Below are 70645 nucleotides of genomic sequence, written 5' to 3' on the forward strand. Positions count from 1 at the left end.
AGTTCTCCTGTCCACAAGGTGAACATTAGCTGCCCTGGGGCTAGTTGACGTAGTTACTTCTCAAGAAGTCATTGCCATGGGGGCTTCCCTATCTACCTGCCCCCCCAACCCTCTACAGAAGCTTCCAGTAGCCAATGGACAATGGGTACATTGGTTGGGGGGGAGGGGGGCCGCCCTGTCAAGACAGCAACTTCCCAACATTGACCTGTTCCGGCCACTCAGACAACCAACATTTACCTGCTACTCCTTTGGAGGTGCAGATTCTCAGGGAAGGTCTAAGAAGTTGGGGAAAATCCTAAATTTTAAATTGTAGAAAGAACACATTGGCATGGGCAAGCAAAGACATCAAATAATCAAGTGAGCAGAGATCACTGGGCGTAAAAACCAAGGGCAAAATCTCCTTCTTTGTCCCCTTCTGTCCCCACACAGAGACCCCAGGGGCAGCATTAGCTCTAAGTCCAGCCTTCCAGACTTAGTTGTGGGAGCTGGAGCAAGGGCCTCATTCCCTTGGAGCCTCAGTTTTCTCACCTGTAAAATAGGGGCTGCGGTGGTTAGTTCCAGGTCACTGTGTTTCCCAGAACTGCAAGAGTCACCTGCACACAGATGGATCACTCCTCCCTGGGCCTGAGGCCGCTCTCTGCTCCTAGAATAATGCCCTATGAGCAATTTCGCGTCATGTCTCAGGACTGAGGCTAAGAACTACTTTAGGGCTAGGGAGAGTACAGAGGTAGACACTTACCTTTCATGTGGCTGATTTGGGTTTGATCCCCAGCATCCCTGTTGGTCCCCGGAGTCCAACTCAGAGAGACCCCTGAGCACTGCTGGGGGCGGCAGCCCTTCCTACTGATGTCGGTTGACCCCACTGGTGACTTATGTGAAGTGAGGAAGAGGAAGATGGCCACTTTCTCCCCATCTGCCTCTGCCACCCGGGACACCCAGGGTTACTGGGTTCTTGTCTCGCTTCGCAGAAAAGAATTTCAGGAGTAGACAAGCAGTGAAGTAAAACCGATTTTATTTGGAGGGTTTGAAGGGAAGGAGGAAGAGAAAGTGGGAGAGAGTGGAGAGGAATGTGCTCAAGAGAGAACCGGGGCCTCTCCAAGGGCAGAGAGAACCCCCCCCCCACACACACACACACACACCAGCATTAGCCAGGAAAGCATGAAAACCCACATCTCAAGAGGGGAAATGTGGGGCTGGAGCGATAGCACGGTGGGTAGGGCATTTGCCTTGTACGCGGCCGACCCGGGTTCGATTCTCAGCATCCCATATGGTCCCCTGAGCACCGCCAGGAGTAATTCCTGAGTGCAGAGCCAGGAGTGACCCATGTGCATTGCCGGGTGTGACCCAAAAAGCAAAAAAAAAAAAAAAAAAAGAGGGGAGATGTGGGTGACACATGTGTTCTGGCGACATATGTGCTTGGCCACATGGGCACAAGCAGCTCATGGGCTCAGGTAGCGTATGTGCACCCTTCCTTTGTTGAAGGTGGCTTTTATAGGGTTTTTCCAACCTGCCCCCCATGTGGGGCTTCTACCTAGATAAAAGCCCATTGCTAAGGAGGTTACCAAGGAGTTTGGGAATGGTGATGGTCTTCTTTGAAATTCCTTTCCTGGCCTTTGGTTTCTGCTGGAGCTTCTCTGGGTCTGTTGCTGGTGATAGGTGAGGGTCTTATCTGGCCTTGGTTCCTGTTTTCTTCAAGGTTGACCTCCGCAACGTCCTAGGAAATTTACTGCCATTGCTTTGGGAGGGATTTGCCTTCCTTGTCTGCCTGATGCCGGTGAACCAGAAGGGGCAGCAGCTTTCTATTAGAATGAAAAGATTGAATAATACAGATGCTCAGACACAAATTCCCAGCAGCACATGGTCCCCCTGAGCACTACCCAGTGTGATTCCAGAACAATGTACCAGAAAGTAGCACTGTAGTATTGTCCTCCCATTGTTCACTGATTTGCTTGAGCGGGCCCAGTAACGTCTTCATCGTGAGACTCGTTACTGTGTTTGGTATATTGAATACGTCACAGGTAGTTTGCCAGGCTCTGCCGTGCGGGTGTGATACTCTTGGTAGCTTGCCGGGCTCTCCGAGAGGGGCAGAGGAATCAAACCTGGCTCTGCCGGGCGGGCTGCGTGCAAGGCAAACGCCCTACCGCTCTGCTATCGCTCCAGCCCACTGGAAAGTAGAAGAGAGAAGAAAAGCTGTTCCTGAAGTGGGGAGGAACTTAGTATAGGACGAAGTTAGCTACGGCTCTTTTTGTGAGGTTTTCAGAGGAAAGCCGCTACACGGGGGACGGGCTGGTTTGTCTCTCTGTTCACCTGCCCCAGGCATTGACCATTATCTTGGTCTTGTGACTTCTAGTTCTGGGACAGAACAATGTGGTCCTGGGCAACACCAGGAATGTTAGAGATAGGGCCTTGGGGGTGAGGGGAGGTAGGTTGGTGGAGAAAAACAGAACTACTGGCGAGGGGAAACTGGGGGCTCCCTTCTTGTTGGCAAGGGGAAACTGAGGCTTCCTCTTTCACCACCCCCAACTGTCCCCAAAGGAAGCTGCTTTGCTGCCTTTGTCATTGGGTGCACTGTCTCCTGTGTCCTGGATCCCCAGCAGCACCCCCCCTCAATGTTCGCCCTGAAACCCCCGGCCCCCTTGTTCTGCTTTTATCCCGCTGTCCCTGCCCACTATGCCATCTGCCACCTGCTTTTATTCTTCTTAACCTAGCAGGATCTTTTCTTTGTCTATCAGTAGGAAACTGGTCCCAGAATAGTTGTAATCGTCTTCAGCATGTAAATATTTTTCTCTCATTCTAACTTGCTTTTTAACTTGATGCCATAGAGACACGTTCAACTCTTCGTCAATCCTGATGGCTTTTTCCTGGGTTTGGCTTAGAATGGGCGACCCTGTCTGAGGCAAGCACACCTTTGACTAGTGTCTTCTCCTAGGAAATCTGGGGAAAATGTTTAGATGATGAATCTCCCTGGACCTCATCTTCAGCTTTATTAACGTCTACAACTTACTATAATGGTAACAGCAATACACTTATCACTTTATTTTCCAACTGGGCAACCCATCAACCACGGTTATTTTTCAGTGCTTTGGCAAACCCAGCCTTTCCCCTAGAGTTGAATGTTACTTTTTTGACTTTGCTAATATCCCATAACCCCCACGGCTGGATTTCTGGATTCCTTGATCTGCCTGCTCCCTGTTTTAATGACTCTGCCTTAGCTTGTGTTTTGGTATCTGTTAGGTCAAGTCTCATCTCATTTCTTCCTCTTCCAAAGTGCTCTTGGCCCCCCTCAGGGTTCAATTCCCAGCACCACATGGTCCCCTGAGCACTACCCAGTGTGATCCCCAAACCAGTAAATAAATAGTTCATGTCCATTCTTGTTTATTTACTTTTTTCCCCCCAGATGATCCTTAACATCAGCTTCTCAATTTCTATTTAAAAAATCATCCTGCTAGGTTTCTGTTTGGGAGCATATTGGCTTTACAGATTTAGTTTGGGCAAATTGACATCTCTGGACCACTGAATTCTCCCATTCTGAGCGTGAGTTATCGCTCTATTGATTCGGGCCTTCTTTATGTCCCCAGTAAAGCTTTATTGTGTTCTTACATAGGACTCCGCCCCTCTTGGAGAGCCCGGCAAGCTACCGAGTGTATCTTGCCCGCACGGCAAAGCCTGGCAAGCTACCCGTGACAAATTCGATATGCCAAACACAGTAATTACAAGTCTCACAATGTTACTGGGCCCGCTTCAGAAAATTGATGAACAACGGGAGGATCGTACTATAGTGCTACATAGGACTGGACAGTGCTCATTAAGTTTCTTCTTAGATAGTTTAGGGTCTGGTTTGGTCATTGTGGAATGGGGTATTTTCCCCATTCACGTTCTAATTGGCAGTTGCTGACTGCATAGGAAAGATGGGAGCTTTGATGCTGAAGTCAGTGGGCCCCATGGGTGGCTCATGTGAAGTGGGGAGGAGAAAGACTTTCTCCCCATCTGCCTCTGCCATCCAGGACCCAGGGTTACTAGTTTTTTTGTCTCGCTTCGCAGAAAGGAATTTCAGAGTAGACAAGCAATGAAGTAAATAGATTTTATTTGGGGGGTCACACCCACCACCTGGCCCCCTGGCGCCGTGTAATCCCATCAACGGCCAAGACTCAGAGACTATAAAATCCAGCTCCCGGAAGAGAACAGCACAGAGTCTCCTGCCCTCGCACCTGGCTGTCCTCGCCGGAGCCCCTTGGAGGGGAGTGGGTTGAGTTTCCTCCCTGCCCCGACCAGGGCTCCGGCAGCCGAAGACCTCCAGGACCAGCCACCACCATGCTGAGACCACTCTCCGCACACGTGAAGGTACTGGCAGAGGAACAAAGGCATGCGGGTCCCGGGACTGAGATCTCCAAGCCTACCGGATCGGGGCTGAGCATCCTCCACCCAGATCCTCCAAATTCCAGTAGGCGGGGGTCACACCCACCAACTGGCCCCCTGACGCCGTGTAATCCCATCAGCGGCCAAGACTCAGAGACTATAAAAACCAGCTCCCGGAACCCCGCGGCCGCGACATTTTATTATGACATCTCATTCCTACTTTGACAAACTGGCAGGCTACCGAATGTAGCCTGCCCACACGGCAGAGTCTGGCAAACTCCCCGTGGCGTACCCAATATGTCAAATACCAGTAACAATGATGGGTCTCATTCTCCTAACCCTGAAAGAGCCTTGAATATGGCACTTTTTTAAAAATCTCAGGGCTAGGACGAAGGAGACATTACTGGGGCCTGCTCAAGGCAATCGACAAATAACAGGATGGTTGTGATCATGATTTGGGGGGTTCTTTAAGGAGAGAGAGAGAGAGAGAGAGAGAGAGAGAGAGAGAGAGAGAGAGAGTGTAATAAGACACGGGTTTCTCCAGGGGTGGAGAGAGAGCCCCTACACACATCCCAGGATTAAACATGAAAGCATGAAAGCACACATCCCAAGAGGGGAGATGCAGGCAACACCTGTGCTTGAGTGACCCATGTGCTCGGCCACGTGGACAGGCATAAGCAGCACAAGGGCTTGGGCAGCATATGCCTGCCCTTCCTTTGTTCAAGGTGGTTTTTATAGGCTCTTCTTGGGTTGTCTTGATCTGCAACGTTCTGGAATCTTCTCTGGGCTGAATCACTTAGGTTAATCAGATTAAGGGAGAGGTCCAGGGTTTTTGGAACTTCGTGGGGAGGGGTCCAATCTCCTCAGGGTCTGCTGCTGAAGGTCTTATCAGTTCTCCCTTTTCTTTATCCACAAGGTGGATCAGCCTTAGAATTTTCCTCCCAGAAGTTTTGTTGACCTGAGTTTCATTGCCGACAGCCTCTCGCTGTCTGTCTGCCTACATCAATGCTATCTTTGTCCCTAGTCCCACTGAGGAACCTATTTCGTTCTAACACTTTTCTGTAGCTTAGAAGGACTTGGCACCTCCTTCACGTGCCAAGGGCCCCCTGTCCCAGGATAGCGGTAGTGAAATGCACCCACCTCCCCCACGAGCCCCTGGATGCCCCCTCCCCATCTCTTCTAGTCTTCAGCTTGCTGAATTTGCAGCCTAGTCCTGTGGCTGCCTTCACGCACCATCTCTGGGGACCTAGTAATCGAGTATCATTCCCGTCCTTGCCCCTCCTGTCCTGCCTCAGCTGTCCTTGCTGGGGTTCTCCATGCCGAGCCTCAGGCCAAGTCCTGCGAGGTGGGGAGGGAGCTACAGGCGTCACGCCTCGCACCCATGAGAATATGCACCAGCAAAGTCAGCCTGGGGAAGAGACTTTGCCAGGGGCCTGGAGTTGTGGCTTAGCCCCCGGGGGTCTGCTCTTCCTGCCCTGTCTTTCCCCGAGTTCGTGAGCCCAGTCCTGAAGGGATGCTTGTTCCCTGCTTGCTTTCTGGGGCTCCGTTCCCCACCACTCCCGCTCCTTAGGCCCCAGTGAGTTTCCAACGTGTTTGCACTAGCCATCGGGCTTTCTCCCTGAAGGTGTGGGGAGAAGAGGGAGCTCAAGTAACCAAAGCTGCTCCCCTGGGGGCTCCCTCAGAAGTTCCCCAAGGTGCTTATCCTCAGAGCTAGCGGTGAAACCGGGAAACCAGCTCCCTTCTGAGGCCCCTTCCAAGCCCGCCGCTGTCTCCTGTGTAAGCGAGTGGGCCTTCCCCACCGATTCATATACCACCGGGGTCTCTCTTAGCCGGCGACTCTGAGCAGCTGGGCTGACGGTGGGGTGGCCTGGTCTCTCCGGGGGCTCATGGTCTTTCTTCACCTCATTCTAGGCTCTCAGTTTAGCCAACATTACTAAGAGTTGTTGAAAGATACGGATCCTCAAACACCTCCTGGGTGTTCTAGACGGTGGCCGCTGGTTCTCAGGTCGAGTGCTCCCCTGAGGTGCTCCCCAGCAGTGGGCCAGCCACCTTCCCACCCCGGCAGCTCAGCACATGGCTCAGCCCCTCAACACCCTCCCTTTGGAGATGGCTCCAGAGTCTGAGTAGAAGTCCTCGGTGATGGGTAAGGAGGAGAGGGTGGACGACACATCCATACGTGACTCGTAGCTGCCAGGACAGCGGCACATATTGAGAAAGTCTGTGCCCTCCCACAGAGGCAAAGCCTGTCCTCCCCCCTCGCTCACTGAGGAGCCCAGGGACAGAGGGAGATCACGACAACGGGGCAGGAACCCAACACACAAGCTCAGTGCTCCGAGGATCTGTGTGGGCCGAGGGTCAGTGTGTCCTGCTGGAGGGAAGGCGAGAGCCAAGGGCTGCAGGCGTCATGTGGTGATTCACTTAATCACGTAATCACTTAACTTCCCGTTAGTCGGCGATTTGCTCGAGCGGGCGCCAGTAACGTCTCCATTTGTCCCTGTCGCGTGCTAGTGTAGCCCAATGGCATCTGTTCGCTCCGGGAACATGAAGGGCCTCAAACCGATCGTTCATGATCTTGACGAAGAAGTCTGACCATCTGGTAGGTGGGCGGCCACGCGGTCTTTTGACATCCCGTGGAATCCAGTCGGTAACAGCTCTAGTCCAGCGGTCGTCTTTAAATCTCATTACGTGACCAGCCCATCTGATTTTCGACACCTTGGCAAATGAGACAGCGTCCCTGATTCAGCGGCACAAACTCTTCATGCCGGGACAGGTGACGTCCACAAGGAAGCAATACCTTGAGGGCACCCAGAAGACTCAGCAGAAGCTGGCAGGGCAGACACAAAGTGCGCCCGCCCGTGGGGTGGGGGCCGTGCCCTCCAGCAGAGAAGCCTGTCAGCACCCAGGAACGAGGGTGGGGCTGTGCTAAGGGCGCCCTGCTGTGCCACTTTCCACCAACAGAGGGCAGGGCAGCCCTAGGAAATGGTACTTAATCCCCGGGAGTTCCTCCAAGTGAGCCCTGCCCTGGTGGGGATGGGGTGGGCTGGGAGAACATTCCCTGAGCTTCTTTCTGCCTCCCTTGTTGGGCTCTGGCGCCACTCAGCGAACTCGCTCCTCACAGCCTGTGTCCGGGGTTCTGCGGGGTGTGAGGGAGCAGTGGGAGCCTTTGTCAGCGTTCAAGTCAGAGGAGGGGCAGCTGGTCTTGAGCAGAGAAGTGCTCTCGATGGCAGGGTTGCCAGGCAGCCGGGGAGAGGGACAGAAAACGCACAGGGCTCCTGCTTGCAAAGAAGTACACACACACACACACACACACACACACACGCACACACACAGAGAAATGCAGAAATGCAGAAATGTTTCATTTGAGAATTTGTATATAACACAGTGAACCCCCTCATGCCCACCAAAAATGGCCCCATTCTGCCAGTCTTCCATCTACTTTCTCTCCATGCGGACAAAAAATGTGGGCAGGAAATTTCAATCACGTACAGGTACACACAAACCAGGGAACCCGTATAGTGACCGGCACAGAGAAGGCTCCAGAAGGAACACCAGGGCAGGCTGTGACCACTCCAGTCCACCTGCCCATCCCACCTTCAGATTATTTCGAAATGACATTATTTATAGTTCATTTGGGGGTTATGCCACACCCAGAGTTTCTCAGGAGCTACTCCTGGCTCTGTGCCCAGGGATCCCTCCTGGAGGTGCGTGGGGGACCCCTGTGTGTGCGCTAACCTCTGGCCAATCTCTCCAGCCTCCTAAAGTCTGTGGAGGAGCTTTGGAAAATCCTCACTGCTCACCGCGTGGCCACGCTCATACCTGCTGTTCTTCAATGTCGTTCCTGCCCCGGGGTTGACAGCAGTGGGCAGAGTTAGACCCACGGTTTGGGTAGGTCTCCCTGTAGAGTGGAGAGAAGGCCTTAGAGGGACAGGGGACTGGAGCTGGGCATCTGCAAGGAGAAGTGCCCAGGCCTGGGACGAGATCGAAGAGGACTTGAGCCTGGCCGAGGTGGCTGTGAAGGCTGGGGCCTGGCCTTCTCTCCCTATGACAGGCATGACACATTCTGCCCCTCAACCTCTGAGAACCAGGTGGTGTTTTCTCCCCCAGTCTGGGGCAGGAAGCTGTGACCCAGGGACCCAGAACCGAGAACTGGGGGCTGGGTAAATATCCAGTTGGTCCCAGGGTGCGAAGTCCAGGAGCTAAGCCCAAACGAGGTGCCTGAAGCCAGAGAGACATCTGGTCGACATTGGGGTTGAGAGGCTAGTCACGCTCGCTCTGGGAGGCATCCTATCAGGTGCTGGGCTGGCGGGATGCATGTTTGGGCCTGCGAGCCCCCCTACCCCTGACACAACCTGTTAGCACTGTCCACTGCACCCCGAACCTCAGGACCCTGGGAGTGATGTGGTGAAGAGTGGCTTTTCTCCCGCTTCTGCTCTGTGGCTGGAGGGTCTCCAGGGTGCCCCTTGGGGCCTGGAGGGAGCAAGGGGAGGAGGAGTCCCCTCACTCACCTGTTTTTAGCCACACACCCAGAGTGCCAACCACAGTGCCTTAGCCTTCCTTGCCTGGGCCCGACACTCCCTTGGCGAGGCCAGTGAACTGGGTAGCCCCCCTGTTTGCTATTAATCGGGGAGCTGGCAAGAGGGGTGCCCAACACGCCAGGTCCTGCCTCTGTGGCAGAGAGCAGCTCAGCACCCAGCTTGGGCTGTGCTGACGGAGCCCAGCTGGTGAGGCTGTGTTGTCACTTCCGGTCCATCTTGTAGGAGACGCGTCCTTCCTCCCCACCCTGCCCCAGCTCCCCTCCTCCGTGGAAACCCTCCATGTGTTCTGGTTTGGTGACAGGCCCTGTCTTGGGGACACCTGCCCCTGGAGACCATGGGGCCTCCTGTTCCAACTTGCTGGGCTGCAGACAGGGGCGGTTGTGGGGGCCAGGGGGTGACCCCTTGAGGTGACATGGCACGGCCCTCTGGCCTCAGTTTCTCTGACCGTACAGTGAGGGGCTAGTCCTTGCCTCCTTGGGGCAAGTATGAGGCTAGCAGGAGACCACCTCTTCACCCACTGGGTGCTCTGAAGGGGCAGGACAAGCCTCCTCGTTCTTTGCTCTGACCTCTGGCTGGTGCCCAATCTGCTTCCTTCCCTCCCCAAACTCAGGTGTCGGTGGGGGGCTGGGCCCACCCACTGTGAGGCTATAAAGCTGCACTTGAGGCTTCTCCCTGGAGGGGGGACCCCAAGCAGGGTTCTCAGCAAGCCTGAGATTAGTTTCTCAGGCCTCACTTCCCTCGTGTCCTTCTCCCTAATTAATCACGGCGCCCCCTCTGGCTCCTGCCCATTTAACAGCGCCCATTAGTCGCGCCCTGCCCGCCTCCCTCCCGGACGCCCGGTGGGCCCATCCATCTTCATCACGGGGTCAGAGCTGGGTCCCGGGAGCCATCCCCACCCCCAGAGCCTCCTCGGCCTGATCTGGAGCTCTGAGACAGGAGGGGAGGTTGGGGGTGAGAAACCCCACACCCACACACAGCGCCAAGGGCCCCGTGAGCCTCAGGCACGGGGGCCCCAGGCCGGAGGGATCTTCAGAGTCCTCGTTCCACAGAGACAGACTCTCCTGGGGGGGACCTGCCCATGGGCGATGCTCGCTGCCCCCTGGCCAGGGCTGGCCCTCTGGGCGCTTTCCTCTGCAGCTGACTTCCCTGGAGAGGGGCTGGACAGGGGCGGGGCTTGTCCCCTCCCCCACACCCCGCATCTGGAGGGGCCCTCGGGGCCTGGAGTATCTGGTCCCCACAGCGAGCCTCGGGACTCACCCACCCTGTCCTCCGCAGTGGTGGAAGGGTGGTGACCCAGGCCGCCCAGTCTCCCACCCTCCTCCTCCATCAGATGGGGGTAAGGGAAGAGCCATCACCGCATATGTGTACAAAAACACACACGCATACATATATGCTCACATACAAACCACACACATATACACATATGCACACACAGACCACACACACATACACATGCACATATAGGAACCATACACATGCATACTCGCAAGCGCACACAGACCATACACACATGCACACTTGCACACCCATAAATCACACACATACACATGCATGCAAATAAACCACACACAAACACACATGCACACGCATGCACACACATGCACACACCACACAGACCTACATGCTCACGCATGCACACACACCACACACGCTCACACACGCACACGTACCCCACACATGCACACATGCGCTGACATGCATACCACACGCACGCACACACGTGCATGCATACACACATGCACACACACACATGCACACTCACGCACACGAGCACCACCCCTGGCCTGGCCCCTGCAGGAAGGATCAACAGGACAACCTGCCCAGGTCCCGCTCATCGGTGCTCAGGGAGCCCAACTCAGGAGATGGGCCAGCTACTGCCCTGGTCAGAGCCCTGGACGGGTCCCTTTCTCCGCCTGTTCTGTGTGATCTGGGCACTCAGGCCCCTTCTAAGGCCCTCTGGGTCCTTGCCTGCCCTCACACGGCAGTGGCCTCACCTCCACCAAATGGGCCAGACCAGAAAGAAAAACTCTAGCCAGTGTCAGGGCGGGGCTTATGCTCAGGTGCCAGGAGCAGCTGAGAGATTGGGGGGGGGGGGGGGCGGGGGGGGCCTTGCAGAGCCGGGCCTTCCCACCTGCACCCGCTCAGCCTCTGGCCATGAGATCCAGCTCGGAGGCTGAAAGGCTGTGTGAGCCCAGGCAGGCGTCTGGACCTCTCTGTTTCATAAAAGGGACGAAACAAATGCTTCTGCACACTTCTGCCGGCGACCAGCGAGAGTGTGGAAGCATTCTCAGATCCCCAGAAAAAAGGCCATCTATAAACGGGAGAGATTATTAACAACTTCCAATAATTGCGCTGTCTGTGAACAAAAGTAATGAGGCCCTGAAGTTGGGCTGGGAAAGCAGCCGTCAGCACGTCAGCACGGCCGGCCGCCCTGCGGTGGTGGTGGGGGGGGGGCAAACCAGCCACTAATTATCACCCCCATGGGGGCGTGTGGGAGACAGAGGGGAGCAGGGCCACCGGCTGCTTTGGGAGGGGGCGGGGTCTAGCCGGGCCACCTGGCCGGGAGGGCGGGGCTGGGAACCCCAACTTCTCCTGGTTCTCAGCGCCTGCTGGTGCTGCTGGGCTGGCATGGGGCAGAGCTGGCCTCTCCGCACCTCACCTCAGTTTCCCCATCAGAGCCATCAGGGGACTGTGTCCACACCACTGTGTGCTGTGCCCACTGCCCACTCCTGTCTCTGCTCCTGGCGGGGGGGGGGGGACACTGTATTCACCCCCAGCCTGGGGAGGCTCAGGGCTTAGTGGAATGTGGTCCTAGACTCCATGGGGCCGGGTCTCTGCAGAGCGGGGGGGTGTCACTCCCACCCTCCACCAGGCATGGGCTGCAGGGATGCACGGGGATGAGGGTGCCGCGGTGTGGGGAACGGGGTGCAGGGGTGCATGGTAGGAGGGTGCAGGGGCGTTTGCTGCAGAGATGCGAGGTAGGGGGGTATGGGGGTACAGGGGTGTTTGCTGCAGGGGTGTGGGGTAGGGGGTGTGAGGGTGCAGGGGTGCGCGGTATCAGGGTGCAGGGGTGATGGGGTATGGAGGAGCAGGGCTGCCACTGTGGGGGGGCGTGGGGTGCCGGGTGCACAGGTTATTTGTGGTCCTGGCAGGGGCCAGGGACGGGCCTCCTCGGGTGGGAGTGGGCCTGTGGGGGGTGGGGGTGGGTGCAGCAGCCCCGGGCTCAGCCTGGGTTCCGGAACCTCCCTCAGGTCCCTCTCTGCGGCCCACTGCCCTCATTCTGTCTCCCGCTCAGCACACGCCTATTTTTAACCGTGGCTGGGGGAGGGAGGGCGCGGGGTGGTGTGTCTCCCCTCTCCTTTTGTCTCACGGCCCTTTGCAGGACCCCCTGGGCTCAGCCTCCTTCCAGGGACTTCCAGCCGGCTGGCTGGGGGCTCAGTGCTCCCTTCCTTTCACCCGTGGTCCTCCCCATCCCCATCCGTCCTGCAGCCCCGCCATCTGTCTCAGAGCCACACTGCAGCCTCCCTCACGGCTCCCTGCCTCTGCCCACCCCCACCCAGCCGCCCGCCTCTTCTGCCATGCCTGCTCAGGGCAGGCGGGTGCCAGGGACTGCCCAGACAACAGACACACGCTCCTTCACTCCATCCTCAGACGAGCGATTGTTTCGGGCTCTCAGAGGAAGCGAAGGCAGAGGGGTTTGCAGTTAGCAAGCAGAGGACGGACATGGCTTGTCCCCCTGAACAGAGTCCCCCGGAATGGCCTGCAGGGTCCAGCTCTTCCTGGCCAGCCAGTCTCCACACTCCGCCTGCAGAAACACCTCTAACCGGCCCGTTCGGCTCACTCCCAAGCCCGGGACTCGCCTGCTTCCTCTGGGACTGAGCGTCAGTGTCCTGGCCAGGGAGGTGACCCCCGCCAGACTCTCTTCTGTGGCAGGCTTGGCATCAAGAAACGTGTGTGTATGTGGGGGGGGGGGCATTGCCACAGCCCCAGCACCCAGCTCAGCACGGGGCTCTGTTGGGCCCTTGTGAAATGTCTTGAGTGAAACAGGGCCAGAGAGACACGTGTTTGGCAGTGGCAGCTGGCATCTCCCAACATGGGCTGACGCTCCAGTCCTGGGTGCTTTCATTAAAGTTCCCTCCTTGGGGGTCGGCTCCAGCCCTCTGAGCATAAGCCCTCTGTTTGCTTTGCTCCCGCCCTGCAGTGCTCAGGACTTACTCCTGGCTCTGTGCTTAGGGTTTGAGGGACTCTCTGAGGTGCTGGAGATTGAACTGGATCTTCTGCCTTCCAGGCAGGTGCCTTAAGCCCCGCACGCTCTCCGGCCCTGGTGAGGTTCCCGACAGGAGCCAGGAGGGGCCGCACACCTCTCTCGGAGGGAACGTGTCCTTCAGAGCACGGTCTGAGCACCCCCCTGCCTTGACAGTGCATGGGCACTGTATGGCATGTGGGCACCCCTGTGTGGTGCGCAGACGGGGTAGAGCATGAGCACCCTTCTACAGAGCATGGGCAGAGTAGGGGCATGGGCATACCTTCATGGACATGGGCAGAGTGTCCTGGGGAACCGGCAGCCGCCCGTCCCCCAGGTTGCTGCCCCGGTTCTGAGACCGCTACGGTGCCTTTCCCACAGGATGCCGCGGAGGCTGGTACAGGAGTGACAGAGGCTTGCCGCGTCCCCACAGCCTGCGGGGAGGCGAGTCTGGGCACTCTGCACCCACCGCCAGCACCTGCCTTCGCCCACAGCACTGTCCCGTCTGTTGGGAGGAGGAGGGGTCTCATGCAGCCCTTGTCTCCCCAGGCTGCCTGCCCTTCCCCAGCCCCGCACCCCCACATTCCCGCCTCGGTCCTGCTGCCCCCCGGGCACTCGCGCCCCCCAGATGCTCCCCCCTGTCTGCTCCTGCTCCCTCAGGAGCTGGTCTCAGACCCCACATGACCCTTAGCCCAACAAGGGATCCCACCCTGGCAGGGGCAGAGGACCCGCCTGTAGCACCGTCCAGCCTCACGTGGCTGGGCTCGAGGGCTGGCGTGTGGGTGGTCCGAGCCCCAACTGCCAGCAGAGGTGCGCCAGGCACGTGTGAGGGCTCTGCAGACCCCAGAGAGGGGCAGTGGTGACAAGGGCCCTGGGATGGGCTTCGGGGCAGCGGTGGGGGAGGGGTCTGGGGGACCCCAGGCAGGCCGCGTTTTCTCAAGACCCCACAGTGGGTGAGAGGCGGGTGTCTTGTGCTGTCTCAGGACGAGGGGGTGCTGCGCTGCTGAAGGGGGCTCCTGGGAGGAGAGGGGGCCCCTTGTGTGTGTGCGTGTGTATGTGTGTTCATGTGCGTGTGTGTGCATGCGTTGTGTGTGTGTACGTGTGTGTGCATGTGTGCCTGTGCTTGTGTGCGTATGTGTGTTTGTGTGTGCATGTGTGCGTGTGTGTGCACGTGTGTGTGTGTATGTGCCTGTAGGAGGCTGGGGAACGCTGCCTCACATGCCCTCTGCCCCTGGTCGGCCTCGAGGGGCCCCCATCTTTCTCATCTGAGCTTCTGCAAGTGCTCATTAGGGAGCTCCCTTCCCACATGCTGGGCCCACACTGTCATTATGCCCATTTTGCAAATGGGAAAGTGGAGGCGCAGAGGTTCATGGCTGGGGTTTGGGGCCCACCCGGCAGGCTGGCAGGGACTGGGCACGAGCCCTGTCCAGGCCTGGGGACTCTGCAGGGAGCAGGCTTCTCCCCTCGCAGCCCCTCCTGGCCGGAGCGGCCCTGGGGCAGGCGCTGGCTGCCCGAATCAGACTCGGCTGCCATCCCACCCTGTGGGAGAGTGAGGAAGGGGGCCTGAGCGCGGGTGTCCCCATCCCACAGATCCAGGGACCCCCGGGCACTCGGTTCTGAGTCGCGACTGCCCCCCCGTCCCCCAAATGAAGGTAGGCTCCAGGCCCTGTGTGTGCCGCTGCGCCCAGCTCTCACAGGCGTGAGGAGGCATCTCCGGGGAGGGGTGGGGAGGCCAGGGCGGCTGCAGGGGGCGCCATGGTGGGCGCGGGCCCCTGACGCTCGTCCCCTCTCTCCTCTCTGCCTCCTCCCTCGTCGCGGCCAGCACGTCCTCCGTGGGCAGCGGTGAAGACTGGCCTCCAGCCAGCACCATGCCACAGTGCGTGGGTGCTGTGATTGGCGGCAGTAAACAGCGTGGCAGGGCAGGAAGTGGTGCCCGTGGTGCAGCCGGTGGCACTGAAGACCCAAGAGTGTGGCTGACACCCCCCGCAGCCTCCTCCGGGCATGCCTGGCTCCTGGAACTCTGACCCTCTGACCCTCATGGAGTCGGTCAGAAGTGATTCTCCGACAAGTGGCAGCCACAATCCCGGAGCTCTGCCAGGCGGAGGTGGCCTCTGCGGAGAGCGGGCACTGGAGCCCCCACCTTGGCCTGCAGCCGCCCCGCCCGTGGCCCTGGGGAGCCGTGTCCCCGAGCCCGTGTGACCTCTGTGCCCACTCTAGCCTGGCATCTCCAGATGCCATCGTGGGACGGGCGGGTGCTGTGTCGGCAGAAGTGGCAGGTGGCTCCGGGTGACCGCCACGCTCCTCGCCTCCACCTGAGCAGAGCCCGCACGCCCGGCCTGCCGCGCGCCTCCTCGGGCCCCTCCTGGGTGGAGGTCGGCCCGGCCCGGCCTGTCTGAGTCCCTGTTCAGCTCTAAGGCTCCTCCAAGCCCGGAAGCTTTGCTCCCGCCCGGGGTGTGCCAGGCTCTGCTGGGGATGGGGGCCTTCTGGCACCCCGAGGGACAGCCAGTGCTCACCCCGGCTCTGCTAATCCATCTCCCTCCCCCTCCCCCCTGCCACCACCTGGGGAGGAGCGGCCCAGAGAGCTTGAGGGACCCAGCTGAGGGCACACAGCTACTGAGCGGCAGAGCTGAGTTGGCATCCACGAGCTTCTCAGGGAACCCTGGGTCAGTGGCCTTCCAATGTCATTCTCCCCATCACACTGACCCCTCTCGGGGGTCCCGGGGCACCTCCCTGCACCCCAGAATTGGAAAAAAGGGGAACCGGAAGGACTCGGGGTCAAGATGCTGCTGGTCATTCCACAGTTGGGAGCAGATGACCGAGCCCCAGGTCGGGGGTGCGCTCGTCAGCCAGTGCTCGTCAGCCACACTTCCGAGGGTGAGGGCAGAGCATGGCACCTCTGTGGGAGAGGGGCCGGGCCAGGGCCAGAACTGGGGGGGGGGGCCAGCTGGGCACAGGCTCTGGTGACCCCTCCGCCATCCTCCCCGCTGGAGCCTGGGCTGGACAGGTGCCGAGGCCAGGGTGCGGGGGCTGCTGTGAGTGGCGGGACCTTCCGCCGTGTCAGCACTGTGTCAGCTCATGCGTTCACAGCTGCCGCGGCATCTGCTCCGTCTCCCACCTCAGTCCCACCTGCTCCTCACCCATGCCCCTGCCTGCCTCCACCCTGCGCCCCTCCCTGCCTCCCCCCTGAGCCCCTCCCTGCCTCCCCCTGCACCCCTCCCTGCCTCCCCTGCGCCCCTCCCTGCCTCCCCCTGAGCCCCTCCCTGTCTCCCCCTGTGCCCCTCCCTGCCTCCCCCTGCACCCCTCCCTGCCTCTCCCTGCGCCCCTCCCTGCCTCCCCCTGCACCCCTCCCTGCCTCCTCCTGCGCCCCTCCCTTCCTCTCTCTGCTCCCCTGCCTGCCTCCCCCCTGCGCCCCTCCCTGCCTCCCCCCACCCCTCCCTGACTCCCCCTGCGACCCTCCCTGCCTCCCTCTGCCCCTGCCTGCCTCTTCCCTGTGCCCCTCCCTGCCCCCACCCCTCCCTACCTCCCCCTGCGCCCCTCCCTGCCTCCCCCCTGCGCCCCTCCCTGCCTCCCCCTGCGCCCCTCCCTATCTCCCTCTGCACCCCTCCCTGCCCTCCTGCGCCTCTCCCCTGCCTCCCCCTGCACCTCTCCTTGCCTCCCCCTGAGCCCATCCTTGACTCCCTCTGTGCCCCCCGCCTGCCTCCTCCCTGCGCCCCTCCCTACCTCCCCCTGCACCTCTCCTTGCCTCCCCCTGCAGCCCTCCCTGCCTTCCCCTGTGCAACCCCAGGTTTCTGCCTCTTCACTTCCTGCCGGCTGTTCCTGCTCTCCCTCCCTGGATACCAGCGAGGCAGACGGGCCCTGGGCTCTGCTCAGCTGGGGCCTCGGTCCCTCCTGGCTGACCACTCCAAGTGTGCGTGTCCCCTCAGCATCCTCCCGGGGGTCCAGCTCCCCCCAGGCTCCAGGCACGTCCACGGCCGGCTGCTCAGCAGCCCCAGAAAGGCCCTGGGCCCCTGTAGTCCAGCATCCGTACCCCGATCAGGGGTCCCAGGGCTCGCCCACCTCTGCTGTGCATGGCTGTCCCGGGGCTGGGCCCACTCGGCCCTGCAGGCCTCAGTTTTCCCATCTGTAAGATGGAAACATGACCTCCTCCTTGGCCTGCTGAGAGGTTGGCCGTGAAACCCTGGTTGCAAGGCTCTGTGTGGACGCCATGATAAAGGGGCCATAAATGAGAACTTATCCTCAGCGGGCAGTAGGACCACATCTGGTGGCACTGGGGATCGAGTCCGGGGCCTCACGTATGCCAGGGATGTGCTCTGCCTCTTGAGTGCACCCCAGCCCCACTTGCCCTCTTTAATATCAGTGATTTGGGGGACACGGTGGTATCTGGTGATTCTGACTTGCTTTACCTTCGGGGTGGGTGATGCCGAGAGTCCCCCTAGAGGGACGGGCATTTCTCTCTTGTAGCCTACTCGCAGCTTTGGCCCATGGCTCGTTTTTAATTTTATTTATTTATTTATTTAATTAATTAATTAATTTATTTATTCTGGCCTTGCTCGTCTGTTTCTTCGGCTTGTTTCTCGGTTTGGGGTTCCCATGTTCTGGATTTGAATTGACCGCGGCCTTTTCTGATTCCTCCCTTCCTGCCCCCTCTTGGGGCTGCCCCAGCTGTGGGGGCAGTTCTCTGTCCATCACGGACCCTCTGAAGGAGGGGCCGGCACTGTGCGGACTTCCCTTTCCTTTCTCTTTAGGAGAGGTGGGACTGTGCCTGGCTGTGCTCAGGGTTTACTCCTGGGTCACCCCTGATGGAGGCTGCCTGTGCCTGGGTCCCCTCGGGTTCCTGAAAGCCTCTGGCATGGGCCGATCTCAGCTTCCTGGTTTAAAAAAAAATTATCTTTTTTTTTTCTTTTTGGGTCACACCTGGCGATGCACAGGGGTTCCTCCTGGCTCACGCACTCAGGAATTACCCCTAGCAGTGCTCAGGGGACCAAATGGGATGCTGGGAATTGAACCCCGGTTGACCGCGTGCAAGGCAAATGCCCTACCCACTGTGCTATCTCTCCAGTCCCTATTTTTCAATTTTTTTAAAAAAATTATTTTTTTATTGAATCATCGTGAGATACACAGTCACAAAGTTGTTCATGACTGGGTTTCAGTCATACAATATTCCAACACCCAAACTTGCACCAGTGTATACATTTTTCACCACTATGTCCCCAGTTTCCCTCCAGCGACCCTTCACCCTCAGTGTGGGTGTACTTCTGTGTACCTCTAAGTGTCTGAGTACCTCTGTGGCTGATGGTACTTTCTCTCTCTCTCTCTCTCTCTCTCTCTCTCTCTCTCTCTCTCTCTCTCTCTCTCCTTTTGGGCATTGTGGTTTGCAGTACAGATGCTGAAAGGTCTTCGTGTTCATCCCTTTACCTTCTTTTGGCACTCAGTTCTTGTCCAGGGTGACCCTCTCCAGCTCTCATGGCCACCCTGATCCCTTCTCCGCTTCTCTGTCCTACTGCCCTCTGGGCCCCGCACACTGTGGCCAGCTTCCCGCCGCGGCCCCCGGCCTGGAGAGGCTGAGTCCAGGGCCCCGAGAGGGTGGCTCTGGGTTCTGGTGCTGGATCCCTGGCCGCGCCCGTCCCTTCCCAGCTCTGAGCTCAGTGACTAGCGGTGGGCACCCCCGAAATGGGCCACCGTAGGTGCCCGGAGTCCCCAGAAGCAGCAGAGCCGGGAAGCAGGGGCGTGGGCAGACGTGGGTGCTGCTGCGTGTTGATGGCCTCTAATGTGGCACCCACCCCTCAGGGTGTTACTTTGGCAGGTCAGAGTGCTCTTGGATGACTCTGTTTCCTTTTCTGCCCTGGGCAGAGCCAAATGAAGCTGTGTTCAGGCCCCTGCGGGCTGTTGGTGCTGGGAGCGGGGGCTCCCCCAGCCGGGGCCAGCCTGGCTGAGCCGCGGGCGTTCAGTCACTGTGCACCTCTGGGCTGACGGAGTTAGTGGGGCTGGGACTGCATGGTGGGGGATGCTGTAACTTCTGCCCTGACCCCCGTCTGCTCTGGAGAGCCCAGGGCAGCTGTTTGCTCATCTCCAGAGAGAGAACAGGCAGTCGGGGCCGACTCACTGGGAGAGGCAGGTCTCCTTTGGTAAACGACCACACCGCGGGCTTCGGAGAGGGGCTCTCGGGAGCCGAGGCAGCGTACGACCAGGCATTGCCTGGGCCTACCAGCGTGAGGGACAGGCTGGGGAGCCACCGTGGGCGCTGAGATTGGCCCCAGGGGCAGGCATGGGGCCTCATGCCCAGCTTGGCTTCACCCCTGCCTAACCCCCTCCGGAGGCACCACTACGGCACTGAGCTTAGCGTAGCTGTGTGCACCCTAGTGGCCGTGATCCTGGGGGCAGGGTCAGCTCAGCAGATGAGGCCACTGCAGCTCCTACAGATGGAGTGAGGAGGGTCCCCCCGGGTCCTCCAGACACCTCTGCAGCTCCTCCTGTGCCCTCCCTACGCCCTCGGCCCATCATCATCTACGGCCTCCACATGCACGAGGGAAGGGCCCCCTGACCCGCACCCACCCTGCCCTGGGCCCGGGGCGCCTCCCCTCTGCCCCAGACAGACCCCTGAATGCTGAGAGCCCCATTCAGGGCTTGCCAGGGCGGGCCTCCCCGCAGTGCTGTCGGGACTCTGTGCCCCTGACCTCGGCCTCTCTCCACTCGGGGACAGCCAGGGCTGACTTCAAGGCTCCCCACAGCCCAGCTCAGACATTTTCAGTCTTTGACTTCTGGTCTCATCTGCCCCTCCCACCACCCTTCACCGTCAAAAGCCACCTCACTCTGCCTGTCCTTCATTCCTCCATCCTGAGCCCTTCCTGCAAGTGGGCACGGCCGCCCAGGCCGGGCAGGACCTGTGACTTCTATTCCAGAGCTCCATCGAACATTGCTCGGGCCAATCTCTCCCGTTCTCTGCAAGATGCTGCACTCCTCCTCCAGGAAGGCTTCCCTGATGCTTCACAGACCTGTGGCCACTCTTGGACCCTGAGAACACCTGGTCACTCCCTCGATGCTCTCACAGAGGGGGTGGCCTGGGAACTCACTGGCCACATGAGAGGCAGCCCACTCACTGCCTGCAGGTTGGCATTGCCCTTTGATACCCTTTGCTCACCACCCTGGAGCGGACAGGCAGGAAATGCGCAAAACCTGATTTTCTCCATCTACCTGGCAAGCTACCCGTGACGTGTCCGATATGCCAAACAAGTCTCACAATGTTACTGGGCCCACTTGAGCAAAATCGATGACCAGCGTGGGGACGGTGACAGTGACAGTGACTGGGACGAGCATGTAGATGGAGAAAACGTTGTTCCTTGGGGCCAGCCAGAAAGGGGAGGAGGTCGTGGGTGCGGCCTTGAGCTTGAGAACCTGGTGGGAAGGGTCAAGAGGAGGAAAGTGGAAGGTTCTAGAAGGAAGACACAGGTCGGTCGAGGAGGCTCTAGGGAAGATCCGGGAACTCCCCTTTGGGCTCCGAGCCTGTGTGCGGGAGCCGGGCATCGCTGGGGTCGGGGGGCTTTGGGGCTTCCGGTTCCTTTTCTGCTCTCCCCTGGCCGGGGGACGACGCTCCTTCCTGGGCACCTCACTGGCGTTCTGACACTGGCCGCTAGGTGGCAGCCAGCCTCCAGCAGCCCCAGGAGCCCGGAGTGGGCCTGGCTCAGCCGTCCCATCCGTTGTGGCTCCTGGTGCCATCTGCCCTTCTGGTCTGCCACCAGCTCAGGGGCCTCAGGGTCCCCAGGGCCGGCGACTAAGACAGGGGCAGCGTGAGTGAAAGGCCCTGCATCAGGCCTGGGGCAGTGCCTTTGGCCAAGTGAGGGGACTTGATTTGGTTCCCAGACGTGGCAATACAGATGATGCCTGGGATCCCCCGCCACTCACTGACATTCAGATCCGTCGGGCGGCTCTGACCCAGTGTGCTGGTCCCTGGGGGCCAAGCCAGCCATTCACGCCTCTGCCTTGGGCACAGGCACCAGCTCGGGCTTCCAGGCGGTGGCTAGCAGAGGAGGAGATGGCCGAGCAGAGGTCGCCTCCCAGTCCTCTCCCAGCCTGTCTGTCCACTACTCTCGCCACCGACTCACCACCCCAACCAACCATCCTCCCGTCAATTCACTCGTCCAGTGATAGATTAATGCTTCCATCCATCCATCCATCCATCCATCCATCCATCCACTCATCCAATGACAGATTGATCCTTCCATCCATCCATCCACACACCCGCCCATTCATCCACTCATCCATCCATCCATTCTCTAATCCAATGATTGATCCATTCATCCACTCATCCACCCACCAAGTCACTCTTCTAATGACAGATCGATTGATCATCCATCTATCCATCCATTCACCCATCAATTAATTTAACTAGAAATCCTTCCTTCCTTCCTTCCTCCTTCCTTCCTTTCTCCCTCCCTTCCCTCCCTCCCTCCTTCCTTCTCTCCTTCCCTGCCTCCCTCCCTCCCTCCCTCCCTCCTTCCTTCTCTCCTTCCCTGCCTCCCTCCCTCCCTCCCTCCCTCCTTCTCTCCTTCCCTCCCTCCCTCCTTCTCTCCTTCCCTCCCTCCCTCCTTCTCTCCTTCCCTCCCTCCCTCCCTCCCTCCCTCCCTCCCTTCCTTCCTTCCTTCCTTCCTTCCTTCCTTCCTTCTCTTACGTTCCCTTTATCTCTCGTGGGCTCAGTCCCTGTCACCCAGCTCTGGCCCACCAGGCTTCACTCTGGAACCTTCATGAAGGCTGGTGTGGAGTCCGAAAGGACCAGTGTCCCCTGACTACTTGGAGGACTGTCCCTTCCTGTGTATTCCAACTAGATAGACATCCCACTCACCCACTCCATGAATCGGGGTGCTCAGTGGAACCAGGGAACACAGAATTCGTGGGCTACTGGGCCTTTGCCAGGTAGTCGTGTGCTTGAGTTGGGCCAGGAGGGGGTTGGAGGAAGGGGCCCAGGCTGGGTCGGCTTGCTCTGGGTCTTAGGAGCAGTCTTTCCGGTGGGGAGGGTGACACCTCTCTCCTCACTGCCCAGGGATCTTGGGGCCCCAGACCCAGAAGGCCAGCTCAGAATGGCTATCCAGACCGGCTGGGGCCCTTTCCTCCCCTGGAGGCGGAGCCTGGATGTGGGAACTGAGTCCCAGAGAAGGGCAGTGAGTGACCCCAGGACTCTGGTATCTCGCTCCCCCCACCCCCAGCCGACTCCTCACGTGCCCTTGGTCTGTTCTAGGTCTTGGGCCACCTGGGCTCCTTCTCCTGCTCCTGTCTCCAGTGGCCTGCGGCGGGGCATCTGCAGAGACTCTGGCCAGCCGGGTCCTGAAGGCGCCCCTCCAGCCCTGTTCCCCATCAGGAAGATTCAGGAGGCAGGTGAGTTAGTTTAAAGGAACCTGCAGTCCTTTTATCACCTTGATGGCTACAATGGATTTTGTTTCGGAGGGTATCTTAAGACTTTAATTAAATCAGAACTCAGGCCCCACCAGTTTCCCGCTGCTTATCAGCTTCTTAAGGCCATGATTCATTACCCAGGATTATTTTTTTCATCCTGAAATAATCTTTAAAGGCCTTCTATCAGGAAGATTAAAGCCATGAGTCATGCCTGCCTGCGTGGACGCTTTGTTTTCCCTGCACACAGGCAGTGGGCACCCAGAGAACCGGCCAGGGCAACCTGGCTCTCCCCGACTTGTGGGCAACTTCTGTCACTGGGTTCCAGAGGAGGAGGAGGAGGGAGCAGGGGGGTGTGGCATCCTGGACTGGGGGCTGGGGTGGGCCTGGGAGCAGAGGTGGGGAAGGAAGGGGTGGAAAGGAGCTTGAATCATCTCCCCTTCATCAGGGGACACCAGATGTTGTGGGTTAGAAAGTAACAAAATAGGAGACTAACACCCAAGAATAGTAAAGTAAAGTAAAGGCCCTCCCGTTGATCATCGATTTGCTCCAGCGGGGCCCAGTAACGTCTCCATTGGAGACTTTGTTGTTACTGTGTTTGGCATATCGAATACGTCAAGGGGAGCTTGCCAGGCTCTGCCGTGCGGGCGAGATACTCTCGGTAGCTTGCAGGGCTCTTGAGATGGGCGGAGGAATCGAACTCGGGTTGGCAATGTTGGCTGCGTGCAAGGCAAACGCCCTACCGCTGTGCTAACACCCAAGAATAGCCGAGATAAATACCAGGAGGTTTACCCCATGGCTTGGAGGCCAACCACACAAGCTAGGGGAAAAGGGAGCTCAGACAGAGAAGGTAGCACCAAATAAAGGTGTTGGGAGGATCCTCCCAGGATGGGAGAAGCATGCTGAAAGTAGACTATAGACTAAACATGATTGTCACTGATTGCCTCTTTCGCAAACCACAACACCCAATAAGAGAGAGAGAGAGAACAAAAGGGAATGCCCTGCCACAGAGTCAGGGTGGGATGGGGGGATGAAGGGGGTGGGAGGGATACTGGGATCCGTGGTGGTGGGAAATGGGCACTGGTGGAGGGATGGGTACTCGATCATTGTACGATGGAAATCCAAGCACAAAAATTTGTAAGTCTACAACTGTACCTCATGGTGTTTCACTAATTAAAAAAAAAAGTCAAGCCTGTCACATTTCCTTTCTTTGCCGTCATCCAATGCACACAACACACACACACACGTGCATGCACGTAGACGCATATACATGCAAAAACACATGTACTCATGCACATATACACGCACACATGCATGTATACACATGCAAACACACACGCATGCACACGCATGTACACACCTGCACACACTCTCTCATTCCCATATAATCAAACACACATGCATTCATAATCAAAAACACACGCACACACGTTCATCTACACACACACTCACAGTACGGCCATACACTCACACCAGTATACTCACACACAGACATACACTCACACAGATTTCCCACTCACACACATGGAGACACGCACACTCATCTCCACACACTCACACAACACAACCACACACACTCACATGCACACTTGGCATGCACACATACACACACGGTAAGTGTGAGTGTGCTAGTGCCTGGCGTGATCTTCAAGACCTACCACTTGTCCTTCTCTCTTCCCCTTCCACACTCATCATAAGTTCTGGATCTTTCTCTGTCCTGGGTGCTGGCAGGGCAAGACAGCCCAGATGCCTCCTGGGCTTCACGAGCGATGGCACGGTCATGTCCCTTTGTCCCATGCCCGCCCGACCTTCTCTCCCCGCCTCTCACCACGGCTTTCTTTCTCAGCGAGAGGCAGGATTGCTTCCTTTGGGTGAGGCTCTGAGCTCACCTCCAGTTTGCTGCGTATTCCCCGGGTCCAGCCTCCCAGGCCTGGGGTGGGCGGGGGTTGGGCTTACTGACTCAGGCCTGCAAGGATGAAGGAAGTCTGGAGTCTGGGATTTGGCCTCCAACAGGGGAAGGACGACCCCACAGTGGAGAGAGCTGGGCGGCTGCCTGGAGGAGGCAGCGACGGGGACTCAGGCTGGGCTGCAGCAGGATGAGCCAGCCGATAACTTCCCTGCTCTGGGGTCCTGACACCCGGGGCCCAAGGCCTGCCTCGTCTCTTTGGGGTGACAGATGAGGTACTGAGGCTCAACCCTTGACTGGTTCTTGTCGCCCGAGACCCGTGTCCCGGCCCTTCCAGTGATCCTGCTCGTCACCACCAGTGCCTGTGCTCAGAGGTGTCTCTGGGCTTGTGCACTGCTGCTCTGAGTCACGGGGACAGTGGGGACAGCACCACGCCCTGTGGTGGCAGAAGGGGCAGAGCCAGGGGCGAGTCTCAAGCTCAGGTTCCAGGTGAGGATGTCTCCCCTGCCGCTCCGGAATGTTCCATAACTGCCGGGTGGTGAGACCAGCGTGGGCCCAGACCCCTGTGAACACAAGTTGGTCTGCAAAGGGTGTGCTTGGGGATGAAGGCCCCACAGAGAGGCCGTGAGCATCCCTGAGGACAGGCCTCAGCCTCTTGGCGTGTCTGCGGGAAGTTTCTGGGTTTCTTGGCATGTCTGTCGGAAGTTTCCTGCGGACTCTGCTTCTGTGAGCTTGACACAGCCTGAGCCTCCCCTTTCGCAGATGCAGGGACTGTCACGTGCGTGTCACGCCCGGCAGCGGCCCGTGAGTGCAGTCACGCTGGGAGTGGGGGCTGGATTCGGGTCTCAGTTCTCGCCTCCCTGCAGCACTACAGCTCAGCTGTGGCCACTCAGGGCTGCGTCCAGGCCCCGCTGTGGGCTATGAGCACAGAGGGGGCAGCAGCATGGACAGATGGGGCTCCGGGTGCAGCGCTGGACCTCGGACTGGCGGTGGGAGCTGCGAGCCTGGTCCAGTCACGGACGGCCCCTGCCCCATTCCCGCAAAGGGGCTGAGAGGGAAACTGGGCACATCTGTTCCCCGCCTGCGCTCCGATGCCCCCAGCCTTGTCTGCCTTGGAATCAGCACTTGGGGCTGTGACCCCCTGGTCATCTTCTAGGACCGTAGCTGAGAGGCAGAGAGCAGGACCACGTCACGGGGGGACCCCAGGAGCCCCGTGCTGCTTCCTGCCCCCGCTCAGCTGCCTGAGCGACAGCTCCCTCTGCCCCTGGGTGTTTCCCTGCAGGAATTGGACCCCACAGAAGCTTCCTTGACTCAGGTGGGGGTGCGGGGGGCCGTGCGTGGCTGACCAGAAGAGTGAGATTTGCAGCGAGTCTCGGGGTCAAAGCCTCAGCCGCCTCCCCCGTGTGATGGAGCTGAGACCCCCTACCACCTTAAGTGGGTTCGTGAGGGTTGAGTGAGATGTCCTTGGTGAAGCCCTCGGTGATGATGTAACTGGCACAGGGTGAAAGGTGACAGCGAGGAGAGTGCGATGGGGGTGATGCAGTGACTCCCTTCCCCAGGAGGAGTTCAGGGCCCTGCGGCCCACAGCTCACGCTGCCTCCTCCTGCTCCAGCCTGTGCCAGGGTGCACACAGGTATGGGTGTTTGTGTGTGAATGCACAGGTATGTACGTGTGCACACATGCAGTGTGTGTCAGTGCACTGGTGTGTAATGTGTGCATGCATGTATGTGTGTAAGCACACAGGTGCACATGTGTGCGTGTGTGTATGTGTTTAAGTGCACAGGTAATATGCTTGTATGTGTGTAAGTACACATATACATATATGCGCACACACGTATGTAAGTACACACTTACGTCTATGTGCACACACGCATCTGTGTAAGTACACATGTGTGTCTATGTGCACACACGCATGTGTGTGATTACACAGATGCGTCTATGTGCACACTTGTATGTGTATAAGTTCACAGGTGCATCCGTGTGCACACTTGCAGTGTGTGTAAGTGCACTGGTGCATAATGTGTGCATGTATGTATGTGTGTAAGGACACAGGTGCACATGTGCGTGTATGTGTATAAGTGCACAGGTAACGTATATGTATGTATGTAAGTACACATATGCATATATGCGCACACATGTAAGTACACAGGTGCGTCTATGTGCACACTTGTATGTGTATAAGTACACAGGTGCATACATGTGCACACATGTATGTGTGTAAGTGCACAGGTGCGTATGTGTGGTACATGTGTTATGTGGGTTCATACGGTGTGTGTGTGTGCATGAGCGTGTGTGTGTGTGTGTGTGTGTGTGTGTGTGTGTGTTGTGGGGGAAATCTCTCTCCCAGAGCTTTCCTTTCTTCCTTCAGGCCCTGGACAGGTGGGACTGCTGTCGTCCACCTTGCCAGCAGCTTGGGCAATGCCAGCAATGGGAGGCCTGAGAGAAGTTCCTGGCAGCGCTGTCATCAGACGCCGTTTCCAGCACGGCTAATAATTTATTATTTTTTCTCCTGAGAGAATTGAAGGAGGAATTCTGGCCAGAGGAAGCTTCCGGCCTGAAACGACCCACCTTCTCCAGAGGTTCCTGCGCCCCCAGCGCTCCTCTCTCTGCCCGAGGGTCCCAGCCCGCTGTCCCCAGCTCTCTGGGCCAGCAGGCCTGAGAGCAGTGACTTGTCACTGTCTGCGTGGGCCTGGCCTGTTGGAGAAATAGCAGGCATCCTTTCCTACTCCCCCGGCCCAAAGCTGTACCCTTCTTCTTAAAGTAAGCTCCTTCCTCTACGGCATAAGGCTGCAGGAGCTCAGATGCGAATCACTCAGCCACACACGGGGCTGCTCCCCACCCTCCCCAGCCAGCGACAGACATCACGAATCAACCAGAAGCAGCCGTGGAATCCTCGCTAACCCGTGATCCGGACATCTCCAGCCCAGCCATGGATGGAGGCTCGGATACCTGCAGAGAGAGTTCTGGGGCTGCCACAGTCGGCTTTGATTTATTTTGTTTTAGGACCATAACGGCTGTGCTCAGGGATCACTTCTGGTGGGGACTGGGAGACCCTGTAGGATGCCAGAGATCAAATCTGAATCAGTCAGTAGGGAGGCTGGAGCGATAGCACAGCGGGTAGGGCGTTTGCCTTGCATGCGGCCGACCTGGGTTCGATTCCCAGCATCCCATATGGTCCCCCGAGCACCGCTAGGAGTGATTCCTGAGTGCAGAGCCAGGAGTAACCCCTGTGCATCGCCGGGTGTGACCCAAAAAGAAAAAAAAAGAACAAACCTGAATCAGCCATGTGCAAGGGAGCACCTTTATCGGTTGTACTGTCTCTCCATCCTGAGGACTGGAAGTCTTGGTGTGGAAAGGTTCCGAGAGTCAGTGTGCAGGAAGGGGCCTAAAGCTTGCTGTGTGGGAAGAAAAGGAAGAAGTAAGAGTGTGTGTGTGTGTGTGTGTGTGTGTGTGTGTGTGGCAGTGAGTGGAGGGGGTGACATACATGAGTTTTGCAGGAGCCAGAGCAGCCCCGCCCAGGAAGTTGCGTGATCTGCTGAACCAGGGGGACCTGGGAACCCCGGGTTCAGTCCCTATGGCCCTCCCTCTTCTTCTGAGGATCTACTGAATGCCGGCCTCAGACACACGTCCTCCTCCCCTGGCCCCTGGCCCCCTGCCCTACAGGTGGAGGGGCAAGGCTGACTTGGTGTGGCGGGGTCACGAGCTGAGCTGGGAGGGCTCTGTCTGTTCCTGCTGGATTTACTCTGGATTTACTCTGGCCATTAGCCCATCCCCGACACCCAGTGAATTCTATCGTTTGTAAACGCAGCAAAGTGGCTTTTACAGAGGCATGTCGGGAAGTGATAAAAAAAAAAACCTTCTCTAGATTTACGGGGCGCTGAATGCCAGCGTCTTGGCCCCATCTGCGCTTGCCAGCAGCCGCACAGGACCAAGCCGAGGGCCCAGAAGGCTTTTGTGGCTGGCAGCCAGGCCTTTCACCGGCTTTTACAAGACAGGTTTATGGCGGGTGGGGGTGGGGGGAGGCTGGGCGTGGGGAGGGCGGGGAACCTGGCCCCGGCGAGGACCCAGGGAGAGGAGCTGGTGGGCAGGGGAGGCTGGGACACCCCAGGGCAGGGGGGTTTGTCCTGGGTTTGCCATAGACGGGCAGCATGGCCTGGGTACCTGGCCTCTCTCTGTCTCCCCTCCCCAGTACCAGGGATCTGTAGAAATGCTGAGGTGGTCAACCCCCTCATGGGCGCTGTCACCAGACCTCAGAAGTCTGACTCATTAGCTGGTGGGGGTTATGGTGACCCTAGTGCCCGAGGCTGAGAACCATCCGTCCGTGGCCCCAAGGGCAGGAGAGTTCAGGAGGAGGAGCAGGGGTAGGGGTGGGGCTGTACCCCCCAGCTCCTTACCGTGAGGGGCAGAGGCAGAGGGCACCAACCTCCTGGGCTGAAGTGCTGGGTAGGTCAGGGGCTGCTCCGGGGCCCAAAGCCCACAAGAGTCGGGGCTCAGCAGAGAGGCCGGGGGAGCAGGGCCCGAGGAGGGGTCAGGAGCAGCCCTGGAGCCCAGAGGCCGGGTTTCATGTCTGCCCCATCCCCTCCTGCTGTGCCTCTATGTCCCCCCGGGACCCGCCATGGTGATGGCTCTGATGGCACCTGGGAAGGGTGGGACCCACCTTCCTCCGGACCCCGCGGGGGGCCTCCTGCTCGGTCCCCAGATAGGGTCTCACCATGTTCTTGGTGCCACTTGCCCAGAGCAGGGGCTGCCACCCCATGCTCCACACTTTCACCAGGTAGGGGGCAGTTGGCCACACCCAGTGGTCCTCTGGGCTTACTCCTGGCTTTGTGCTCAGGGGTTGTTCTTGGTGGGGTTTGGGGGAGCATATGGGGTGCTGGGGATTGAACCTGTGTTGGACACATACAAGACAAGTGCCCGCTGTACTCTCTGGCCTCTGTCCACTACGCTTTTAGACACTTCATGACCTTCATGTCCCCCATATTACCACACACACATGTGCACACACGAAGCACACACATACATGCATACACATGCGCACACACATAGGCGCACACATGCACACACAGGGAGCACACACACGCACATCCCATGCACACACATGGTTGTACCCACACACGAAGCACATACATGAATGCACACACATGCACACATGTACACACATGTGCACACACGCACACAAACGCACACACACATGGGTGCACACACACTCCCCTCCTTCGGCACTGCCTAGTGGGGAAGCAACGGGAAGCAGAGAGAAGCTTTGTCTGGGCGAAACGCTGCTGGACTCCTGATCCAGCCGTGCCCATGCCCACGCAGACAAAGGCTTGGGAGAGTCGTGGGCAGCGTGTCCTGCAGTGAGGGGGTGGCCCAGAGCCCCGGCCCTGCTCTGTCTGAAGAAAGCCCGCAGTCCGCCCGCACAGTCGGGCCGGCTCTCTCCCTCCTAAAGTTAGGTCCCTTTAAGGCAGGAGAGAAGGACGTGGGTGAGCAGAGGGGACTGGCCCAAGGTCACGCAGAATCCGGATGAAACTAGATCCCCCAAGGGACCCTGGGAAGTTCAAGCGGCCAGGACCCGCCTCTACACCAGCCCGGCCAGCCCCTCTGGGCCTCAGTTTCCCCAAGTCAATAGCAGGGTCTGGCCCGGCCATAGGAAACAACCTTTTCCCTCAATTCCCAGAGACATCTTCACTCTCTTTCCTGACCAGGACCCCTGGTTGCACCTGAAAGGCACTGGAAGGGCCACCTGGAGTGGGGGGCCCTGCATGGGGGCCACGTCAGGAAGTCCCAATGGGCCTCCAAAAGTGGGGGTGTCCCTGTGAGAGATGACCCCCCGAGTGTGCCTGTCCCCCCAGGTCTCTCTCCCCAAGGAGGAACCTATGGGTGGGGTTCCAGGGAAATGCTGGCCCAAGGAGGGTGCTAACCACAGAAGCCTGGGGTTTGGAGGGCACTGGCAGAGGGCTGTGTGTCCCAACATGGACAGGGGCCACCCAGGCCAGCTGCTGTGAAGGACTCAGGAAACAATTGGGAGCTGGTAAGGCCCTGCTCAGAGCAATGGACAGTGTGGGCAGGCTCTGGGCATAGGAATGAGCCCCCAGAGGGAGGAGGTGTGAGGACCACAGGCACAGACGTTCAGGGGGCGTGGGAGCAAGGGTCCCGGCCCCCTAAATGGACCCGAGAGAAGCAGGGGTGACTCAGCCCTGACACTCCAGGGAGGCCAAGACTGAGGGGTGAGTACCCAGGCCACTACAGACAGGCCACCATGGACAGACCACCACAGATCGGCCACCATAGACTGGCCACTGCAGCCAGGCCATTGCAGCCAGACCACCACAGCCAGCATAGCCGCAAAGAACAAGCCCTGGCCGCAGGGATGTGTGATGCACATCCGGCTCTGGGAGAGGTTGCTGCGGAAGCAAGGGGGGCTTCATTCTGTGATGGACATTTGTCAAATGCCACGGCCCCCCCTGGGAGAGGGCTGGGAGGTCCCTGGGCCTCAGAAACCAGAGCTTAGTTGGGGGCTTCAGCAGAAGCCTGGCCTCCCCAGAAGGCCTTGTATATGGTTGACACAGGTTCCGACCCAGCATCACACAGGGTTCCCTGAGCACTTCCAGAAGTGATCCCTGAGCACAGCTGGGCGTGGTCCAAACACTCCAAGGACCACACACACACACACACACACACACACACACACACACACACACACATGCACGCACGCCAAGGACCACACGCACGCACGCATGCACGCACGCATGCACAGAGAACCAGGCCAGGGGTGGGCTGAGCACGTGGGCAAGGGGCAACTTTCAAGGTCAGCACCATTCCCCCGTGTCTACTGGGGACATAGGGTGGGTGTGGAGCCGGCCACTGGCAGGAGATCCAGCAAAAGTTACTCTGTCCAGCGCACACCCCGAACTCCCAAGGACACCCCAGAAGTGCAAGACTCGAGAGATCCCCACTTTTGGCGCTGGCGTTCTTGTCCGTGACTCTAGTCGGACACCCCAAGGCAGGAATGCGGGTGGAGCACCTCAGCCAGTGTCTGCAGGCCAGGAGGGTGGGTCCAGCAGACACACGGGCGGTCTGGGTACAGCGAGCTGCTGTCTTTGGGGGCTCCCGGCCGGCCGGGTCCACATCCCCTTGGGTGGAGCGGGGGTGGCGGGTGAAAGGGACACCAGCTTGGGCCCGGGGAGGGGTTTGGACGCACAGGCAGGAGCCCGGAGGTGCTGGGGAGGCCAGGATCCTTGGCAGAGAAAAAGCGCCTGCAGTACTGTGAGCCGCGCACAAGGTTATGGAGGACGAAGCCGCGATCCCGATATAGCTGGGGAGGAAGGGCTGCGGGCGAGGGAAAGTAGGTCCCTGAACAAATGAGGTGGGGCACGGAGCTAACGAGGCCCAGAGACGGCTGAGCGCAGGGACTCATTTTTTTAAAAACTGTCTTTTAGCAAGAAAAATGAGGGGAGAACAATGTGGACAATGGGGCTCTGGTGGAGACGGGGACGCGTTTGCCCGTCCACAGCCACGCGCCGCCAATGGGCCAGAGAGAAGGGCCTCCTGGGAAGAGTCTGCAGGGCTGGGGCCACAGTACAGCGGGCAGGGCGCTTGCCTTGCACACAGCCCCGCCCCCGGGTTTAGTCCCAGACACCCCTGAGGTTCCCTGATCCCTCCCAGGAGCCATTCCTGAGAGCAGAACCAGGGATGAGCCCTAGCACCGCCGGGTGTGGCCCCCAGGTATGCAAGCCCAAATCCAGAGCTAGCAGGGCACAGCGGAGGTGAGCTAGAGGTGGAAGATGGGTGGGAGCAGCCGGACCACCCCTCCAGGCGCTCCGACCTCTAACGGGTCATTCAGTTCCCACCTGTCCCCCAGCACCCAGTGCAGGTCAAATGGCTCAAAGGTCACTTAGCATGTCACCAGGTTCCTGGGCGGCAGGGAGGTTTGTCCTAGCAGGTCTCTGGGTGCTCACCTGCGTGGCCACCCCGAGGCCCTTGAGGGGTGGGTTTCGAGGTGCCTGGGTATCTCCCCTCTCAAAGCTTTGGCCCTTTCGGTCTGCCTGAGGGAGAAACCTGGGGCTGGGGACAGACACACTGCCAGGTCCACTGTCCCCGGGGACAGACACACCGCCTGATCCACTGGTCCCGGGACTGGAAACTGGGCAGAGAGTGAGGATGGAGGGGGAGGGTGGTGGAGGGCCAGAGGCAGGCATCAGACCTGGAAGGACCCCCAAGGACCTGCATCTGTGTTAGGTGGGGTCTGGCCCTCCCCAGGGGAGGCAGGAGGTGAGGAAGGGAAGAATCAGGTGCTTCTAGAACACATGCAGCTGTGGGGTCTCTGAGAGGAGGACAGACCCTCCCCCCACCCAGTCACCTTTGCCTCTGCCAGGGAGGTTGGGTGTTAGAGGCAGGGCCAGGGCCGGGGCTGGGGCTGGGCTGGCTCTGGGGGTTGGCAGACAAGACTCAGGAAGTCCATCTGGGGTCAGAGGAGACGGCAGGACTGTTCCTGTCCCCCGAGAAGGGTGATGCTCAAGCCCTGGCTGGAGGAGATAGGGCCCCCCCCCCCAGTCCAACGCCCCCCTTCCCTGGCAGCCACACAGCCCCCCGCTGAGTGGAGCAGAGCAGCTCAGCGCTGGGCTGTCCATCTGGGCCGGGGTGGGACAGACGAGGCCTGGAGCCTGTGAGGCCCGAACATTCCCCATGCCCCAGGGACCAGCAGCCAGCCTGCTTCTCCGGGTGCCGGGGGTGCTGGACTTGGCCAAGCCCTCTGTCCACTTTGGTGGCACAGTCGAGGAATGGAGTCCACACTGGGCTAGTCAGGTCCTGGGGCCCCTGCTTCAGTCAATAGGTGAGGCCTGGAGGCCCAGAGAGGTCTGGCGTCATATCTGGCATCACACATCACAGGAGAGAGAGAACAGCAGAAACAGCCAGAAACCCCCTATCCTGTGCTCTGTCCAACTGTGCAGACCCTCCTGCTTCTCTGGGAAGCCCCTCGCCTGCTCAGGAGGGGTGTGGAGGGCGGCAAGGTTAGGGCATGCAGAGCTCACTTGTCCTCCGGGCCCGTGGCCCCAGGCTTGGTCAGTGGGCACAGGCTCATAGACCCCATCTCCCTCCTGCTGAGGACAAGAGCTGGAGGTGAGGGTGCTGGGAAGCCCCAAACCCTGCTGCAGCCTGGGGCAGGGACCCTGGGACAGATCCTGGGTGAGGCCACCAGAGGCCTCTGGGGGGGTGCTGTCCCCAGCCCCTGGAGGAAAGGGGTGGGGATCAGCCTGGAGGTCTTAGCACCCTGTCCTCCAGGAAAGGAGACTGAACTTGTGTGTGTGTGTGTAGTGGGGGGGAGCCGCTGCCACTTCACACCCTGGCTGTTAATTGCCAGATTGATTTCAGATGCTGGTCTGCAGGAGAACCCGAAAATCAATCCCCTCCACCCGCCCCTCTGGCTTGGGAGCTGGCCTGAAAGCCGCCACCGCTGTCCCTGCCCACGCCTTCTCTTAGAGGAGTGGGTCGGAGGTTCTGAGACATGCACAGGGCTGGGGACAGGGCTGGGGACCCCCTTCCAGACCTGGTAGTCTCAAAGCGAGCCAGAAGACAGGCAGCTGTGGGGCTCCGGTGTCCCGAATCTCCCTCCGTCCTAGACCTGACTCCAGCACAAACTGCTCCCTCTGGACTCATCTGAAGCCTAGAGGGGCCCATGGGGCTGGGCAGGTTCTGCTCAGGGCCTCGGGGGTCTGAGTAAGGCCGGGCACAGGGCAGAGCCATGCCACCCTGGTGTCACTCATCCTTTCTCCCTCCTCCCCAGGCCCACTGACATGGAGGGGCCCCAGGGGCCGGGTGACACCGTTTAGGGGAGGGGAGGTGCCTGTCATCTGCGGAACCTCCCAGCAGCCTCCCAGCTGCCTTGGAGAGGGGGGACCCCTATTCCTGAGGCTCCCACACAGCACCCAAGGGCTCCGGGAGAAGGGGTTCAGGCACAAGAAACCTCGGGCCCCCTGTGGGTCTTCTCACTGTGGGAGCGGTCTCTGGGGGCTGGGCCTGGGGGGCTGGGAAGACGAGGAAGCCCCCATAGCTGGGCACCCACAGTGTCTCCCCAGTCCTGAGCCGAGACTCTAATGTCACCGCAGCCTTGTGAGAAGAGCAGAATCCCCCGCTTGTGAGACAGGTGCAGAGCGGGAGGCCCCCAGGTGAGGTGGCTCATCCAAGGTCACGGCCGCTCACACGCACCGTGGAGATGTGTGCCAAGATCCACGGTGTGGCCCCAGGTCGTAGGCGACAGTTTGGAGGGAGTCAGCAGTGGGAAGACACGTGGAGGGGACCTGAGCGGGGCCTCCCCAGGCTCGCAGAGGGTCCAGATGGCTGGGGAGGCGGGCTGCCGTGGGCCTGGGCACCTTGGGGTGGGGGCCGGGTGCCTCGTACAACTCTGGCTCTGCTTCTACTCACAGCTCCTGAGAGCTCTCACAGGCTGACCCTGACTCCGGGACATGCTGGCACCAACATTCCTTCCCTGCCCACGTGGCCCCGGCTGCTAAGGTGACACTAGGTGGTCCCATAGCTGCCCACAATGGCCACTTTACTGGGGGGTGGCGGGGGCCTTGGTGACCAGGACTGAGGTCAGCCTGCCCCACTGGGCCCCAGCCGGCTCTTACAAGGCACATCCTTACTTGGCCAGCCTGGCTCTGTGCGGGTGTGTGTATGTATGCAGGTGTGTATGTGTGTATGTGCAGGTATGCATGTGTGTGTGTATGCGTGCATGTGTGTGCATGTTTGTGTGCAAGATTGTGTGTGTGCTTGTGTGTGTGGTGGGAGGAAGTAGCTTAGAAGTATTTGGATTCATTTTTCTGTGGTCACACCCACCTTACCCAGGGGCCACTTCCTGCTCGGTTCCTGGTGGCACTGCCTGGTGTCCAGCCTGGAACTCTGACCTCCAACATGTAAAGCATGTGCCCTGCCTGCTGAGTTCTCCCTGAGCTCAGCCCCACGGGGGCCCCAGAGAGTGGGGACTGTGTCCACTCTGAGCCTGTGGCCCGGTGTGCCACAGGCTCAGGAGACATTGCAGAGGGAGCGAGTGGATGAGACCCCCGGCTCAGGGAGGCGAGGACGAGGGTCCCCTCCTGTCAGCAACCCCCAGCTGACCAGGGGCCTGGCTTGCTTGACCACGGTCAAGCCCTGTGGTCCTGGGGGGTGAGGCTGTGGTTCTCTGCTGAGCTCCCAGGACCGGCGGTCACAGTGGGGGTTGGCTGGTGGCCTGCGAGTCCTGGGGGGCCAGAAGAGCTGCCCTGCATCCAGGGTCCCAGCGGGGGTCTCTGCCTGGCACTCCTGGGGCTGTGGTGGGGGAGGAGGCTGGCAGGTCCACCGTTCTTTTTGAGGGGGTGTCGGGGGGCTGCTCGGGATGAAGCCGGGCTGGAGTCAGGGCTGACTTCAGTGGGGGTTCATGCTGCCCCTTGATTGAAGAATCTGGTCAGGCTGGGGCAGACTGGGGCTGAGATGAGCAGTAGGTCGGAGCCGGAGCTCGATCCTGGGCCTAGGAGAGACGTTGGCTCTGTCCAGGGAAGTGGTTTCCTGGCTGCTGGGAGCTGTGGGAGCAGGGGACTTTCTGGGGAAGCACTCATGGGGCTGTCCTTTGCGTTCCCATGAAGTCCTCCATGTTCCACCATTGCCCAGGGCCGGGCCATTTCTTCTCCCTGTGTATGGGGCGGGCCAGGGAGGGGAAGCCCCTCACAGCCCTGCATCCCTCCAGCTTCTGGCACGAAAACCCTCCTCTCCAGGCCAGCGCTTTGCCTTTCTGCCCTCGTCAGCACCCCGAGGGAGGCACCAGGGTGATGCCCATTTCACAGGTGAGCGCTCCGAGGTTGTGGTTAACCCACGACTACGCAGCAGGCAGAGGCCAAGAGAAAAGCCCGGAGAAGGGAAGACGGAAGCTTGCGTTTGCTGAAATCTGATGGGCCCGGGGGAGGTGTGTCCAGAGAAAGAAGCCAGAGGAAGAAGCTTGATGCCACTCCCTCAGATGTGGGGTGCAGAGAGACACAGCCAGGGGACAGTGTGCAGTGAGAGCCAAGACTGCCCACAGGGCTAAGGTCACCAAGGGGGAATGGAGGGGCAGGACTCTGGGGACAGTGGCAGAGGAACACCGGGCAGTTGTGGTGGTTTGTGACCTCGTACCCCAAATTAAACAAGCGTTTATTCTCTTGTAAACCATCTTTCCTTCAATAGGTGGAAAAACCAGCAAAGCTGGACCGTCTCTGATGGTCCATCTAGTGTGGTACCGTGTGGCTGCCCAGTCCTGGGTGCCCTGCCGGGAGGCTGCCACCCCCGGGCACTCACCTGCAGGACACTTCTGCCAGGGACGCCCCACTGAGGTGAATAGCTACGTCCACCCTGCGGCTCTTGCCAAGTCTGCCCAAGTCGCCTCAGTCATCGGCAAGTCACATCACCGACATCACGGCCGCATAAAATTAATTTATTTAGTTAAGGGAGGTGTTAATTAAGAGTTCTCATTTATTGTGTCTCTGCAGACAGCTCTCGGGGGCTTCTGAGTTGTCAGTGCTGGTGACAGCAAAAGCTAATGGTATCACAAGTTATTAATAGGATGGTTGGAGTAGGGGAGGGGAGGAGCTGGGGCAGGGGATGGGAGGGGGAAGGAGATGCAACTTCCTTCTGCAAGTCTGTCCGGTGACAGGCACCCTCTGAGGGAGCTGGGGTGTGTGACTGGGTTCCAGGGTGTAGGTGGGTGTAAGATTCACCCCATCGAATGCGTCTGCCATAAAGGCACGGGGGGTGGGATGGGGGTGGTGGGAGGGATACTGGGAACGTTGGTGGTGGAGAATGGGCACTGGTGGAGGGATGGGTACTCGATCATTGCATGACTGAAACATAAGCATGAAAGTATGTAAGTCTGTAAGTATATCTCACGGTGATTCGTTTAAAAGAAAAATACGGAGAACAAAGTAAATAAATTTTCAAGTTAAAAAAAAGATTCACCCCATGGAGCCCCCAGTGAAGAGATGTCACCCGCAGAGCTGCCTGCACCCCACATTCCTGAGACTCCCCCTGGGAGCCCTCCTGCACTTCTTGCTCCACTTACAGATCTTGAACATCTTGGGTGCAGCTGGTGATTAATTGGCGCTGAGCACCCGATGCCTTGCACAGAGCCTGGGGCCTCCGCAGCAGGAATCTGCAGGAGGAGTAAGTGTGACCCTGTTCACCTCTCCAGGTCTGATCATTTTTGTTTGTTTGGGGGCCACAGCTGGCTGTGCTCAGGGCTTACTCCCGGCTCTGTGCTCTGGGATTACTCTTAGTGAGCTCAGGGACCATGTGGGGTACTGGGAGTTCAACTGGGGCCAGCACCTACCCACCACCATGCTACTCCTTCAGCCCTGGTCTGGTCTTCTTGAGATGAAATCTTGGGGTCTAGGCAGGGAACTGTGGGTCCCCCCCAGCCCCATCCCTATCTCAGCCCCTTCAGGCTTGCAGCCAGGGAGAGCCACAGCAGGGGAAAGGGTGATGATGAAGGGGGTGCACGCGTAGGGATGGAAAATCAGGCCTGGGGAGACTTGCCAGGGTGGGGTTTGTATGTGGAATCGTCAGTAAAATCCATAAGGGCCCTCCCTGGGGACTGCTGGGAAAGAAGAGATCTGACACAATTTCAGGTAAACAACGGTTTCGGCCAGGAAGCTGCTCCATGCAAGGAGTTGAGACCCGGGTCTGCCCCAACAGGCTTTGCGACCTGCAGAAGATGTGAGTTTGCCCAGCTGTGAAATGGAGCGAGTGAGTCCAAACGGGCAGAAGTGCAGAACCCAGGCTCAATCTGGCCACGTGTTCCACATCCTGTGCTGTCGTTGAGGGCACCCGTGGTCAGGGCACAGGCGGGCTGTTCCCTGGTTATCGTCTCCTTCCCAGAGGAGGTTTGCGACTGCAACTCGAGGGCCCAGGGGAGTCTTGGGAATGGGAGGGTCCGAGTAGAAAAATCGATTCTGTGTCTTGATCAGATCACCACCTGTCCTGGATAGCAAGGGCCTGGCCCAGAGTAGGGGAGCAGGGGTGTTGTTTGGCGCAGAAATCCTCGTGGGGGAGAGAGGCAGTGGGGCGTCACGGGTGAATGAGCTTGGCCTGAGGCAGGGCCAGCAGGGTGCGGGGAGCAGGGAGGGCTCTCCAACAAGCCGCTTCCATCACTGGCTGAAGGTGCTCCCAGGAAACATTGGTCTGTTCCGTGCGGGCAGCAGATCCTCCAGCAGAGCAACCAAGATGTTGGCGGTTGGCATTTGGACTGGCCTGCCCAGAGACATGAAGGGCCAGGAGCTATGAACAGAGCCTCAGCAGCTGCGGTGAGCAAGCCAGGAGAAGGAGATGGGGGTCCTGGGGGTCCTGGACACGTGATGAGGAAACCTCAGTCATCACCCGACGGGAGGCACAGACCTGTAGGGGGAGTCACTTCCACCCACTCCTTCACCTGAGCATGGCACGGGAGGGGGGCTCGAGCTCAAGGTGCGAGGGAGGGAAGGGTTTGGCCCAAGCTCCTTCTTGGGAGACATGCAGATCCGAGTTCTAGTGTTTGTTACCAATGTCAGGCTGTGGTCTTGGGTCAGGTACTTCCTGCCTTCGGACTTCAACCTCCTCCTCTGAACGAAGGGTCAAGAACTCCTTATGCAGAGGGTCGGTTGTGATCAGTAAGTAAAATAATGCATGAGAAAGTTTTTAGGGCTGGAGCAATAGCACAGCAGTAGGGCATTTGCCTTACAAGTGGCCAACGTGGCCGACCCGAGTTCAATTCCTCTGCCCCTCTCGGAGAGCCCGGCAAGCTACCGAGAGTATCTCGCCCGCACGGCAGAGCCTGGCAAGCTCCCCGTGACGTATTCGATATGCCAGACACAGTAACAACAAAGTCTCCAATGGAGACGTTACTGGGCCCGCTCGAGCAAATCGATGAACAACGGGAGGACCGTGACCGTGACTGTGAGAAAGTTTTTAGCTCAGTGGGGCTGGAGTGATAGCACAGTGAGTAGGGCGCTTGCCTTGCACATGGCCGACCCGGGTTCGCTTCCCAGCATCCCATATGGTCCCCCAAGCACCGCCAGGAGTAATTCCTGAGTGCAGAGCCAGGAGTAACCCCTGACCATCGCCGGGTGTGACCCAAAAAGGCAAAAAAAAAAAAGTTTTTAGCTCAGAGCCTTGGAAACATTATGGATTTAGTAAATGTTCTTGTTACAATTGATTTCTTATTATTCCAGTGATACGTAAAGGAGGAACACACTCCAGGCTGCAGGAAACATTGCCAGCTTCCAAGCCTGGGTCCCTTCCTAGGGCCTCCCATGTCCCTACAATACCTTTTCTGGACTCTGGGAGCTCAAATTGAGCCCTCCGAAAGGGACTTTTTTATACTGTTCACATAGATTCTGGCTCTGACATTCACTTCTTTTTCCCCGGTCCCCGTCTCCCCAAGAACTCAAAGATTAGCTTCAGACATTATCGAGGCACCATTTGATCAGCCTCAGGCATCTCTGAAACAGACTTTGAAGGTGTGGAACAGAGACGGTAACTGGGCAAGAAGTCCCATGCTCATGCAGGCTCCAAAGTGAGTCCAATTCCTTGTGTGGGAAGTAATGATACAACCACGTCGCCGGTTTCTTCCTGGGGCTATCTGAGGATCAAACAAGATCATGAGGGCAAGATATGAGGAATTGCTTTGAAAGCTACAAATTGCGATCCAACCTTCTTCGATGCCAGAAAGATGGACTGGGAGCAGGCGGCTCCCCTTATGAGCCTTGATCTGTGGGATCGTGATTGCTGGCGGAGAGAGATGCCGCCTCCACACCCCGGGCTCAGCTGGGCAACTGGAGCAGGGATGAGGGCCTGGGAAACTCTGGTCCTTAGAAGGGGGGCCTAAGATTCTTGCTCAGAGACATGCAGAACTTGGGACCACCTAAGCGACACGAGGAACCTGGGTGTTTCCCAGCTCAGTGGGGTCCAGCAGCATTGCCTTGCCAGGTCCTAGCATTGAGCTGTCTGGGTTGATTGGTCAAGTCTAATCAGGAAAAGGTCCCTGGGATCTCCGAACACTACTTGGGACCCAACTTCCTCCCTCAAGAAAGAGCTTGGATCCATCAGTAAGTGACCGTACATGCTCAGAGCTGGCTCCTGGGGGAAGGCGGGGAGCAGAGGGTTTTGTGTGGTATTTATCATGCTGGGAGGTACTTGGTTCCCTCAAGAGCACCAGTGCTCATGGGAGGCAGGTTTCTTCTTGTGGGGAAAGGGGCGTCCCCTGTGTGGCTAGATGACCTCTTGTGCACCATTTGACATGGCCTGGTTAGCAACACCAGTGGTCTGCCAAAGGCTATGGAGTCTCACATTTCTATGAATAACCCCCACCCACTGGGGACCAGCTTAGATCTAGTCTTTGACCCCAGCTGTCATGAACCAAGGACAGTCCAGACTCTACTTCATGGCAAGTATGAAGAGATTGTAGGACTGGGGCTGGGCGCCTAGCAGGGGGTGTATCTGCTGACACAAGCAGTGCTGGGCCCAGAATCCCAACACCTTAGCAAGTATTTTTATTATTGCTCAGAGCAGGAAAGTCTAGACCCCATGGGGTGAGCACACACTCCAGCTGAGATTTCTGAATGGGGTACGTTCTCCAGAGGACCCAGCAATGTCCAGAGCATCTGTGGAGGATGCTGCAGGCTGAGGCAGTGCTGCCCACTCTGAGAAACTTTGCTCCTGTCCTACAAAAGGTTCCAAAGTAGACATGTCCCCATTTCCTTCCTGGGACCCACTTAGAATTGTGCAGAGCTGGAGTTTACTCGAGGGGCATTTCTTGATGGGGGGATTCAAAATATCGATGGAGGTTTGTTTTCCCCTTGTTAATTTTCATGAGTTTACAATATTATAGAATTCCAGGGGCACATAAGAACTCCCTCTATGTGCTAGAATTTACCACACTCACCGGTGAAGTTCCAGTGTGGTCCCCCAAAGACCAACATCCCCCCATTCCTCCCACTTACTCCCCTGTCCCTCCAGGAATCACCTTAGTTCTCACTGAGTCTAGGAGTTAGTTTCAATGTTTGTTAGTTTTGCTTTTGCCAGTTCATCTGCTTTTTTTATACTTCACATAGGAGGGTAAAGCATCTGGTGATTGTCTTTCACTTCCTCCCTGATTTCATTTAGCATAATCACCTCCAGTCACATCCATTTTGCCCCACATGGCATCCTATCATCCTTTTTAATGGCAGGTAATATCGTATACACGGCGCCGGGGGGCCAGGTGGTGGGTGTGACCCCCGCCTACTGGAATTTGGAGGATCTGGGTGGAAGATGCTCGACTCCAATTCGAGTAGGCTTGGAGGTCTCGGCCCCGGAACCCGCGTGGCTTTGTCCCTCTGCCAGTACCTTCATGTGTGCGGAGAGTGGTCTCAGCATGGTGGTGGCTGGTCCTGGAGGTCTTCGGCTGCCGTAGTCCTGGTCGGGGCGGGGAGGAAAGCTCAACCCGCTCCCCTCCAAGGGACTCCGGGAAGGAACACCCAGGCGCGGGGGCAGAGACTGTAATCCCATCAGCGGCCAAGACTCAGAGACTATAAAATCCAGATCCCGGACGAGAACAGTGCAATCTCTGCCCCCGCGCCTGGGTGTTCCTTCCCGGAGTCCCTTGGAGGGGAGCGGGTTGAGCTTTCCTCCCCGCCCCGACCAGGACTACGGCAGCCGAAGACCTCCAGGACCAGCCACCACCATGCTGAGACCACTCTCCGCACACATGAAGGTACTGGCAGAGGGACAAAGCCACGCGGGTTCCGGGGCCGAGACCTCCAAGCCTACTCGAATTGGAGTCGAGCATCTTCCACCCAGATCCTCCAAATTCCAGTAGGCGGGGGTCACACCCACCACCTGGCCCCCCGGCGCCGTGTAATCCCATCATCTTATTATCTCATTCCTACTTTGGACAAACTTGCAGGCTATCGAATGTAGCCTGCCCACAGGGCAGAGTCTGGCAAACTCCCCGTGGCCTACCAAATATGCCAAATACCAGTAACAATGATGGGTCTCATTCTCCTAAAGAGCCGTGAATATAATCTCAGGGCTAGGATGAAAGAGACGTTACTGGGGCCTGCTTGAGGCAATCGACGATTAACAGGATGATGAAATGAAATGAAAAAAAAATATCGTATAGAGAAGAGAGTTACTACTTCTTTATCTAGGCATCTTGACGGGCAGCTCGGTTGTTTTCTTATTTTGGTTCCCTATTCCTTATAGATTCTGCTATAGGCGTGAGCAGTATTTTTGAATTAGTATTTTTAAAAAAATATCTTTCAGACAATATCTAGAAGAGGTAGTGCTGGATCATAGGGTATTTCCATTTCTATTTTTAAAAGAAATATTCATACAACTTAGGAAGAAGGAATCTTAGTACTGTACTGAATTCCTTAGGTGCCTGAAAAATTTCTGCCGTGGGGATTCCAGGCCTCAGGGATCAGTTGACGATGGTTAGTTGAGAGCCAGAAAACGCAGTCTTCAATTTTCGCCTAGATTCAGGTGCTAGTTAAAAATTTTAGTCTGTCATCCAGAGACCCAGTAAGATAGGTCCCCTGGGATCCTATTTCATTTTTCAATGTAAAAACCCTCTACAAGTCTGACTCCGTTTATTGTGTCAGTGAAAACACTCAGATTTGTTGTATTTCTAGTTTTCCTTCAATGACTCACAACTTTTAATACACTGAATCCAGAATGTGCTCTGTGAACTGAAATCATGGAAGAGACCAGGCTGGGGGAAAAGAAACAGTTAAAGCAGTCAGAAGTTTAGGGGACGAGAAATGAATTAAATCGGAGAAGGAAAGAGAAGGTATCGATCAGCCTAGGAGGGACAGAGAGAAAGGTGGGTTCTGAGGGCTAAGGGATGGGCAGGAAGTGGAATGTAGACGATAAAGAAAAGAGAGGGATGGATAGAAAGAGAGAAGGGAGGGAAGTGCTAGAGGATGTGGCGTGAACAATGAGGGAAGTGGGGCAGAGGGGAGGATGGTGGAGGTGAGGCAGGGAGGTGAGGCCGAGGAAGGTGGGAGGCGGGAGGGGCCGAGGCCTCTGGAGTCTTTCTCTCCACCGAGCAGCTGCCGAGCAGATAAATACAGCACAGCTGGGCTTTTCTCTCTCGTAATTGACATCTTTGAGTCTGTCCCTGCTTGACAAATCAGGCCATTTATTATTAGTGATGACAGGGACAAATATCTCAGGCATTCATTTTACATCTGGACCCCCTGATAATAGAAGTCAACGCACCAGCCCCTCTCCCCACTGCTCTCTCTCCCCTCACCACTAGGAGGAGAATTGCCGGGAGCTCTTGGTTTGGGTCCCGCCTTTCTAAGGGGGAGCCGGAGAGGGAGCTGTCCACAGCCTGCCTGGTGCTGAACCCCAACACTGCACCTTCTCTGGCCCTGGGTGTGTGTGGCGGGGGGGATGCTGGCTGATCGCAGGCTGATCCGAAGTCTCACCTCCAGAGTAAAGTGGCCACAGTGTATTTTTTCATAAAGAAAATATTGGCTTTGAGCACAGAGTGAAGGCTTAACTCTGACACGTTCAACCTCGATTCTAAGAACTTTGGATGACTTTAAGCATGAACCTTTCCCACTCTGGGTCTTGGGCTTCCAGCCTGTAATGCGAAGGGCCCCCCTCACCAGCCTCTTATATTACAAAAATTCTTGAATAGATCCCTCTGGGTATAGAGTGGAATTCTAAAATCCTTAGGCAGACACTGAAGGCCCTTCAAAAAAACATTCCTCTCTACGTCCTTACACTGTCCACTGTTCACTCATGAGAACCCTCTCTCTAGTCCTAAACACATGTGTATCTTTCAGTCCTGATGTTTTCACACTTACTAAACTACCCCTTCCTTTGCCCTACTCCTGAGTCCCTGGGAGAACTGTCTGGTCGCTTCGTTGACTAACAGTGACCTTCCATCGGACCTAATTCTAGCTTCTTCTGAAGAGCGATATATTTCAGACAGCGATATGTCTTAGACCAGGCATATGCCATAGATCTCTTTAGAACTTGGGCTGTGATCTGAATTAGGGGAGGTTGGTCAGGACTCACCACACTCTGTACCTGGACCTGGGTGAGTACTGTGGCTCTTTGACCTCTGAAGCTCTTTTATCCAAACCACCATCACACTTCCAATGCTGTCAGTGAAGGAAGAGATCTCCCGGAGGAGGCTAGCAGAGACTTGGGCCTCTGTCTCTGAGATAAGAACCTGATTTTGGCCCACTGATGTAATGCAGAGACCAGCCTCATTTCCCTGGAGAGCAGTAGGGGTATGCTAAATTATGTGCATAAGCTTCTGCCTCCCCATTGGCTCAGAGGCTCTGAGAACTTGTACAAATGCAATGTCAAGTTGTTGTGGCTGCCTGAGCTCCAGGTTCAGGGGCTCCTTCCCATTCGCCTACCCCAGAGAGTCCAGGGCGTCCCATAGAAAGACCGCCTCCTGAACCCAGTCCTGGAGTTTCTGTGGCCTTATGGCTGGAGATGTGGGGGGGTTCTTTGCACATCATCACAGTATAGGACGTCCCCTCTCTCTTTGCCCTAGAAATCAAAAGGACCTTTCACCTACTGGGATGAGCTTGCAGGAAGAGCCTCTCTCTACCTCATTAAATTCACAGAGAATTCAACATGGTGGCCTTCCTGCATCCTCTCCCCACCTCCGAAGGGGAGGCAGAATCATTTCTGATGTTTATTTCTTTGGGAACAAAATTCTCCCCTTCCTGGGCCTGCAGTTGGTACAGACCCAAGAAAGGGCTTGATTTTCTTCCTCCGCTCTGCCCAGGGCTTGGCAGAGCCCCTGAGGTCATGCTTGGAAGATGGTAAAGCTCATGGGCCATTATTCTCCTCTCCCAGTGATCATAAGAGGGAGGGCCAGGGGGTCTCCCAGACCTAGGCTGTGTATTTGAGGTACCCCAGAGAGCTTGGGCAACAGGACATCCCAAGATGCGCAGATACCTTCTCAGACCCCAGAGTCTACCTATATTATAGCCTCACAGAATCAGCAATAAAGGGGATTCTTGGTCCTTATGATCTACATTAGGGATGGGGAAAATGAGGCCAGAAAGGAGAAACCAGGTGTCTGGAGTCACCTGGTGGAAGAAGCAGCGTCTTTGGTGTGTGGCACTTGTACACTTCCTCCTTAAGCCGGAGGGGTGTGAGGTGGTACTGGACTCTTAAAGGTGTGGGTGCCTTGTGATGCTGGTAATGGCGGGCCCCCAGGCATGGAGACAGGTGGGGTCAAGCTGCCAGAGACAGGTCTCTGGGGCCCGAAGCCTCCTCCCTTGCAGAAAAGGCTTTGACTGCAGCCGAGGCACCGTGCAAGGAACAGACCTTGGCTGGCCTTTCAGGCCCTTCAGACTGGGAGCCTCCCACGCCGACGGGGGTGGAACAACTTATTCATCTTTGCATCGGGAAATAGATGGCCCGGGAGGAGCTAATGAAGCTGTCTCCTTGCTGACACGCGAAGATGGTGACAGATAGCTGGTGGGGAGAAGGCAGGTGTTGGCACATGGCCCATTGGGCAAGGTAGAGAACAGCACGTTCCTCAATGTCCCTGGGGGTCAGGCTGGCTGCTGAGGTCCCAGGGAGGGGGAGCGTGTGGGCTCTGAGTTACAGCGACAGGAGTTGCAGGGAGAGCTTCCCGTAGCCCCTTACCCAGGACAGACAGGATAGAAAGGTCGTAGGGAAGGGATGCACCATCTAGTCCAGCAGTCTTGTCGCCCAGGTGGGCTTGTAATGACCTGGAGGAGAACAAGGGGAAGACTCAAGTTAGGGGCAGAGATTTCTGAAAAGCTCCTTGGTGGTGAAGACGAGGAAAATGAGACTTCAGGTCTCCTCACTGGCTCAGGGTCCTCACCCTGCGGGACTGGGAAGGGCAAGATTAAGATTCCCAAACTCTCAGAATGCTCCGTCTACACCTTCCCTTCCTCCTCACTCCGTTGCCCAGCCATCTGCCTAACGCCCCAACCTCGGAGACTTGCCTTCCGAGTCCCTCCATCTAGCTAATAGCTTATGGGAAGAATTAGTCCAAATGTCCTTTCAGGTCACAGAGTCTACTTGCTATTTTGTTTTCTTCAATTTAGTTCACGAGCTTTTGTGGTGCTGGGAGAGTAAACCCAAGGCAGTACATAGCACTGTAGCACTCTCATCCCGTTGTTCATCGATTTGCTCAAGCAGACACCAGTCACATCTCCATTGTGAGATTTGTTGTTACTGTCTTTGGCATATCGAATACGGCACAGGTAGCTTGCCAGGCTTTGCTGTGCGGGTGAGATACTCTCAGTAGCTTGCCGGGCTCTCCGAGAGGGATGGAGGAATCAAACCCGGGTCGGCCTCAGGTAGCACATATGCAAGGAAAATTCTCTATCACTGAGCTACAACCCAGACTTTCTTTTAACTTATTTTTTTACTGTGGTGGGGGGTCACTCTTGGTGACCAGGACTGGGAGGGCTGAGAATTGAGGCTTGGCCTCACATCTGCCAGGCAAGTCTTCTACCATTTGAATTACATTGCATCGTTCTACTCTGCATTTTGGACCTACCTCTGCCCGAGGGTCCCTGTGTGGGTTCCATCCTCCTGCCACCTAGGTAATGCCACCTCCAAGGAGCTGTCCTCCTCTGGGCATCCATGCCCAGTGTCCCAATGTCCTTCCATATGTACCACTAAAGCACCTTGAGAGGCCTGGTTTTGCAAGCCAGAACCAAGGAGAGAGATTGAGAGCTCTAGAACAAGGCCAGCATGCCCTTGGCCTCCCTAAGTGAGACCCTCTTCATTTTGGTTTTGCCGCTGAGATTTTTGCTTCCCACTGGTCCGGGTGGGTGAGTCCAGCTTGATGTGGATCCGTGTGACCTGGCAAAGGACATAGAGAGGGAGAGCAGGCCCCAGAGGTGGCCGCTGCCACCGCCTCTGTACGGGGCTTCTAATTGACAAGTGTCCTGGTGGTGATTAGCTCCCTTGACGGGGACCTTTCCAGCCCTGGTCAGTGAGCTGAGAACCATTAGCTCCAGATGAGGACACTGAGGTCCAGCAAGGGAAATGCGAAGTAAGCCAATGGTACTCACTTATTCATTCGTTTGTATCAATAAATCCCCATGAAGCCCCACTTGAGGCCAGGAGCTGAGATCGTTAAGGTGAGCTGGCAGGCACGGCCCTGCCTCCCGGGACCCAGAGGCTCCGGGTTCTCCTGCTCTCTGGGTCCCCGGCATGAGAGGCTGCCCTTGAGGTTTCCATGTCCGGACATTTACCTCCAGGCCCTTATTCTTGCTCTTGTGTCATCCTCTCAAAGCATCCTCAAGGGCAGCCCTGCGCCATCCACTCTCAGGAGGGCCCTCGACCCCTCCCCCTGCCGCCTGCAGCGCCCACCTGCCCACGCTTCCTCTTTTTGTTCACCATGGCAGGAAATGAAGTGGGTGAGAAAAGAGAAAAGCCCTCGCCCCTAAGAGCCTCTCAGAGGAGGGAGGGGAAGGAAAACTTGCCCTCTTCCCCCCAATTTCCTGCTGCCTCAGGCAGGTAAATGAGAGCAGCGGCTGCTGTCGGGGTCGGGACCCGGGCGGGGGTGCAGGAATGTGGGAATCTTGTCTGGATGTCTCTGCAGCCTCCCCCGCCCCCACCTCGTCCTCGTCTTCAGCCCACCAAGGCCGGATTTGTCTTGCAAAGTGGCATCATTATAAACGCATCAGCCTCCCCTGGCCGCGTGCTCCAGCTCCCGCCAGCCCATCCAGGCTCGATTACATCTGAGGCTGTCTGGGGTAATTAAGTGACATTAGGACGCAGCCCCTGCCATAATGCGATGTTCAAAGCCGTGGGCTCCTGCTTCCTGGGAGCCGCCACGAAGGCCGAGGCTGCCTAATGCACCGCGCTCTGATTGCGGCTAATTACTCTGCAGACAGGCCTCATTAGTGGCGGGTTTGGGTTAAAAGGTGGGTAGCTGGCTGCTTCCGCCACAGCCCCCAGACCGCCGGGTCACAGCCCCATCTTCCTGCTCCCGCTGCCCCTCAGCGGATCCCCGCTCAGCCCTGCAGGTGGGATCAGAACGGGGTGAGAGCTTTGCCGAAAGAGCACTCACCTGGTGGAGCAAGGTCGCGGAGCCTCGCAGAGCTTCCCGGGGGCTTGTTTTGACTAGTGGGGACCATGGCCCAGAGGAGGTCACTGACTTATCCAAGGCTGCACAGCACAAGCCTCCTGGGCCATATGTCCTAAACTGCCTGGTTTGGAGAGGTGGCGAGGGGCTCATTGGAACTCTGCAGGGTTGGACATCCTCGGGATCCACAGATGGTGGGAAGAAGGGCTCAGGAATGGCTTGGATAGGAGCAGGGGGACGCGTGCCCCCAAGGTGCTGGATTCTTCTAGGCCTTGGGGATCCCTTGGCTTGGAGCACTCTCGACTTGATGCCTTCTCCACAGCTGTGATCCTGGCTGAATTCTTTCACCCCACACCCTTTCGCCCTCTGGGAAGCCCCCCACCCCCGAGCCCAAGGTCAACTCATCTCCATGCTCCCAGCATCTCCATACCACCCCCTCTCGGCACTCAGCCCTCTGAGTTGCCCACTTGTCTACACCCCACTTGTATCCAGAAGGGACAAGAGCTGAGTTTGCTCGTATGCTCTGACGGCCTCCCTGGTGCCCTTTGCAGATGCTTTATTTTTATTTTTGCTTTTTGGGTCACACCTGGCGATGCACAGGGTTTACTCCTGGCTTTGCACTCAAGAATTACTCCTGGCTGTGCTCAGGGGACCAGATGGGATGCTGGGAATTGAACTCGTGTGCAAGGCAAATGCCCTCCCTGCTCTGCTATCACTCCAGCCCTTACAGGTGCTTTAGAGAGTACGATGTGATCCTTTCCTGAGGGCTCCAGGGAGGCAGAGATGGCTCCAGGGTCTGAGGCACATGCTTCGTGTGTGGGAGGCCTGGGTTCAATCCCTGAGCACTGCTAAGAGGGACCTCCAAGCAGGGAACTAGGAGTAGCAACTGAGTGCCACTGAGTTTGATCCCCAAACAGAACAAACACAAATAGAAGCCCTCTGTGCACCAGAGGGTTAAAAAAAAAGAGAGAGAGAAGAGAAGAAAAGTCAGATGCACAGATCTCCTCACTGACAGCATTTTCTTCAAGACTTTAGGGCACCTGAAAGCCATCATGATCCCCTGAGGCGAGCATGAACTCCCAGTGAATCACCTCTGAAGCAGCGAGCATGGTTCCTCATAGCCCGAGTTCTCTGGGTGCTGCTGGTTCCCCCATGTCCCTGCTGCCCCTGCCCAGCCTCTCCCTCAGCCCCTGATGACTCCCCGCTTCAGTTTCTCTTGCCGTATCTGCCTCCATCACTTTGCTCCCAGGGTCCCTCTTGCCAGAAATGCCCCGTCTCTCTGCCCTCCAGGTCAAACGCTCGCCCAGGTTCCATCCCCTCTCTGGGGCAGAACTTTAAAGATGTTCCCTGCAGGACTCACCTCTTGCTAGCTTTTAAGACAAACCTTGTTATGCTATGAAGGAACCCCGAGGGTGGGACCAAATTCCTAAGCAGCCCCCTTAGATGAGGGGGAAAGTGCAGGATTGGCTGATGGGAAGAAGAGGAAGGCAGAGAGACCACCAGAGAAACAGAAGAGAAAGTGGAGGGGGGAAGTAGAAGAGGCGGTCAGAGAGATGAAGAGGAGAAGGACTTGGGCCAGAGTGATGGTCCAGGGGGTCAAGGCTCTTGCCTTACAGATAGCCAGTCTCCGTTTGATACCCAGCACCTGCTGTGGACCCCGCACACTGACAGGAGCGATTCCTGAGCACAGACTCAGGAGTGAGCCCTGAGCACAGTTGGCTGTAGCACCCAAGACCCCCCCACCCCCAAAATGAAAGAAAATAAGGAGGACTTGACCCCACATTGCTGAGCTTCAAGAGAGAGGGAGGAAGCCACAAGACAGGGGGTCCCCAGCACAGGCAGGAAGCCAGAACTCGGTCCCACAGCCATGGGAACCTGAACTGCACCCACAACAGAAATAAGCCTCAAAGTTGCCATAAGAAAGGAGGACAGCAGCCTCGTGGGCCCCAGGACCACGCTGTGATGGTCCTCAGAGCTGTGGGGAAGTAACCGTGGAGACTTCACCTCACTACAGCTGCTGCAATGGGTCTGAGAGGCAGAGGAAACTAGTCCACTGCATTGGTTGGCTGCCTCTTGTGACTGATTTGACAGAGGAGGACCACAGAGCGTTTTGTTGTAGTTGCATTTAGGTTTGGGTTGCAGTGGTCACACACCAGGGCCAGCCTCCAGCTCTTTGCCTCTCTGGAGAGCACAGGACAGCAGCTGCCAGGCTGCAGGAAGGGAAGGGCATTGAGAGAGAGGACACCAGTGACCTGGGTTGGAGAAGAGGGAGAACTTCGGGGCTTCACCACCACTCACCACTCAGAATTTGTTTCTATTCCAGGCCTTCTTGGAGCCAAGATAGGCAACCTCCCTCCACCTCCCCATACTTCTGGAAGCCCCGGCAGCCACACCTGTCTCACCACCACCATAGAAGTTCATCTGCTGGCTTTGTTAAGAGACTCATAAATAAATCTCAAGAGGTTAACTAGCTGCAAATATTTCCTGGACACCCATTCCTGGCTGCCAGCTCCCACCCCAACAAAGCCCCAGACGCTGCTCCCACACCCCAAAGATGCCACCGTGCCACCAGCAGGATTGTCCAGTTTAATATTCTGGATTCTCTGGAGCATGAAGCCACAATGCAGCCACGTGACATCTCCAAACTCTCCAGTGCTGACATCCCAGTAGTAGCACACCAGATTGGATGTAACAGATTAGAAGTCAAACAATCTCCACTAACAGAAACAGTAACACAGAAGGCTTAATTTGCAACAACAGCTTAGTTAAACCCTCAGACAAGGATTTAATGTCTTCGTGGTGAGTTTTTCAAAATTTTTTTTTCCTACGGAAATATTTTTTGATCATTCCGTTAGTCAGTGAGTGGCAACAAGCAATTTAAATAAATTATTGTGGGCCTGCTACGGGGCAGGCTTGAGGGGTGGCCGGGAAAATGGAGACAATGGTGGAGGGAAGGTGACAGTGATGGTGGGGTGGTGTTGGAATACTGAATGCCTGGAACAAACTATCATGGACAACTTTGTAAAACACAGTGTTTAAATAAAGTGGAAAAAAAAAACCACTTCCCCCACCATGGAGGGGGCTGAATAGGCAGAGCCAGTTACTGTTAGGGAGTTCACTGTTAGGGACAGGACTTAGCTCTTTTGGAGGAAGACAATAATTCCAGCAAGATGCAGTGACAACTTCTAGAAAGAATGTCATCCTGACTATCTGAACACCTGGGTCCAAATCTTATTGCTGTGTGCCCTTAACTATGACGCTCAACCTCTCTGAGGCTCAGGCTTTACAGTCCTAACGTCAACTTAGGAACTCTCGCTACTGAGTTAGGGGGCCTCCGGGCTCCGGGGGGTGCATTGAGGGAATGGCTCTGGGGTTGGCTGGCTTGCCACACGCACCAGGAGCGCCATCTTTGAGAGATGGAAGTCAGGGGAAATCCAGGATTATCTGCTCCAACTTTCACTCTTTGCTCTCAGGGGACATATGACGAAAGTGGGGTCTAGAGAGTTTTTGTTTGTTTGTTTGTTGTGGGGGCACAGCTGGCGTTGCTCAGGGCTCACTCCTGGCTCTGCACTCAGAGCTCACCCCTGGAGGTGCTTGGGGGAACCATATGAGGCACCAGGGATTGAACCTGGGTCCGCTGCTTGCAAGGCCAGTACCCTCCTTGCTGTGTGTGTGTGTGTGTGTGTGTGAGAGAGAGAGAGAGAGAGAGAGAGAGAGAGAGAGAGAGAGTTGGGTAATATCCCGCAACCATTGACGCAAGAAGGCCGGGCATGTCCCCAAACCTGACGCTGCCTTTCACCATGAGAAACTGGACAGTTTCCTCCACTGTCTAAGTTGAGAGCACCCCGAAACCCTGACTCTCCAGTGTCACCTCAGTGCCCACACAGAAGACGTGGCTTGGGGTCAGAGCGGGGCGTCCAGGAACCTCCTGTAAAGATCTCAGGAGAGCCACAGACCTGGCCTTAGGGGAACGGAACTGACCACACAAGCCCTCCCAAGGTGCTGAACGCTGGGTCAGACATCAGAGAGGAGAGATTGCGCCCAGTGGGCCTCACCAGCCTCCCTCGCTCTCTGCCCAGCACGTGCTGGACACACAGCCCATCCCATCTCTGGGCTGACCCTCCCCAGAGGCCACCCCTCCCTGCGCAGTGCTCGTTTCTGGGAGACTGCATGTTCGGGGGCTCAGACGGCAGAGCCCGTCCTGTGCCGTTGGAAGAGACAGGCTTGGGGGCTCCTCTCAGGGCTTCCCCGGCACTTGAACCAACACTCGGATTTAATCACTTTCTGTTTTCCCAGGGGCTGCACCTACTTCTGTAGTAATGAACGCAAAGGAAGGAAGGGCGTAGCAGCCTCGCGTGGTCCGGGGTCTGCTGTGGCTCCACACACACCCCAGGCTCCCGCCCCCTCCTCTCCCCCAAGGCCATGTTCCATCGGATCCACCCACACTCCAGGCGACTGATGCCCTCCCTGCCACCCGCCAGCTCTGCTCCCCCGTCAGCCCTCCCTGAAGCGTAACCCCTTTCACACTGGCACCCACTGTCCCCTCAGCTCTTTCACAGCCTGTCGGGGCCCTGCCGTCCCCTGGGCTGTCCTCCTGGATCCTGCCAGTTCCTGCCACATCCCCGCTGCTTCCCCTCCACCCCAGAGGCCTCCGTCCCAGCTGCTGGGGGTCCCCAACACTGCTCAGGGCCCAGCCCTCAGGAGCTCTGCCCTTCCTGGGCCCCCCAATACTGGGTGTGCCTGGGCAGTCCCATCCCTCACGGGACTCAGTTTCCCCGCAAGAAGTCCCCTGCCGAGGAGGCTCTTGACTCAAAGCCATGCACCTCTGTGGCTTTCCAGCTGCCCTGGGGCTCAGGGACCCCTCTCCTCCCAGTGAGGTCTCGGACTGGCCCTTCAGCTGGGCTCCTACCTGGTGGCCCCACACACGTGAGGGCCCCACGCACCGAGTCGGCCCCAGGAGGCCTGGGTTGCTCTGCCTGACTCACCTGTGAGGTGGGACTAACCGGACCCTGTGCCCACCACTCAGTGTCCAGCCACGGCGGGAGCAGAGTCCACAGGACCAGGTGGAGGGGAAGGACTGCTGGGAGGCTGTGCCGGACCATCACGTGAGCCAGAAGCACTCGGTGGGTGCCAACTGCGCCAGGAGCGAAGGGGCAGGTATCAGCCAGGCCGCTGGGGCCAGCTTGGGGCTGACCGCCTGCATGGGGCACTGGTTCAGGAGGGGGATGGGATGGGTTGGTGTTTGGGAGGAGCAACGAGGTGGCAGCCCCCTCTGAAGGGTGGATCAAGCAGCCAAGCGCGGCTGGCCCCCAGGACTTCCAAGTCCGCCCTGAAGATCCCTGTAGGTCAGCGGCGGGGTGGGCAGTGGGGGCCAGCGGCAATGAACTCTGGCCCCGCTGCCCTCGAGTCCCAGGGACCCAGCCTGCCTGGCTCCCCGGCCTTCACTGGCCTGCCCCTTCCAAGCCGGCCGGGGGTCCAGCCGCGGGTCAGCCTGTGCACCCAGACCCTCGCTCCAGCCCCACAATGTCAATTGATTAATAGCGACATCCTTGAGACGGTAGCACAAATTAATTTCTGAATTGCGCCATTAGTGAGTAATTAATTTCTTTGCTCTGGGAAATGAAGATATCCCTGACGAGCGCGTTATCTAAATCTATAAAAGGGGAGAAATGCTGAACAGGCAGCTCCATTAATGCCCGCATTGATTTCTCTTCTCTCCTCACGCTTCCTCCCGGCTCGTGCCCCCACTTTCTTTTGGGGGCTGCATCCATTTGTTCCCAGGAGGGGTGGGGGCCCCTGGGAAGGGGAGGAAGAGCAGCAGTAACCTAGAATGTGCTCCTGCGGTCGAACCGTGTCTTAGCGGATGCTGTCATGGAGGTGGTTGCTGTGGAAACAGGTGCCTGACCCTCTGGGCGTGAAAGCGAACTCAGACGACAGGCGTTTTCCTGGAAGCTGCGGGGCCTGGGAGGGCTGTGGTCTCCCACACTTCTGGGAGACAGCGGTTGCCTCCTTCAGGAAGTCCCCCAAGATTAACATCTCCACCTCTCACCCACAATGACTTCTCTACCTCCAGCTCGTGGCCAGGGATACTGGGGGTCCCGCTCCAGCTTCCATCACACACCTTCCCGACTGTCTGGGTTTGTCAGCCCTGCTCTGAAGGCCTTGCTGTGTGACGCCTGGCAACTTTCACACCCTTTCTGTGTTCTTGTAAAGGATGGCTCCCCTCCTCAGACCGGCTGTGAGACTCTGATGAACTAGTGAGTGTAATCCTGTGTGCAGGCCCCCCGAAGGAGAGAGGGTCCCTATGTGGGTGGGCGCTGGGACACTGGAGCCGGGCTGAGTCAGACGTGCTGACCCTCGGTCTCTGGAGTCAGGCTCTCTCGGACCCTGGCTTGCCATTTGTTTATTTTTGTTCTGGGGGCCATACCTGGGGGAGTTCAGGGATTGCCTCCTCCTGGTTTGGCACTCAGAGGTCACTCCTGGAGGTGCGCAGGGGACCTTAGGTAACTCTGAGGGTCAGACCTCCGATGGGCCGTGTGCGGCGAGTGCTTTGCTGCGGGCTGCCTCTGGCCCCGGCGTGCCCGTCAACGGGGACAGTGCGCACTGAGTCGCAGGCTGGAGGGGCTCTCATGTTTGTCCCTGTGTACTCACCGTGTGGAGGGGGTCTGGGCTTCAAGGAGTCTCTGCGCCGCCGTTCCCCCCGCCAATGTGTTTGCTGTCCCCATTATGTCCCTGGCCCCAGAGGTGGCTTCATTAGCTCCCATCCCTGGCCCCAAGATAATTGCACAGGACACCCCCCACACTGGGGTCAGGCAAAGGGGTGAGAGGAGGGAGAAGACTGCCCTGGCCCCGACCGGCCCCTCACCAGCTCCCGTGGGGCCCTGCAGCCTCTGACCCCGCTCAGCCCCAATTAGTGACCTGGGAGAGAAGCTGGGGGCGCCAGGTCACTCTGGGCTCCCTGCACCCCCCTGCCGCGCCTTGGGCCCACTTCAGTCTCCCTCCACCCCGGCTGTGCCAAGTCTGCCCTCCCCAGGGTCACCAGTGCCCCAGTGTCCCCGTGCAGACCCGTCTCTCCTAGGGCTGCTTGTCACTCAAGCTCCTTATGCGGCAAGTCGGACCCGACTCCCCAGGTGCTGGAAAGGGCGAGGTGAGAGGAAGCGAGGGACGCCTGGGACGGGGGCTCCCGTCTGCGCGGCCAGACGCTCCCCTGACTGGTTCTGTTAAACCCTTCGCCGGGGCCGACCACGTTTTCACGGGAACCTCCAAACTCCATCCATTCACTGCAGGGAAGAGTAGTCATGCGGAGTTGTCTAAGTGGTCATTTTCACTCTGCTGCCAGACTGCTGGGAGATGCGGAGCCAGGTGACTCAGTTTCCCCACCCCCAGGAAGGTCTGCTGATGCTAAGGCTGCATCTCACGGTTCCTGGGAGCAGCTGCATACAGGAGGTGCTTGTCCTCACACGTGGCCCAGCCGTGGAAGGAGCCCAGGCGAGCAGCCTGGGGCAGGGGGGTCGCCTCACTCGCCCAGCAAGCTCACCCTCTGCACCTCAGTTTCCCCTTGGCCCAGTGGCACTGAAACAACCGCTCCGGAGCCTCTCCGCCTCCAGCTTCTCTCTCAGGGTCACTAATTGGGGCTGAGCGGGGTCAGAGGCCGCAGGACCCCAAGAGAGCTGGTGAGGGGCCAGCCGGGGCCAGGACAGTCTTTTCCCTCCTCTTACCCCTTTGCCTGACCCCGAGTGGGAACCTTGGGGCCAGGGATGAGAGCTAATGAGGCCAGTGTGCAGACCAGTAGGCGGGGTAGGAGTGCCTGGTGCAGGCTAAGAGTGACCACTACTGTAGTGGCTGCTATTGTAGCTGGTAGCTAAAATGTTACGCCGATATATATTAGGGAGAAGGTTTGGAGCCAGACACAGCTGTGCTCTGGGCTTACTCCTGGCTCTGTGCTCAGGGGTCACTCCGGCCATTGTACAGCTGACCATGTGCAGTGCGTGGGATGGACGCAGGGTGGGCAGCATGCAAGGCCAGCTCCTTCTCCTCTGTTCCATGGCCTCGGTCCTTTGATTGCTTGCCAGCGCTACACAGACTGCAAGGCTGATTTGGGCTGGGGGCCTTGGTTTCCTGGAGGGTCTGGGTCTCCCCCAGTGCTAACCGCTGCTGGTTGGGTGGAGGCAGGAAGTGGCTCTGGGGTCACAGCGTCAGGAAGCCCCCACAGCTCTTCCTCTTCCTCTCCAATACCCCCTCACTGGGAGAGCAAAGGTGAGTCCCCACCTCAGTGAGGAGACCCTGGGGGTCGGCTGGCTGGCAGGAAGGGGAGGGCGGGGCAGCCTGAACTCCTGGGACCAGAACGCCTGGACCTCCATAGGACCTGGGGCAAACTGGTCACCCTCTCTGTACTCACTCTGCTCCCGGAAGCAGCTCGACTGTAGGCTGGGGTAATTATATGATGTTGTCACGCATAAGATGGCAGCGGAGGCCTGGCACAGAGCTATTGCTCAGGACGTCATTCCCACTCCGTCCCCTTGAGAGAGACCTGTGAGGGTTGGGAAAGCTGGACCTGCACCTGGTCCAGGTTTGGCTCAGAAAGGTGAGAGCAGCCCCAAGGAATTGAAAGACTCAACTGAAAATTAGGAACTTGAAAACTCTCCTGGCTGGGATGCTGATCTCTTCCTTATCTTGTCCTTAAGGACGGGAGGACAGAGCCCCGAATCAGAAAGCTTGGTTTAGGGGCTGGGGTGATAGCACAGCAGGTAGGGCATCCCATATGGTCCCCTGAGCACTGCCAGGAGTCACTGCCACTGTCACTGTCTTCCCGCTGTTCATCGATTTGCTCGAGCAGGCTTAGTAAATGTCTCCATTGTGAGACTTAGTTGTTACTGTGTTTGGCATATCAAATACATCATGGGTAGCGTGCCAGGCTTTGCCGTGCGGGCAAGATACTCTCGGTAGCTTGCCGGGCTCTCCGAGAGGGGCGCAGGAATCGAACTCGGGTTGGCCATGTTAGCTGCGTGCAAGGCAAACATCCTACCTGCTGTGCTATCACTCCAGCCCACCGCCAGGAATAATTCCTGAGTATATGAGCCAGGAGTAACCCCTGTGCATCTCTGGGTGTGACCCAAGAATTAAAAAAAAAAAAGAAAGCTTGGTTTAGGCTTGCAGCTACATGGTTTGTGCCATCCAGGGGGCCAGCAGCCCACAGAGAATGTGCTGATCACGCTGGAGACGAAGGTTACCCTTCTAGGAATGGGCTTCCTTGTTCTCTTTCTCCCTAAAATCTCTTCTTGGGACTAAGAGAAGATGCTTGCTTTGAGGACGTAAGTCTGCAATAAAGCTTTCCCCCCATCTCCGTGTCTCTCTGTGGACTGGATCTCAAGTGTTCGTGGAACTGGACCTTCCTGTGTCTGTGTGTGTCTCCCCTGGGCCGAGTTTATGGACGTGTCTTGCTGACGGTGTGAGGGCAGCCTCCAGGCGGGTATTTGCAGCAGGGAAATCAGCAAACGCGGCAGAGCTGGGCATTTCCGTCCTATTCCCCACGGCTGGTGGTGACGACTGGCCCACCGCTGAGCCCATGGTGTGGGAGCAGCTGTGCCGGCTGGGACACCACAGGTCATTTGCCAGGCAAACACGCCCGCCGGGGAGGCCGGCAGCCCCTCCTCTACAGCCGGAACAAGCTGTTTCTAGGCTGGTTTGCATGTTGGCTCGTCCTGGGCCCTGGGAAAGTGGCTTATCCCTCAGGTCCCACCTGCTTCAGCCCCGGATGCCCTCACACAGCCTCGGGAGACAGGCAAGAGGGGTGAGGTAACGGAACTGTGTCTATTTCTGGAGCGACAAAAGCCTCAAAGATCAGGTGTTCGCCTTGCACCATTTAATTATCGCAATTTTTTTGTGGGGAGGGGGACACACCTGGCCATACTCAGGGTTCACCTCCGGCTTGGTGTCCAATTCCATGTTTATAAACCACCACCCAGCTGGAGAAGTAGAAAAGGGAGCGTTTCTCAGCTGGGGTCTTACGCTCCCCCTCTGGGACTCCAGGGCAGAGATATTTCAGTACGGCCGTGGGTGAAAACTGTGTAAATGGGGGCTCTGGTGTGAGACTAGAGGGTCCACTGGAAGGACAGAGGGGGCACAGGAAGGAGACCAGCAGGAAGGGGGCCCCATTGGGTGGAGGCTGAGAAACGCTGGTGTGCCTTCCCGATGCCCCAGAGCCTCTCCCCCAGACATGCCCCTGCTGGTGAGTCACTGGCAGATGCTTGTAGATCGAGAGCTGGAACCCAAGCTCAGACCAAGGTCTTGCTTCGTTGGGCTCATGTCTGCGAGACGCTGGCGTGCAGCCCCTGGGCACGTATTGGCCAGTGGCAGCTGCACCTCCATCAGAGACTCCCTGTCCATGTGCCCAGGAGGCTGTTGGTCAGCGTGATGGCCCTCTATGACATTCCGCTTCATGACACCTCTCTCAGAAAGACACGTCTTCAGTTGTATGCTGTCGCCAAGCAAACCTGACTGCAGCTCACCCATTTTCCTTTAGTTTTTTTTGTTGTTGTTGTTTTGGGTTTGGGGGCTATACTGGGCAGTGCTTAAGGTTTACTGCTGGCTCAGTGCTCAGAGATCACTCCTAACAGGGCTTGGGGGAATGTAGGTGGTGCTGGGAAGTTAACCCAGGTTGGGCACACGCCAAGCCCTAGCTCATCCATTTCCACTGCTGCATAGTATTCCATCTTGCCTTCTACACTCTACATGGCCATGTGGTTGGGTTCTTGTTTTCAGTCATTCCAAGTAATTTTATTTTGAATGTTCTAAAACACTGATCTCAGAACCCTACACCTACATCGCTGCTAGGGGTGACCTTGGTTGTGGTGGTGCTGAATTTGGGGACCCTTTGGTGCCATTTTAATGCGCCAAGTAATTCTTAAGTCCCTGTGGAAGTTTCTGAGGGAGAAATTTTACCCTGGACTGGGTAAAAGTGCCTTCTCAAGAGCTCCCGGTCATGTGTGTGTGGTTTGTATGCACATATATGCACGTATGTGTGTATGTGTGTGTGTGCGTATGTGTGTATGTGTGTGTATGTGTGTGCACATTTGTGCATATGTATGTGTGGTGTGTGCATGTGTGTGTTGGGGGTTTGTGTTGGGACAGGAGTGCAGTACAGAGCAGACACAGATAAAACCAGGTTGGGAGTAGAGTTACCAACAGAGAGGCCAGGACAAGAGTCCTGATCTCTCCTCGGCCGGGTGGGAGGGTGGGCACTTGAGGGGCTCAGGAAAGAGCAGGGTCCTTGGAGACACGGGGCTTCTGGGCAGGGGGCTGAAGTGCCCAGGGTGACACAGATTAACAGTGGACCTCTTGCAAGACAGACTGGGCTGGGGGCTGGGGAGCCAGGGGTTTCTCGTGGCTCTGACCCCTGATGAAGCCCAGGGATTTGGAAATTTGTCTGGGTGCCCTGGGACCCCGCCCAGTACCTCCGCTCATGGGACAGCCTGTGGGGAAAGGACTGGGCGGTGGGGGGGGCGGTACGTGCCTGGGGGGCACTAGCTCAGGGGGGTATTCACAGGGGCTGAACTTGGGGAGGGAAGAGGGAAGAAATAATTTGGAGCTGAGCCCTCTGGGAAGGCGCTGGGGGGAGAGTTTCGCCAGCACACAGGACTAAGCGGCCGAGCTGGGCCCAGCTGGCCGCAGTCCCTCTGCAGGGGATCTGGAGCAGCCCCCCCCACCCCCCTTCTCCCCGGTGTCCCTGTCACCAGGTAGCCGGGATCCCTTTGGTGCCTGTGACTCCCCTGTCCCTGAGGGAGTTGTGTTCCGGGGCAAAGGGGGTACATTGAGGCAGAAACGTCCAGGTGAGGCCTTGGCTGGGCCTGTTCCCTCCACCTCCCACAGTGCTCAGGGCCTCTTGCACGTGGAAAAGGGGAGCAAGTGGGGGGACCAGCAGAGACATGGCCCCCTCTCTTGGACAGCCTGTGAGGGACGCTGTCCCCCTGGTTCCCAGGCTCTGCTCCCCGGTCCAGATCTCTCTGCTCCAAAGTGGCCGGGTGGTTTTTGGTGCCTGAAAGAGTTCAACCAAAGGACCAAACTCTTCCAGGTGCAGGGGTGGGTGAGGAGAGCCGGGGGCCACGTGCTTCAGAAGCTGGAGACCGGTTGGATCCAAGTGCCAGCTCCTCCCGCCCCGCCTGGGTAAGCAGGGGCGGAGTCCCCCACCCCCTCTCCCTGGGCCTCCCAGGGGCAGTACTGGTGGCCCCATCTGGCCTCCTGCAGCCGCTGGCCCTGCGTCACTGGCGGGCTGTGAGATGATTAAAGAGATGATGGATGGGGGAGGGTCCGAGGAGCCTAGACAGCCAGACAAGGGTGAGGGGAAGTCCGTTGTCACTGCTCAGCACGTGGCCTGTCAACCTGGCCCTCCATGGCGGGCATTATTATTGATGACATTAATAATGGTGCCACCAACCCCATCGGCTGCTCGCACTGAGCTCTTGTTTTCATTGAAAGCACCCCCCGCTACACTTACCCCGCTTGGTGAGGGCCAGACTTGGCATCTGGGTGGACGAATGGGTAAATGGAGGCAGAGGGCTGCCATGAGGCCCATTCGCCAAGGTCCATGAGTAGGGCAGGGCTGGGCCCGCTCTGCTGGTTCCCCGCCAGGCCTCTCACCCCCAGAGTAGGCTGTCTGCTCCCATCTTGTCCTGTGACACCCCCAAAAGTCACCCTGGAGTCCTTTCCTCTGTCCCCACCAGCTCTGTTGAACCACCAAGAGGATCTTCACTGGGCCAGGAGTGCCAGGATCTAGGGCAACATGCATCTCCCTCACTGGCGAGTCTCAGTTTCTCCATCTGCCACTGGGATGAGTACTCGAAGGGTGTGGGGTACAGGACAGGAAATCTCTGCTCGGGGACGAGGGCTGTCGTGTTCTTGAGTGGTCTGTGTCTCCATCAGGCCAAGAGGAGACATGGGGTGCAGGGGTCGGGGGGGACCGTCTACTCTGCATGGTGGTGTCCAGGGCCAAAGGCTGCCCTTTGCATGTGCAAGCTAGTTTGTGTGTGTGTGTGTGTGTGTGCATGTCTGTGTCCTTCTGTGTCTGTGTTTCTACGCGTGTGTGTGTCTATGTGTGTCTATGCATGAGTGTGTCTGTTGTGAGTGTGTCTGTGTATGAGTGAGCTTTTGTTTTCATTGGAAGCACCCCTCACTACGCTCACCCCTCTCGATGGTTTGTGTTTATAGTGTGTGTGTGTTTATAGTGTGTGTCTGTGCATGGGGCCAGGGGTTGGGCCACACCTGGTGGTGCTCAGGGGACCAGCTGTGCCAGAATGGAACTGGGGCTGGCCGTGTGTCAGGCAAGTGCCCTACCCCCGCACTGTCTCCCGTGCCCCCCTCATGTCCGCGCATTCCTCCGTGTTCTTGCCCACATCAGAACCCAGCTGTTAGTTGCTTTATCTGTGTTTTCCTCAGTGCCCTCTTCCCTTCCTCTGGCATGCTAGTGCCAGGTGAGCTTAGAGTCTGCCCAGGGGCTGGTGTCCAGCTTCACACTCAGCATGAGGCACAGAGAAGGGGCTTGTTTGGTCACTGAACGGACCAGTTTGACCAGCTCACTCCTCCTCCTCTTAGTTTGGAAACTGAGGCATGACATGGGGATGTCACCTGAGAAATCCCACTTATCAAAACAAGGGAGCCAGACTGCTGGGTACTGCCTGGGTTTAAGCTGCCCACGTACACACACACATGCACACTCACACACACATGCACGCACACTCACACAACATGCACACACACACGCACACACATGCACACTCATGCACACGCGTACATGCACTTACATCCATGTACACACACATATACATGCGTGCAAACATGAACATGCACACACTCATATGCATACACACAACACACATACACACACATGTGCACACAGAACGGGGGCAGAATCCCTGGGGACAGGTGCTGATCTCTGCTCTCCTGTGTCCGAGAGAGAGGTGCTTTACTCCCTCCCAGCGTGAGAGGAGCAGCTGGAGGCCGTGGCAGTTGGGAAGGTCCAGGTGTCCCGAGAGTCGCTCCATGCCATGCGCTGCCCTTGCTCCCTGCCGTGCACTGCCCCTGCTAGACCATGTTGCAGGCACTGGGACAGGCCCGGCCTGTCAAGAGCCCGTGTTCATCTTGCTCGGTGGAGTGCACATCTGCTTTCCCTGAAAGCCTTCTTCTTCCTTGTCCAGATGTATCTCTCAACCAGGGGTTCACATCTCACCTTCTCCGGGAATCCCACAGGACCTGCTCTCTCCTGGGTTCCCCCTAAGCCCTATGAGCATGAAAGTGAAGGAAATGGGGGGCCGGCAGGTCTACATCTTCATTTGATGCATAAACTCACAGAGGACCAAAGAGAGAAGGTGGCTGGCCCAAATCACAGCTGAGGCTGTGCGACTTTGGGGGTTTGACACCATTTTTAAAGATTGTACTTGAACTTCTTATTATGATTATGTTTCAGTCATCATTGGGGTGGAGCAGAAAATGAACAACCTCAAGGAATGTGGTGATAGATGTGAAAAGCCTTGTTATAAAGAAAGCATCTCTGGGGGCCTAAAGATGTATTTGAAGGGGGGTGCAAAGATCTCTGCCCATCCTGGTTTATGAGGGCAGGAAGCTGGAAATAGCTTAGAGGGCCAACACAGAGACGGGGAAAATAAATTACGGTGCATTCGTGTGATGGAATACCATACAGCCATTAAAAATAACTGCCCAGTAAAAGCATATTTAATGGCATAGGGAAATGCTCACAGACAGAGCTAGGGCCATACAGCAGCCTGCTCCGTGTGCCTCTGGCTTTGCTGAAACAATTATTAAAATGAAAACTCAGGGCCCTGGGGTTATTTATGACGTTGTCTCCTGTAGCAGCCTCATTAATTCCTATTTCACCGCAGCTCAGCAGAAAGCACGGGATTGATCTCGGAAGGTCTGAGCCCCCGCCTAGTGTGTGCCACTTAGTAACGGGGTGCCTGGCAGCGAGGGGCCTCGCTGTCCCTCCTCTGTCGCATGGGGCTCAGCCTCTTCCCGCTCCCCACCACAAGAACGATACTGGAAGGATTTCAGAGAAGGCGCAAGCGTGCGCAGAAGGTCCAGCGCTTCGGGTGCGGAGAATCAACGGGCCGTCACCCCGAGTCACACCAAGTTCCGTGTGAGCAGCACATGTGAAACCAGCCCCACTTCCCCTGCAGCCAGCCCTGTGTCTGATACCCCAACACGCACAGACATGGGGGTCCCCACTTTGGGGTCCCACCCAACATTCCTACCTGCTGTGGGTTGGGCATTCCCTACGTGTGGTAGAGGCTGGGTGCTAGGGGTTGGGGGGTGTTTCTGGAACCCTACTTTCCTAGCCCCTGAAGGACCCGCTGAGTGGCCAGTGTCTGGGGCAGTGCCCAGGGCCTCTTGACAGTCCTTCTCCAATTCCTAGGACAGGGAGCAGTGCAGGAGGGCACCCCCTCCACCTGGGAACGGCATCAGACTGGCATCGGCCGGGCCCTGGAGCAGAACAGGGCTGGGGAGTTGCGGGGCGAGTCTGCTGAGGGTCTGCTGCGGGGACCCCTGGCCAGGGCTTTGAGTCTCTGTGTCCACACTTCCTGCCTCTAACCTGACTCGTGTCTTTTGTGTTTGGCTTTTCAGCAGAGCCAGTCGTGAACCCGGGGTTTCATCCATGCAAAGCAGGTGCTTTCCTGCTGAGCCACGTCCCGGCCTTAGCCTGACTCAGCCTTTGAGTTTTTAGAAAAATAATGAGCTCTTTCCCGCCCCAGGAGTGTGGGCTTGTAGCTCTTCTTTCCTGGTGCACTTTCCCAGAAAAGTCCTCCTTCTCACTCACCTTCACCTGGAGCTCGCCCCTCCCCCCGTGCCTCTCAGGAGACCCCGAGCTCTTCCATGCCCGGCCACTAGCTCCCCCTGAGCACACGCCTGCTGCCTGCGTCCCCACCGCCAAGAATCCTCCCTGACCTCACCTGGCTCTGTTTTCTTGAGGCATCACTAGACTAGATCCCGGGAGGGCGTCTTTTCAGAGGAACCCCTCTCCAGCACCTGCCGGGCCATCTGAAGGGGCCCGGAAACGTTTGTGAGCTGTGCCTGCGTCCCCGGACCACTCCACGGGGACATCATCTGTGGGGGGGGGGGTGTCCAGGGTATGTGCCAGGAGAAGGAGCTGAGGAGAAGAGAAGGAAGGGAAGGGGAGAGGAGAGGAGAGAGGGAGAGGAGGAGAGAGACAAGGAGAAGAAGGGAGAGAAGGGAGGAGAGGGAAAAGGACCAGGAGAGAAGAGGAGAAGGGAGGGGAGAGTAGAGGGGAGGGAAGGGAAGGGAAGGGGAGAAGAGAGCGAAGGAGGGAAATGGGGGGGGGAGGAGAGAAAGGGAAGAGTAGGGGAGGGGAGAGGAGGGAAGGGAAGGAGGGGAGAGAAGAAGAGGAGGGAGAGGGAGGGCTAGAGAGAAGAGAGGGATAAGGAGAGGAGAGGAGGGAGAGGAAGGAAGCAGTGGAGAGAGGAGGGGAGGGGGAGAGAGGGAAGATGGGGACAGGAGGGGGAGGAAAGGAAGGGAAGCAGGGAGGAGGGGAGGAGAGGGGAGGGTTGTACCCCCAGGCTCTGTGTGTCCTGAGGTTCCCCGTACTCTGCGGGACACACTGGGCTGAGGATGGAGAGTTGGTGGCCCGCCTCGGGGTGCAGAGGTTAGAGGCACTGTGTGGGGAGCGGAATAGCTATTGGAACCACAGAGTGGGGCTGGAGTCACCGTACAATGGGAACGGCCAACCCAGATTCAATCCCCGGCATCCCATATGGTCTCCCGAGCCTATCAGGAGGAATCCCTGAGCACTGGTCCCCTACGCTCCCCCGCAAACATTCAGGGTCCGGACTGTGTTTTTTTTTTTTTAATTAGTGAAACACCACGAGGTACAGTTATAGACTTACACATTTTTGTGCTTGGGTTTCAGTTATACAATGATCGAGTGCCCATCCCTCCACCGGTGCCCATTTCCCACCACCACGGATCCCAGTATCCCTCCCACCCCTCAGCCCCCATCCCACCCTGCCTCTGTGGCAGGCCATTCCTCTTTTTTCTCTCTTTCTTTTGGGTGTTGTGGTTTGCAAGAGAGGCATCGAGTGGCAATCATGTTCGGTCTATAGTCTACTTTCAGCATGCTTCTCCCATCCTGGGAGGATCCTCCCAACACCCTTTATTTGGTGCTCCCTTCTCTATCTGAGCTGCCTTTTCCCCTAGCATGTGTGGCTGGCCTCCAAGCCATGGAGCAAAATTCCTGGTACTAATCTCGGCCACTCCTGGGTGTTAGTCTTCCATTTTGTTGCTTTATGTAGGAGGGCACCCCTGATGGTGTTTGGGGGCTCTTACCGGCAATGCTCTGGGCAGGAAGCGAGTCTCCACGGGGGGCTGCTGCTTGCAAAGGAGGCCCCGACTCCTGCCCCAGCCATTCCCCAGCGCAGGGTGCAGTTCCTTTTTCTACTCGAGGAGAAATGGAAAAGAAATGCCCCATTAGCTCCGGCGCCTCTCCCCGGAAGCCCCTTCTGTCTGGGCCCCAGAGTGCCTTGATTTTCTCTTCTCTTCCCTCCCCTCCACCCCACCTCCCCCCACCCTGAATAGCTGCCTCCCTGCCTCCCCCATTTCCAGCCTCAGCTTAGGAAGAATTTTGAGGCTCCCCCAGCTCTGACCTCCCTCACCCTTCATCTCTTCAGACTCAGCTCCCCTGTCAGGCACAACTGTTGGGAGGGAGCAGGGGAGCACGGACAGGCTCCAGGCTCCCCAGGAAGGGGCTTCCGCCAACACAGTTGGTCTCACCCCAAGGGGCAGGTGGACACTTCTCCAAATCAAGGCAGAGAAGCCCTTGAGGAGGAATCGCGGGAGGCCAGTGTATTCTCGGCTCCTTTCACAGATGGCGGGTGGAGTGGTGGAGGGACTGCAGGGAGGAGCTACAGAGGTGTCCAGGCTCCCTGGGGCCGGGGTGGGGGGACTGGGGGTGACAGTGGGGCCTCCCAGCTTTGCATCCGGACAGGAAGTGCCCAGACACCCACTGGAGGGATATTTGTTTGAGGAGTGGCTCTCGCAAATGGCACAGTGGACACGGGGGCAGGGAGTGGGCAGACAGGAGGGCCTGGAACCAGCCTGGGCAACCCAGTGCCTGGCTTATGCATTCATACCTCTGAGCCCTCAGGGTCCTGAAACTGCAGGTAGAACAGTTTTACACCAAACAGGGCTCGCTTTCCACCTCATCCCACAGCAAAGCGGGGTGTCTTCTGGGCCCTGCTGGTCCAGGGCTGGAAGAAAAAACAGGAGGAGAGAAGATGAAATTAGATGGTGTAGACAGGGGACCCAATGTGGGGCTTCTCTTAGCCCCTCGCCGCTGTCTGCTAAATCGTGTGAGCCCCGCGCGAGCGTGCTGGCAAATGTTTAACATTCCAGTTCCCCGGGGGAGGACAACAGCCCAGCTTGGCTGTGTTTGCCGATTTACGCGGTGTAAATATTGCGCTCTGACCCATTTTCCAGCCCCGACGCTTCCGTTGCTGAGCAGTTAACCTTCGGTTCTCTTGGCCAGCTGGAAGTCGCAGGTTGTGGGGGCCTGGTGTGGGGGAACTGGGTTTTGAACACTCCATGTGCGGACTGAGCACTGGGCAAGGGAAACAGCCGCTGTCTCCAAGGGCCCAGGGTGCAGGCGGTCCCCTGGTCCTCTGGGGGATTGTGGCTCACTCTGCCTGCAGGCGGAAGGGACTTAGAAGCAGTGGTTGGTGGCTCTCTTTCTAGAACTAAGCACGTGGGGTTTTCTGGTTAAGAAAAAGTAACAGCAGAGTTAGACAGGCCCAGGACCCCAGTGACTGGCAGATGAAAAGTCCATCTATTTAAGATAATAAAACACAAACACTGTCCTCCCATTGTTCATCGATTGGCTCGAGCGGGCCCAGTAACGTCTCCATTTTGAGGCTTGTTGTTACTGTATTTGGCATTGCCACATGGGCAAGATACTCTCGGTAGCTTGCCAGGCTCTCCGAGAGGGGCGGAGGAATCGAACCCGGCCCAGCCGGGCTGGCTGCACACAAGGAAAACGCCCTACCGCTGTGCTATATCGCTCCAGCCCTAAGATAATAATCCAGACTTTTTCTTAAAAACTACCATACTCATTTCAACTGCTTCTGGGACAGAGCATAGCACAGAAAACAAAGCATCTTCTCCAGAACCTTCTCATTGCACCCCCAGCATGGCAGTATGGCAGTTCCCACGCCAGGGCTGGGAGCACACGTTCTGTATTCATGTATTTATTTCTTCATGTTGATGTTGTTTTGGTGCAGTCTCTGCCCCCGCGCCTGGGTGTTCCTTCCCGGAGTCCCTTGGAGGGGAGCGGGTTGAGCTTTCCTCCCCGCCCCGACCAGGGCTACGGCAGCCGGAGACCTCCAGGACCAGCCACCACCATGCTGAGACCACTCTCCGCACCCATGAAGGTACTGGCAGAGGGACACAGCCACGCGGGTTCCGGGGCCGAGACCTCCACGCCTACTCGAATTGGAGTCGAGCATCTTCCACCCAGATCCTCCAAATTCCAGTAGGCGGGGGTCACACCCACCACCTGGCCCCCTGGCGCCGTGTAATCCCATCAGCGGCCAAGACTCAGAGACTATAAAATCCAGATCCCGGACGAGAGCAGTGCAGTCTCTGCCCCCGCGCCTGGGTGTTCCTTCCCGGAGTCCCTTGGAGGGGAGCGGGTTGAGCTTTCCTCCCCGCCCCGACCAGGGCTACGGCAGCCGGAGACCTCCAGGACCAGCCACCACCATGCTGAGACCACTCTCCGCACCCATGAAGGTACTGGCAGAGGGACAAAGCCACGCGGGTTCCGGGGCCGAGACCTCCACGCCTACTCGAATTGGAGTCGAGCATCTTCCACCCAGATCCTCCAAATTCCAGTAGGCGGGGGTCACACCCACCACCTGGCCCCCTGGCGCCGTGTAATCCCATCAGCGGCCAAGACATCTTAACAGAACTTTTTTTTATGACATCTTATTGTCTTATTTCTACTTTGGACAAACTTGCAGGCTATCGAATGTAGCCTGCCCACAGGGCAGAGTCTGGCAAACTCCCCGTGGCGTACCAAATATGCCAAATACCAGTAACAATGATGGGTCTCACTTTCCTAAATAGCCTTGAATATAATCTCAGGGCTAGGATGAAAGAGACGTTACTGGGGCCTGCTCGAGGCAATCGACGAATAACAGGATGATGAAATGAAATGAAAAATGATGTTGTTTTGGAGGGGCCATCCCGAGAGTGCTGAGGGCCCCAGGATTACACTCAGTGGGACTTGGGAGGTCACGCGGTGCTTGGGGTCAAAACCAGGGCCCTTGACCCATGAGCCATTTCCCTGGCCCCAGACTCCGAGCAGAGCCCCGGCAGCCAAAGACCTCCAGAACCAGCCACAGCCATGCTGAGACCACTCTCCACACGTCCAGACAAGCCTCATGCATGAAGGTATCGGCAGAGGAACCCAGGCATGCAGGTATCGGGCCTGAGATCTCCAAGCCTGCTCGGATCAGGACTGGGCCTTCTCCACCCAGATCCCCCATCTTCCAGTAGGCAGGCGTCACACCCACCAGCTGCTGCCGGCGCCAGGTGGTCCTATCAACGGCCAAGACCCAGAGACTATAAAACCCAGCTGGACATCTTATTATCTCATTCTTGCTTTGGACAACCTGGCAGGCTACCGAAAGTATCCTGCCCGCATGGCAGAGTCCGGCAAACTTCTCGTGTCGTACTCAATATGCCAAATACCAGTAACTATGATGGGTCTCATTCTCCTAGCCCTGACAGAGCATTGAATATGGCTCTTTTGAAATCTCAGGGCTAGGAAGGAGACGTTACTGGTGCCTGCTCGAGGCAATCGACGAACAACAGGATGATCGTGATCGTGATCGTGATTAGACCCTGTACTTGAGCCCAGAGCTGAAAGGGTTTGAGACTGGCAGGGCTGAGGGTTCTGCCAGAGAAGTAGGTGTATCCTGCATCCTCCCCTGCAGGCGAGGTCAGTGAGTCCACGCAGTGTTGGAGCACAGTGTCCCCGGGGTGCTGGGAGACAAGGAAAGGGAGACCGCAAGAGGTGTTCAAGGGCAGGATGGCAGCTGGGGGTACGGCAGGCATGGAAGGAGAAGGGGGACCCCAGTGGCACACTGTGCTCTCATCAAGCGCCAACGGGGAGCCCCATCTGTGGAAAGCTGGGCTTGAGGGGGGGCAGGCAGAAGACTCTTGGGCCTCAGTGCTCTTATCCCCACCCCGACTCCCTGTCACGACACTGAGCCTGGCAGCCCCCATTGGAAGCAGCTTCTCCTAAGCTTTGTCTCCTGTATTCCCAGAAGGGATGGGGCCAGAATGGATCACCTCTGGCAGGCCACCCACCTCACCCAAGCTCACTTTGGAGCTCAGTCCTCGTCCTGAAGGATCAGCTAGGATCTCAGCACTTCCTCCAGGAAGCCTTCCCAGACCCCTTCCTCTGGAGTAGGTTTGGGGCCTTCTTCCTTCCTTTGTATTTCAAAGCCATGATTGTTATACTGGCATGGGCACCAGCCTTTCAGTTCAGCAGGTGGGCAAAGCCCTCTGCAGGTGGCCATTGACTCTTGATTCTCTTTCCTCCAGAGCTCTGTGCCAAAAGCACTCAGCAAGCTTGCAGGAGGCAGATGGGTACAGCATGGGCTGGCCTGTCATTCTGAAATGAGTTTGTTTAGGGCAGGAGAGAGCTGGCTAGGCTGGGCGGAGGCCTGGGGTTGATTCCCGGCACTACACAGGTCCCCGAGTCTACAAGCACTGCTAATTGTGACCCCCAAACAAACAATAAAAGTCCATTTAGCCAATGCTTCCTCTAAGCCAGATGCAGTCTTGAGACATTTCTTGCATGAACTCAAGTCTCATCCTGACCCAGGGTGCCTGGAGCCATACATACTATACTCTCCTCCCTCCCCACCCCCCCCACCCATTTGTCAGGTGGGAAAATTGAGAGTTGAGGATGGGCATGAAACTAGTATGAGGGTAGAAGAGGCAGTGGTGACTTGGGTTTATAGTCTGGCTCTGCCACCCCAGGCAATGAATGGCTCTGTGCCTCAGTTTCCCGATGCGCCCAATGGGACTGCCAGTCATCCCCTTCCTGTGCCCGGAGGGAGTCCTGCCTCTCCTAA

The sequence above is a fragment of the Sorex fumeus genome, unplaced genomic scaffold (assembly GCF_029834395.1).
Source record: "Sorex fumeus unplaced genomic scaffold, SorFum_2.1 ptg000020l, whole genome shotgun sequence".
Classification (NCBI taxonomy): Eukaryota; Metazoa; Chordata; class Mammalia; order Eulipotyphla; family Soricidae; genus Sorex; species Sorex fumeus.